This window comes from Quercus lobata, chromosome 8, assembly GCF_001633185.2.
Source record: "Quercus lobata isolate SW786 chromosome 8, ValleyOak3.0 Primary Assembly, whole genome shotgun sequence".
NCBI classification, from domain to species: domain Eukaryota; kingdom Viridiplantae; phylum Streptophyta; class Magnoliopsida; order Fagales; family Fagaceae; genus Quercus; species Quercus lobata.
Genome location: NC_044911.1, coordinates 987,729 through 1,059,817, shown reverse-complemented (window position 1 = coordinate 1,059,817; position 72,089 = coordinate 987,729). Strand labels below are relative to the sequence as shown.

The following is a 72,089-nucleotide window of genomic DNA, read 5'->3' as shown; positions in this document are numbered from 1 at the left end:
GGTGAGAGAAATAATAAAATAATTGAGAAAATTGATTATTTAAATAAGAGAGGTGATAGAATAGATGAACTGATGTAGGTGTTTTGTAAAAGTGATGGTGTAAAATAGAAAAAGTAGGTTTTTGGTGTAAAATAGATGGAATCTTTTAGATGAGCTGATGTGAATGCTCTTAAGGTTTTAGTTTGGTCCTTTTTATTTATTTATAGTTAAAAAAAATAAAAATAAAAATAAAACTTTTTTTTTTATTTTTTAAGATAAAAGACCAAAAATTTTCGGTTGGACTTGCAAATGTTTATTTTAAGGTGTCAAAACAATAAGAAGACGTGTGTCGTCTGTTAAGAGTGGTGGAGCATGTAGTGATAGGGACTTAGAGATAGAAGATGTGCATTAATTCCTTACTATCATACACAATTTTGAATAATCTTCCAAACATGTTAACAGAAAGTTATTTTAAAGTTATACTCTTCTTCTAAACACCAAACTGGACTTTCACTTTATCTTCTTCTTTTTTCCACCAAAGAGTAGACTTGTATCTCTGGAAAATCTATCATCTTTTCAAATAATTGCAGCTATAAATTGAATTTCTGCCAGATGGGTTCGTCAAAAAAAAAGTGAGAACTTAAATATTTTTTTGGAGACCATGGGAGAAGAAGCTGCAGATGATCAAACCCCATTTCTTCAGACTCAACCAGCAGAGCATCCTCTCCAGAGAACTGGTTTGGCTTCATCAGTTCACCCATTTCATTATTAATTCCAACTTTTGTGTTTTTTGCTTTTTCAATGGTGATTATCATAAAGTGCATTGAATGAACAAAGATTCAAGAGCCTAAACTTCTCATTTTTCTATATCTTTCCTTCACAGAATTTTCAAAATTCCCATGAGTTGCAAATTCAATATATATATATATATATATATATATATGCGTGTATATATATTCATTGTGTTCACGACCCATGCAATAAATCATAGCATTGTATAGGAACTAATTAAAGTCACAAGCAACCGGCAATTTGATGCATCTACCTGCCAAATTTTCTCTCATTCTTTTATTTCCTCTAAATTATAATATTAATTTTAGTGTGGAAATACATTATTTAGCCATTATTTTAAAATCTTGCATTCTCTAAAGAATTTAATTATAGAACTGCATGCCAGTACTTATAGAATGACGTACCATATATAATTATTGGCAAAAGACTAAAATATAACTAAATTTTGAAGTATATATAACACTTAATCTATCTCCTATGGTTATATTATATGTTTTAGGTATAAACCGCCATTTAATCTCCCTCAATATTGATTCTCAAAAAAAAAAAAATCTCCCTCAATATTAAAAGTGATATCAACATGTGCGTATCTTAATTAAGCACTTGAAACAAGTTCGTTGTTCATGTGGGAAATGCTCCACCTCTTTTAATAATAGCATTTCTTACACATACACCGTACCACCAAGAGTATGGCATTACTCAAGAGACAAGGCCCCTTTCGTTTTTTTTTAGGAAGTGTAATTTATCATGGTAATGATATCAAAGACCAAATAGAAGCTATGGCCATTGGAGGGCTATACCGGTGGCCTAATGAATATCGGTACGTATAGGACGTTATTGTGATGAAGCACATGAGTCGTGAGCAAGTTGGCGTATTCTTTTAACCATAAATCAATATCCAGATATTATAACATCTTAATGATTACTTCAGATATAAACATTTTCAGATTTTACAATTAGAAATTAGAGAACAATTTTGAAGTATAACACTTAATCTCCTATGGTTATGTTTTAAGCGTAAACCATTTTATTAACAGTAATATATCACGAGTGCGTATCTTAATTCTTAAGCACTTGAATGAAACAAGCTCGGTTTATTCCACCTCTTTCCAAGGCCTATAATATAGCATTAATTTGTGCCATTTTCTTCGGTTTATACGGATATACCGCACCAGCACCAGCACCAGCCCTCAACCATGTCTTTCTTCAACTTCATCACATGCACTTGGAAGTCCTTGGATGCATTTTTGACATTGTGTAAAAGGGGCACCAGTGAAGACATCATGGAATGGTGAAAGCATAGGGAGGAGGTTTTGGGCGTGTGAAAAATATGGGGTACTGTGCTGTTCTAAAAGCATAGAATTTTTCATCCTCTTTTTCATAAGTGTCGATATGTCAAATTGTTATTAGAACAACATCATATCATTGACGCTATTTTAATTAGCACTAATCATAATGTACTATCTTAATAATTTGTGGAATTTTTTTATACAAACTTACTGAATCTGAAAATAATCTCTCTCTCTCTCTCTCTTCTATTTAAGTATTAATTATGTTTAATCTCTTTTTTGCTTGCAAGGTTGATGATACTTGTGGATACTTTGTTTGGCTTGACCCTCCTGCATGTGCACGTGGTAGAGAATTGGTGCCGTGGCGTAGAGAGAAGATAGATAGCTTAGAGAAGGAGGTGGCAGCAGCCCATGCAAAGGAGAAAAATTATTCTCGAGCAATACGGCTTTTTACTTTTGCTTTTACTGGTTTGACGTGGAGTTCGTATTGCGAATTATGGGATGATATTTGTATACTATAAACAACTAGATTTACTTTTTTTTTTTTAATAAGTCTAGTGAAATAAAAAATGTCACTCTTTCACAACTAGACAATGTCCCGCACCATGTGCAAATACTTTGTAATTTCATTTGAAAATTATTTTTATGTGTTTTAATAAACACCCATATATAATACTCATTTTGTTATATAATATTTCGATATTTTCTCATATTATTGCTGAATTCTTTGAAACTAACTTAATTTTCTTAATTCATATCTTATAATTTTTTTTGGTCCTAGAAGTAGTTTCTTTACTAATCTAGATATATAAGGTTGGAATTGAACAGTGCTTAGACAATGAAATATTTTATTATATATTTAATATTTAAGATGATAAAAATAAAATCTAGATAAAAATTAGACTTTATTTTTATAACTGAACACTTATTAAACACTTCCTCAAACACTCCAATCTCACCAACAAATCCTAAGACCCCAATTGCAAACATTGTGTTCATTATCTAAATAAGACGAAATCATCATGTGCACCAACATATAGAGAAAATGATCAAACAAAGAAAAAATGACTAAAAATGCTTCCATTTATTAAAATTTAATTGCCATTAACTAGGCCTCCATATCCTAAAAACACACGCACAAAAAAAAAAAAAAAAAAAAAAAAAAAAAAAAAAAAATTGAAATCATCATAATATTTTACTTTTATGGTAGTGGCTCATATATACTACTTCCACATTAAATAACAATCAAAAACTACAAAGAAACTGTTAGGTTCTAAATATCTAAAAATAAATGTTTAGGTTCTAAATGATTTGTGTATTGATAAACCGAGTACATAAACTTGTCTAGGAATAGATCTTAGTGTCTATGAAGTGTTTTAGACATTACTTAAAGTGATACAAGTCAAAATTCAAAGACGCATAAGCTGAAGTTTTAGAAATTGAAAACCAGGTTACCAATTGAGAGAAGCCTTCAATCGATTGAGACGCGATTCTACAGAATTTTAATTAAGCCCACCGGCCCATTAAATGTTTAGGGTTTCAGTCTAGAATTAATCTAAAATTTTGTATTTTTTTACAATGGTGATTATCATAAAATGCTTTGAATGAACAAGGATTCAAGAGCCTTAACTTCTCATTTTTCTATATCTTTCCTTCTCAAAATTTTCAAAATTCCCATAAGTTGTAAATTCAATATATATATATATATATATATATATATATTCATTCACTGTGTTCAATATCCATGCAATAAATCATAGCATTGTATAGAAACTAAAGTCACAAGCAACTAGCAATTTGGTGCATCTACCTACCAAATTATCTCTCATTCTTTTATTTCTAAAAGCTTGATATTGAAAATAACTAGAGCTTGTTTAACCCAATTTTAATTGTGGTTTGATTAATTTTATGCTTAACACACTTAATGCAAAATATACATGATTAGCAAATTAATCAATCGAAGCATTCAACAATTGGATGGATGAACAAATAAGTGCAATGCTAAAATGGCAAGGGCAGTGGGTAAGAGAATAGCAAACCCAAGATAACAAGGCTATATGTTATCGAAAAGGAAAACTAAAAAACTTGGCATAAAAACCTGTCCACGGCCCTCAAAGCTGAAATGATCCACTAGTGAATAAGTCAGAGTGCAAGGATACCAAAAACCCTCCAAGCCTAATCTACCCATAGTACTTAAGCCCTGCAAGCTCCAATTACCAACGGACTTCTCAAAGTCTTATCTTCACTAGCTTTCTAGATCCCACAATACCGCCTGATTTTACCGCCAAGCCTCACCAGCTTATTTTGGCAAAGACCCAGTGCTTCCCAAGCTCCAAAACACTCTCTATACTCTGAATGGATGCGGGTTTTGTTTGGATACAAATCTCCTCTCAAGGTATAACAATGAGAGAGAGGAAGAAGAAGAGACTACAAAGATTTCTCTCTTGAGGATGAGTAACTCTCTCTAAAATAGTGGGTGTTGTAGAAACCTCTCTCTAGGATTTTCTTCTGAATAGCCTTCTTACAATTTTGTGGGTAATGAGAGTATATATAATATAGGTGAAGATATAGGATTATATCTCCTTAAACAAAATTTTATGTGGCCCACATTTGAAGATGAAACTCATGTCTTAAGTTTCTTATTTCATGTCTTAAGTTTCCTATTTGTGAAAGTTACATTTTAGACATAACATCCTTTAGTAACTCTCAAATGGTGTAACCTATTTGGTTAATAAATACCATGAAATTGCAACTTTTAAGCTCCTTGATGGAAGGAGAGTTATGGAAATCTTCATCCAAAAGGGTCCCTAGTCTATAGCCTATGTTTCTATCAAAAGGATATGTGTGAGGTAAAGGCCATAGACTAGAAGACCCTTTTATATACACTATCATCATATAATGAGTCTTCTTTTCTTCAAAGACTTAAACAACTATGGCTGGAGGTATGTGTATTTTATTTTGCAACTCTAAGTTTGTCTTACATTTGGTATCAGAGCTTCCTTCATGCTATGTTGTTTAGTAATTTTTCATTCATAGATTTTTCTATGATTTGGCTAAATTTCCGATGCACATATGGATTTAAGGATATAAAGTATTTGCATTGCTTATTCTTTTGTGCTGGGACCTTTCAACTAAATTAACTATGACATCGAAATCTAACCTTTTAACTAACGTCAACAAACCCAGTTTTAAGAAGCATGGAATAGAATTAAGTTTTAAGCCATGTATCTTATGTGTGGGTCATAGCATATAGTATTGAAGCCTATCACTGAAATAGCGTTTACCATCATTTGGGCTGGATGGCTTTGATATGGGATAGTTTTTGGATATAGACGACTATCTATGGAAAATTATTCTTTTTGTTATTTGGCATTGACCAAATGTTTTTGTGGAGATTATGATTGGTTTTTCAAATTTAAGCTTCTCATGAAAGTGAACATCTATCATGATAATTGATAACTTTGCATATAAATTATTATGCTTCGTTGTTATTTAGAAGAACTTATCTTGTCTGACTTACATATAGTGTGCAGTGATTTTATAAAGTTTGTGACTATATATGGAAATTTAATCATTACATAGTTAAAATTTATGATATTTTTAGTGTATTTACAGTTTCTTACACTTGTCTTTAAATATCATTTTATGGTTTATTTTAATTGACAAATATGATGTTTAGTTTATCTTTATGGTGTCATTTGAAGGGGTTAATATCAAAATGACTTGAGAATAACCATAGCATCTTAAGCCATAATGATAATCACATGAAGTTAATTTTTATAATACTTCATTAAGAATAAAGACATCTAAATTGTAATTAATTTGTGAAAAGAAATAACTTGGCCCCATAGGGAGGTTATTATTTTTATGATTTAATTGGAATAAGATGGTGAATTAGGCATTAAGAATATAATTTTCCTAGGCCCAAAGGTATGGAAAATTTTATTCTTATTGTTATATTTACTAGTCTTATTAATAAAGTGTTTTAGTAAATTCATGTGTGATGCACCTCTACCCATAGGAAGGTTGGAATTTACTACTAAATTGACATTGGTTGATTTAGAATTAAGGTCTATATTTCATAGCATTAAAGTTTATTTTTTTTCTTGGTTATTGCAGCAATTCCTACTACTTATATAATTGATTCTTCACGTGTTCCAATGCTAATTGGTGACAACTATAATGATTGGAAAGAAAGTATCATATTTTCATTAGGATGCACGGATCTTGATTTGGCTCTCCGTGTGGATGAACCACCCGTCCCCATGGAATCAAGTGCACCAAATGATAAACTTGACTATGAACAGTGGGAGCGATCTAATCGCTTAAGTTTAATGTTCATAAAATCCCATATAAATAAGAACATTAGGGGTTCTATCCCTGAATGTAATAAGGTTAAGGATTTTATGAAAGCCATTGAAAAACAGTTCATAAGATTCGATAAGGCTTTGGCAAGCATCTTGATGAAAAGGTTTTCAAGTAAAACTTTTGACCATTCTAAGAATGTGTGTGAGCACATTATGGAAATGAGGGACATGGTTGCTCAACTTAAGTCCTTAGAAGTTGAGATTTCTGAGTCATTCCTAGTCCATATCATATTGAATTCTCTCCCTTCTGAATTTGGTCCTTTCAAAATATCTTATAACACACGTAAAAATAAATGGTCAGTAAATGAACTTTTGACTATGTGTGTTCAAGAGGAAGAGAGATTAAAACATGAGAAAGTTGAAAGTGCTCATTTGGCCACTCATGTTAAAGAAAATGTTAGGAAGGGCAAGAATGCCTTGCAAGTGAAGAAAAAACACATAAAGCATAATGACAATAAAAACAAAACTAAGTGTTTTTTCTGCAAGAAAGAAGGGCATATGAAGAAAGACTGCCTAAAGTACAAGAAATGGCTTGAAAAGTAAGGTAATCTCATTTCATTAGTGTGTCATGAATCTTTTTTTGTTGAAGCTCCAAATAATACATGGTGGGTTGACTCTGGTTCCACAATTCACATTGTCAACTCCATGCAGGGTTTTCTGAATCTAAGAAAGCTGAAAGGAAATGAACAATGCATCTATTCAGGAAATCAGATGTGTTCAAAAGTTGAGGGAGTTGGGACTTTTCGTTTGATTTTAAAAACTAGATATGTATTAGATTTAAATAATGTTTTCTATGTACCTTCATTTTCCAGAAACTTAATTTCCATTTCCAAACTTGTTGTTGTTGGTTATGGATTTTTATTTTAGAACAATGTGTCTGACAAACCTCCCAAATCTTATTTTAATAATTAAAAACATAAAACTCAATATTCTTAAAACTTCAACATCCATTAATATCCTTACTTTAACATAAAAAAATAAATAATAAATAAAAAATAACATAGGTCTACTACTGGTAATATTTTCGCAAGTGTTCGATGTTTCATGAGTGATGCAGTCTTTTCTCGTCGAGGGTCTCCAGGCGGTAGGTTCCCTTTTTATGGCAGTTAATGATCCTATATGATCCTTCCCGATTGGGGTCTAATTTTCCCTATGCAGGGTCTTTGGTAGCTGTTGTCACTTTCCTTAAGACTAGGTCCTCGACTTGAAAATGCCGAGGCTTGACCTTGTTGTTGTAATGTTTTGCCATCAAGTCTCGATAACACGTGATCTGCTACTCAGTCATCACCCTAACTTCATCCAAAAGATCTAGTCGTAGGTACATCCCCTCTTCGTTCCTTTCTTTGACATAATGGGATATCTTATAGCTGGTCAATCCAACTTTTTCCGGAATGACGGCTTTACTGCTGAATGCGAGGTGGAAAGGTGTCTCTTCTGTAGATGTGCAAGTTGTCGTCTAGTATGCCCATTGAACACCGGGTAATTCGTCCGACTATATACCCTTTGCCCCCTCGAGCAGAGTCTTGATCATCTTGAGTAAGGATCAATTTGCAACCTTAACTTACCTGTTAGCCTGAGGGTGGGTGGGAGAGGAATAATGGTTCGTGATCCCTAACTATTGACATAAATCTCTGAATGTATTGTTGTCGAATTGCTTTCCATTATTAGAGATGAAAACCTTGGGGATTCTGAAGTGGCAAATGATACTTTTCCAGATGAAACTTCAAACATTCTTTACTGTGATAGTGGCCAAAGGTTCTGCCTCGACCCATTTGGTGAAGTAGTTGATTCCTACAACAAGGAACTTGAGTTGCTGCTTGCCATGGGAAAGGTCCCATTATGTCGAGACCCCATTGAGCAAATGGCCAAGGAGCATTCATTAGGGTAAGCAGTTCCGATGGCTGCCGTGTGATGTTGCTGAAGCGTTGGCACTTGTCACACACCATCACGTAGGATTAAGAGTCCTTCTGCATGGTGGGCCAATAGTACCCTATTCGTATGAGCTTGTGAACCAGCGATCGTGCCCCTAAATGATTTCTGTATACTCCCTCATGGATTTCCTTCATGACGTAGTATGCTTCATCAGAGGCTAAGCATCTCAGGTATAGTTGAGAGAAACCCTGTTTGTAAAGGACATCCTCAATTAATACGAAATGCGAAGACTGCACCTTCAACTTGCAGGAGGCAAGGTGATCTTCCCAGAATGTCCCATCTCTGAGGTAAGACACGATCGATGTTGTCCAATCGACTTCCCTAGGAATCACCTGTACCTCTATTTTGTCAATGGCAAGAGAATATTAGATAAAAGATAATACTTGACTAGTGATGACCATGTGCTCTATGGATGCAACTTTGGCCAAATGGTTTGCTTGCTCATTCTCTTCCCTTAGGATTTGCACAAACTTGGCTGAGAGCCCCTCACTCACCTTTCCTTTAACCATGCTCAGATATCTCTTCATCCATTCTCCTTTGGCTTCATTTTCTTCGTTGATGTGCCCGACAACAACTTGCGAATCGTAGTGTATGACTATCAATAAGGCTTCTACTACTTTAGTTAGGTTAAGGCCCACGAGGACTGCTTCGTATTTAGAATCATTGTTGGTTGTTGGGAATTGGCAGCAAACCGCACACTCCACTACATCTCCCTCTGGTGACTGTAGGATGACCCCAGCTCCTCCGGCCCGTTGGTTAGACAACCCATCCATCCATATCATCCATGTTGCTGGCTTTACGTCTTCATCTTCTCTTGTTGTGAATTCGGCAATGAAATCAACTAAGGCTTGGGCCTTGATCGTAGTCCTTGGTTGGTATCGTATGTCGAATTCATCGAGCTCTATTGCCCATAGAACCGATCAACTGCATTCGGATTGTTCATTGCTTTCGACAATGGTTTGTTCGTATGGACTACTATGGTGTGTGCTTGGAAGTATGACTTTAGTTTTTGGGTAGTTGTGATCAACGTAAAGGCCAACTTTTCCATGGGGAGATACCTTCCTTCTACTCCTCAGAGTGCTCGATTGGTGTAGTAAACAAGCAACTGCACATGATCTTCTTTTCAGATAAGAGCAGATCTGATGACCGTTGGGGACAACCAATTAGAAGGAGAGCTCTTCACTAGGTTTGGAAGGACTGAGCAATGGTGGGGATGCAAGGTATGCCTTTAGCTCCTCAAAGGCCTTTTCGCATTTGTCAATCCATTCAAAGGCCCTTTTTAGCGTCTTGAAGAAAGGTAAAATCTTATCCATCACCCTGGAGACAAACCTGTTTAGAGCCGCCACCCTACTGCTTGCTCACTCCCAAGTGCAGGAGATCGTAGCAATATAATTCTCGAAGTACCGAGGTCGAACCACAAGGAGCGGGATAAATTGAAAGACAATGTAATTAAAAAACTTTTGGTGAAGATGAAGAATAATTTTTGTTTGGTAATTGTAAACAAGAATAACAATGATAACTTATGTAAATCAATAATGTAAATACTAGGGCATCGGGGTGTTTCCCTATATCAATATGAAATTCTTTGTGATCTAAGAAAATATCTATTTCATAATTGATTGTTCTTATACAATTAAAAACTTATGATTCGGTTGAACTGAGACAATTCAAGAACGCATGATAACCTCGATTAATAATGCGGTTAGAAAAGTTTTCAGAAAAACCCATTCACTTTAAAACCTGATTTCTATTTGAAACTATTAGAAATTCCTCTAAACAATAAGAAAAACATGATTGAACTTATTGAAAGCATGGAAGAACTAATACATCAAAAGAAATCTAATTGAACAATCAAATATGTTGTTGATAAAATCCTAGAAAGAATCACATTGAATATTCATACAGTATAGAAGAAACATAACCTCTAACCCTAGCAAAGAGTTTAGGCTGCCATTAGAGAAAGAAAAATACAAGGTTTTCTCTCCAAAATTTGTTCTGCCCAGCCTCCCTTCAAAACCCTAATGTCTAAGTGTCCAAAAAAAATAAAACATTTACTATTTTATTTCTGTCCAGGTTTACAGCAGTAATTTGTGAGTTAATTTCGGCCTTCAAAAATTGAGAATTTCGAAAAACTCAAAACTGGAAAGTTGTAGATATTTAAGTCATGGTTCCAACCCATCTTGCTTTGTGTCAATTGGATTTTTGAGGAGAGAGATACGCCCAATATACTGATCAGTGCTCAAATCAGATTTTTCCTTTTCAGATTCTGCTTCTTTGGTTTCTTTCCTTATTTGAAGCTTCCAATCATGGTAGACGATCCAAGCACTCCAGTTGCACCTCCTTAGACATTTAAGCATGGTCCTTTAGCGCCACTTTAATTCTAGTTTGGCCTCCATTCTCTCACAAATTCCTGTAAACTCATCTTTCTCACATAATTTTCTGAAAGTAGAAAATTACACACAATGAATAGCATTTTATTCAAGAAATTATGTAAAGATAAATAATAGGAACTAATGCAAATCATGACTTAATTATACAAATTAAGCATAATAATAAGGAGATAACGCCCATATAAATATATAACAAGTATACATTTTAAGGCGTTATCACCTACCATTTAGGCTTTGTACCTCCTTGATGTTCTTTGGAGGAGCCATCTCTAATATGGCTTGAATCTTGTCAAGGTTGGCTTCCACACCTCACTACGATACCATAAAGCCTATAAATTTTCTCGATGATACTCCGAACACATATTTGCTGAGGTTGAGCTCCATGTCGTAGAGGCAAAGGGTTTCAAATGTTTCCCGAAGGTCGTCTAGGTGGCTACTTTCCCTTGTGCTTTTCACAAGCATATCATCTATGTATACTTCGACATTCCGCCCGATCTGCTGGGTGAACATCTTGTTCACAAGCTTGAATGGCATGACCTTGTAACAAAAAGCCCTTGGCTCGTGACAAATGAGGTCTTCTTCTAGCTTGCATCATCCAATCTGATCTGGTTGTACCCAGAGAAGGCATCCATGAAACTCAATAGCTGGTGTCCAGCCATTGAATCCACGAGGTCGATGTGCGAGAATGAGTAGCTATCGTTGGGGCATACTTTGTTCAGGTTAGTGAAGTTGACGCACATTCTCCACTTTCCATTTGCTTATTTAACCATTACGATGTTGGCCAACCATTCAAGGTAATATACTTCCCTAATGAAATCTGTCTCTAACAATTTGCATACCTCATTGGCTATGTCCTTGTCTCTTTCCTTGGTGAAGACTCTCTTCTTCTATTAGACTAGAGGGAAGGATGGGCTTACGTTGAGCTTATGGACCATGATACTTGGACTAATCCCTATCATGTCCCCGTGGCTCTAAGCGAAGACGTCCCAATTGTTCTTCAAGAAGAGGGTGAGCTCTTTGTAGACTGAAGGGTCAACCTACGTGCCAACACGAGTAGTTTAGCCTAGGACGTTATCATCCAAGGAAGTCTCTTCTAGGTCTTCCATTGGTTCTACTACAACCCATCATTCCTCAATGCTTAATGCCTGCAAATGATTGTCCATTTCCAGCATGGTAATGTAGCATTAGCAGGCAACCATCTAGTCTCCTCGTGCTTCTCATATCCCATACTTTGTCAGGAACTTCACCAACAAGTGGTATGTCAACGTGGCTGCTTTCCATTCGTTAAGTGTAGGTCGACCAATGATGGCATTGTAGGTAGAGGAGCAATCAACGACTAGGAAGTTGACCTCCTTAGTGAGTTACTAAGAGTCCAGCCTGATGGTTACAGGTAAGGTGATAGTCCCGACAGGGAATACCTTAGTGCCACTAAATCCAACTAGTGGTGTTTTTGAAGGTAGGAAATGCTCCTTATCGATCCCCATCTGTTGAAATGCTAGGTAGTAGAGGATATATGTTGAGCTCCCATTTTCCACTAGCACCAGTCGGTTATTGGAGTCAACGATCGATAGGCTAATGACCAGGGCATCGTCATGAGGGTGGTGGAGTCGCTAAGCGTCCTCTTTTGTGAAGTTAATGTCTGGGTTATTGACCTTGGTCATTTTAGGAGGTCATCCAAAAATTTGTATGCTTTACACCATCCACAAGTACGTTTTCCGGGCCTTTTTAGAGGAGCTAGCCATTGTGTTCCCTTCTACAATCACCCGTATCTCTCCGAGTGGTGCCCTTGGTCTCTCTTCGACCCATCGGTTGGGTTCGAGATCCCTCGGTAGGTTCTCTCTACCCCTTACAAACTGTTGCAACTTCCCTTACTTGATGAGGGCTTTGATCTGCTATTTGAGGTCATGACACTCGAAAGTGTCGTGCCCATTACCTCAATGGAAGTGGCTATACTTGTTTTTGGGCCTTTTATTCGGGTCGCCCTTTAATTTGTCTAGCCAAGTCAATGCCGAATCATCCCTTATTTGCATGAGGACTTGGTCTAGTGAGGTATTCAGAGGTGTGAAGTTCATAATCCTCCTAGGCAGAGGTCTCGATCTCCTGTTGTCCCTTCAATTGCTTGTTTAAGCTAACTTTCTTCCTTTGTTTGGATGGGGGTCGTCTTGCCTTTCTCTCTTCCTTGGTCTGCGCCCTCGGGCGATTACTGCATCTTCAGCATTCATGTACTTCGTGGCCTTGTACAACATATCGGTCATCGTATTTGGGTCGTTCTTGTAGATGGAGAAAAGGAACACCCTAGATTGTAACCCATTGGTGAACACGGTGACTAGGAATTTGTCATCAGCTTCATCAATCAAAAAGGTTTCCTTGTTAAAACGGGTTACATACGACCTTAGGCTCTCATCTTCTCACTCTTTATGTTCAACAGACTCGTAAAGGACCTCTTGTACCTTTGCCCCTAAATAAAGTGAGTGACGAAGTGTCTGCTTAACTCCTTGAAGCTGGAGACCATGTTAAGGGTTAGTTTACTGAACCATACCCACACTGGCCCTTTAAGTGTAGTGGGGAACGCCTTGCACATAATCTCATCTGGAACTCCTTGCAAGTGCATGAAGGTTTTGAATTACTCCAAATGATCAAGTAGGTCCTATGATCCGTATTACGTTTCCACCTATGGCATCCATAACTTTGCAGAGGGGAAAGGAAGTCACTTGGGTTGTGAAAGGCAAGTCTGTCCGCTGGACTAACTCATCCAAATTAATGGATACCCGTCCCTTTTTGGTGTTCATCATTACATCCATCTTCTCCTTCATCATCTAAATATCTTGGGCCATGCACATTGTGTTGATTTCCATTTCAGACGGGCGGTTAGTGTCCTTCGGCTCGTCCTTTCTGTTGGAGACGTGGCTTTCTTCCTGGTCTTCCCTCTCCTAACGGTCTTCCATTGGTAGATGACTACCATTCTGCTTGTCATTGTCCCGCTCGTTATGCCAGTCTTCATGATGTCACTAGATCCTTTGGTTCAGCTGTTGCTCCAACTCTTGGTTGCGCTGGGTAAGTCGCTCGACTGCCATCACCAAGTTTTGTACTTATCTTTCCAAGGCATTAGAAGGGTTCCCTGTTTCTTGTTTGATGGTAGCCATTGAACATGTCTAGACCTTGCAACTCTTCGTCTCAGAAACGGTGGTATGGCTAAACACTCGTCCCTATAGACTGTGCCAACTGATGATGCACGAAAATCGTCAATGAGTTGTTAATTCCTAATTAAGCTAATTAGTACCTAAAAAACAAGAACACAAGCACCAAACAAAAGGAGGAGAACTATTACTTACATAGTAGGCGCGCGCGTGGGGGGGGGGGGGGAGCGAGAATAGGGGGTTTTTCCTTATGGGGAAAAAGGTGGAGTTAATGCTATTGTGATCTTAGGGATACTCTCTCTTTTGGGAGGTGGAAATTGTGTGGTAGGGTTTTTGTGCATGATACATAAGATGTTTCCATATATGGGTATGTGTGTGGATCAAGTACGGCCATGTAGGACCTATCAGCCTTCCTCTCCATCGGTCAAGGTCTTCCGTCAACCAGGGATCCTCTGTTGGTCTATCAAAGAGGCGTGCCTATCAACTTTATCATTGTTCCATCCGTATGATCGTCGGCTTCCTGAGGACCTCGTCGATTTCTATAGGGCCGAAGATTCCATAGGGCTCGTCAACTTCTTTCTTTATGGACTTTACTTGCTTATGGGCCTCAATTTTTCTTCCCAAAAATACCCTTATCAATGTATACAACTTCCTCAAATCAAAATTTCAAAATAACTATATATACTCCAATCAAGTCTGAATGTTCAAATATCATATAAAACACTATGAACGTTTAGACCCCCAAATTTACAAATTACCAATTCAAGATTATTATCGAACAATATATGTGTGGAACATGACATAAGCTAAAACAAAATTGATAAAACAATCTAAACCAAATAAAACCATAACCACAGCAGAAATTAAATAGCAAAGATTAAGGGAAGAGAGATACAAACACAAGGACAATACAGCGATGTGTTATCGAAGAGGAAACCGAAGTTCTCGGCATAAAACCTCTCCACCGCCTTCCAAGCAGTCAATAATCCACTAGAGAATCAAGTTGGGATACATGAACAACAGAAGACCCTCCAAGCCTAATCTACCCAGTGTACCTAAACCCTCCAAGCTCCTACTCCAACGAGGTTGCGTCGAACTTTTGTCTTTTCTAGCTTATCGGATTATGCCATAGCCCATAGCATCAACCAATATTAATTGGTCCCTTCCTAACTGCTTCCCAAGCACCAAATAGCCTTCTCACAGATATGAGTATGGTGAGAAAAGGTTTTGGCTAATATACCTCTCAAGGATGTAACAATGGAGAGGGTGAGAGTTGAGGAATTTAAAGAGTCATTATGTAAAGATTATGGATGAGTCAATCTTGTTTTTCTCTAGGGTTTCTCTCTCAAAATTCTCTCTGGAAGCTCTCTATATTTTGTGAGTATATGGGGTATTTATACTGGAGTGAGAAATGAATGCGAAGAGTCAGTTTTTCAAAACAGAGTGGACTGGCGACTTGGCCTTGCGACTTGACTAAGTTGCGAGTTCAAGCTGCAAGTTAACTAAATGGCCAGTCTGGACTTTTTGTCTTGTAGTGCTACAGCTGGCATGATGGTTCAGCTTCTCTACATGCTTCACTTGTGTGCATCCTCTGGTGGCTTGCCAATCGCGAGCCACCCGCGAGATCCAGTCGCAAGTCCCTACTTCATTGCACAGTTTTAAGCATTTCTTCACACTCTCTCACACACTACCCTTTCATGATTCCCACCTAAATACAAGGTTTCTAAGTGCTGAATTACAAGCAAATTGGCACGGAATAAAGCTAACAAGATGGTTGATTAAATTCAACCTTACAAAGTCAATCAAGTTACATATTTCAGCTCACAAAAAAATGTGACCAAATTATATATGAAAGTTCAATTAGTGTATAAAACAATATGAACGATTAGACCCCCAATTTTCAAATTATCAATTCAAACTCATTATCAAACAATTAATGTGCAGAATATGAACCTAAGCATATAACAGAATTGATAAACAATATAAACTAAATAAAATCACATCCACAGTAGAAATTAAATGGTAAAAATTAAGGGAAGAGAGATGCAAACATAAGGACAACACAGCGATGTGTTATCGAAGAGAAAATTGAAGCCCTCAGCGTAAAATCTCTCCGCTGCCCTCCAAGCGGTAAATAATCCACTAAAGAATCAAGTTGGGATACATGAACAGCAGAAGACCCTCCAATCCTAATCTACCCAGTGTACCTAAGCCCTCCAAGCTCCTACTCCAACAAGGTTACGTCAAACCTATTTCTTCTTTAACTTACCGGATTCCACTATAGCCCATAGCATCAACCAATATGAAATTGGTCCTTTCTTAATTGCTTCCCAAAGCACCAAACAACCTTTTCACAGATATGAGTATGGTGAGAAAATGTTTTGGTAATGTACCTCTCAAGGAATAACAATGGAGAGGAAAAGAGTAGAAGAATTTGAAGAGTCTCTATGTAAAGATTGTGGATGAATCAATCTTGTTTTTCTCTAGGGTTTCTCTCTCAAAATTCTCTCTGGAAGCTCTCTACATTTCATGGGTATAAGGGTCTATATATAGTGGGGTGAGAAAGGAATGTGAAGAGTCAGTTTTTCCCAAACAGGGTGGTTTGATGACTTGGCCTCGCAACTGGACTAAGTCGAGAGTTTAAGCTGCAAGCTAACGGCTTGGCTAGTCTGGGACTTTTGTCTTGTAATGCAACAGCTGGCATGACTCTTTAGCTCCCCTACATGCTTCACAAGTGTGCCAGATTTGGTGACTTGCCAGTCGTGAGTCACCCGCGAGTTCCAGTCGCGAGTCTCTACATTCTTGTACAATCTTAAATAATTCTTCACACTCTCTCACTCACTACCCTTACATGATTCCCGTCTAAATACATGGTTACTAATTGCTAAAATACAAGTAAATTTGGTACGGAATAAAGCCAACAAGATGGTTGATAAAATTCAACCTTACAACATATATAGTAAGTTAGTGCTTAATACTACTATACCCTAACCCATGTGAAAACTCAATTATGTGATAAAACACAAGAGCTATTTAGACCCCCAAAGTAAAAGTTACGGCTCGATTGATTTAACTTTAACTTAAACTAAGTGTGGAATAGAGTAAATGCAAGCGAACAAACAATAAAACTACTCTAAGCCATATTCATCAAAACACAACTGTAAAATGAAAGCTAGAGGAGTAAGGAAGAAGAATGCAAACACAAGATAATATGCCGATGTGTTATTGATAAGGAAACCGAAGTACTCAGCGTAAAACCTCTCCGCCGCCCTTCAAACTGTAAATCGATCAACTAGATAATAAGTTGTGATACACGAATAGCAAGAGACCCTCCAAGCCTAATCTACCCAATGCACCTAAGCTCTCCAAGCTCCTACTCCAACAAGGCTTCTCGGAACCGTGTTTTGTCTAGCTTTCCGGATCCTGCAATACGCCCGATTGCATCCGCCAAAGTTTGGCTTCTTCCAATGCTTTCCAACAGCACCAAAATCTCACTTGACACTTAGAATGGATGTGATAAGTGTTTGGCCTATTAACCTCTCAAGGATTTGGAAATGGAGAGGATGGAGTTGTGGAAAAACCACAATGGATTGTGTAGAGAATTGTGGGTACAACAATCTCTCACTCTCAAGGATAGTGGCTAGGGTTTTCTCTCTGAAAGCACTCCTCAACATATGTGGGTAATGTGGATATATATAGTGTGGGTAGAGACAAGGTGTATCAGATATGACAAAATAGCAAAACAGAATGTTTTGCGGTTATCTCGCAGGAAGGCTTACCCGCGAGTGTACCAACTGTCACCATCCTATCATGACTTTTTGCATTCCAGTCATGTGCTGGGTACATGCTTCACTTCGCGGAAAGGCTTCTCGCGAGCTACCCACGAAAACTTCTTTAGTCTTCAATTTGCCTTGAGTCTTCACACTCTCTCTCACACACAACCTTTACAATAAAATCCCACATAAAATAAAGGGTATAAAAGATTGAAAATAATTACAATCAAATTTGGTACGGAATTAAAGCTAACACAAAATAATTGTAAATTACAACTTTGCACCATGCCACTCAAAGTTGGACAAAGTTTAGCTACAAAACCATTTGTAGCCTAACGCTACAAACTGCTCTAATAAATTGACATGTGTAAAAAATGGCATGTGCATTGCACATAATTACTTAAGTAAACTTAACTCAACTAACCCTAGTTAATTACACCACCTATTAAAAAACTAAAATAGATACGTATTCTCTCTCTCTCTCTCTCTCTCTCTCTCTCTCTGTTCTGCTTTTATTTTTCAATGCCACCAACTGTTTTTCAATGCCTAACAACTGTTTGAAACAATGTCTAAATTAACATGTTTTCATTTTTCACCGTTGTTATTGTTTGAAAACCTTTTCAAAGGTGATTATGACACAGTTTGATGGATATTAAAGGTTTTGATTGGTTTAATGGATATTGTATTATTGTTGTAGAATGGGTCATATAGTGGCTTCAATGGTGTAGAAACTAAATTAATATTTGACTTTGGGAAGAAACTAAAATCATATGCGCAGAATATACACTAAAAAATGTGAAAGAAAAATGGGCTATTGTTGAGGATAGGGAAGACTCAGCCTCTAAGTTAAAGGTGAAAGGTTTTCCTTTCCAGAAGTCCTGCACTATCTACAGAGGCAATGATATTGTGGCTTAGGTACAAATAATTGATAAATGTTGATAGCATTGAAAACTGAAGCCTCAATGATTCAGATTTGCTTTGTGTTCTGTGGAATTTACTGAAAAATGCAACAAAGATATATTGTTTTAAGCCTGATCAGTAACTTTGCAGAACCATATTTTGTTATTTACCAGAGGTTTAAGTACATGTTCGGCGTGTGTGATTTGTGTATAGACTAGAATTATTGAAGATTTTTAACAACAACATACATTTGATGACTGGACAAAGAAATATGTACTTGGTACAAACTTAATAGCATTGCTCAACACTCCCTTTTTTTTTTTTTTTTTTGGCTAAGAGCTCAACAAACTGCTTAGTTAGCTACTCTAAGATAAGATACACAACTTTTGCTTTATGTTATGAGATTTTAAACCATGCTTTTCTTTTGTGGCCTTAATTTATCTTGTTGATCTCTCGACTTGAACTACATTACTCTTGCTGGGGAATTAGTTATATGTATAGGTTACGAAATGACATGATTTTTAGGTCTTGTTCATCTCTCAATAGATTCATCTAATTTTTCATTCATGATTTTCTTTTTTCATTCCTTAAAATTATGTCTCATAGATTTGTTAAGAGCCACTAGCTGCTGCCATGTAAATGTTGTAGATTGGTTTTTTTTTTTTTTTTTTCTCTTAATTTTATAATTACAATTTTATTCATTGTGGTTTTCAACATAAGGTCTCACTCTTATGTTTTGATGCGGGTACAAGTTGCGGTAGTTTATGCTAAAAGGAATAAATATTGACTAACCATATTTCCTAGATCTGATGATCATGCTTTGGTTGCGGCATTGGTTGTAATATTTCTAGATTGAAGATAATAGAATGGTTGTAATATTTCTAGATTGAAGATAACACTTATGATAAAGCACCCTCCATAGTGCTATGTTTCAAGAATTAGTCATGGTTGTATTTAAGCTACAACTTCAGCAATAAAAGGAAGCAAATATTTTCCATTTAAACTGTAGAGAGAGAGACTCACGTGGTAACAGTAGATGGAGATTAAGGGGTGCCAGTGGTGAGAAGTCGATGAAATAGAGAGGGATTTAGTTTCTGGGTTTGGAGAGAAGTCGCACACACAGAGAGAGAGAGAGAGAGAGAGAGAGAGAGAGAGAGAGAGGTACAATACGTATCTATTTTAGTTTTTTAGTTTTTAGTTTTTATTTTTTTTTAATAGATGATGTAGTTAACTCGGGTTAGTTGGGTTAAGTTTACTTAAGTAATCATGTGCAATGCACATGCCATTTTTTTACACATGTCAATTTATTAGAGTAGTTTGTAACCTTAAGTTACAAATGGTTTTGTAGCTAAATTTTGTCCCTCAAAGTTGATGCCTTTTACTAGGGCAAGCTCCTTCTAATTGGCTCATTAATTGATAAATTTCCTGTTACAATAGAAGCAATGCACATTTTTGGTGCGATAATCATTCCACAAGTATAAGTGCTTGTAAGGTGTGAGTGGTATGGGTCGGGATTCAAGTCTCAAGAGGGAGTTTCACACATATATACACTTAGATTAAGATAGAGTAGAATTTCTATCTTGTATTAAATTAAAAAAAGAAAAAAGGAAAAGAAAGGCAACAGTAATGATGGGAACAAGCGGCATTCTTCCAATCCCACTTCCAGAAAAGTAGCAACTCTCTTGGTATATTTTTAGGGAACTTTTTCGGTTGCATTAAATCGAATCATCAATTTATACTTTTTTTTTTTTTTTCTTTTTTTGGAGACCAAGTTATAAATCAACTACCATTAATTAGCTAATCATTATCAAAAGTTGTTAGCTACAATAAATGAGACAAAGTGAGTGAGAAAGTAAACATAATTCTTTGCACTAATAATGGATAATTAATTACACTTGATGCTTAAGATGAACCCTGAGTGCATCCCCACAACAGTTTGAAATTATGTTGCCAATCATTAAATCAAAGCAATTGATTGTGAATAAAAATAAAACATTTATTCTTTTATCTTTTAAAATCAAAGCCAATCATTAAAACATTTATACAAAATCCAACTCGATCTCCTCCATTTCACATGGTATAAGAGTGAATTCGCATGAAAATTAATACCTTTCTCTTCTTTTCCATTCAAATGGGATGAAAAGCAAAACAATAACGCTACAAATATAATAATTTTTGCAATAGATGGGTGGTCAAGTTTCTATTAGTTCTTATCTAACCCACTATTAATATCATTTTTTTTTACTTACCAATAACAACTTCCCACCTCAAAAATTGTGAATTTTTTTGTAATTCTAAACTTATTGAAAGTAATAGGTGAAAAATTAAGAATAATGCTAGTCACAAATTATTTTTACAAACTACTGGCCTGGCGTGGTTCACATCAGCTATTAAATTACTAAAATACCATCTGTAAAGTTGTGATTTATAACTATTTTGTGTTGGCTTTTATTCTGTGCCAAATTTGATTGTAATTTTGTTCAATCTTATGTACCCTGTATTTTATGTGGGATTCTTTAAAAGGGTTGTACGTGAGAAAAAGTATGAAGACTCAAGGCAAAGTGAAGAGCAAAGAAGTTTTCGCGGGTAGCTCGTGAGAAGCCTTCCCGCGAACTGAAGAATGTGCTCAGCACATGACTGGAATGTTAAGAGTCATGACAGATGGTGATAGTTGGTTTTCGCGAATGTCTCGCGGGTAAGGCCTTCCTGCGAGATACCCACGAAACATTCTGTTTTGCCAATTTGTCATATCTAATACACTAGGTCTCTACACACGCTATATATACCCACATTACCCACACTAAGAGGAGTGCTTTTCAGAGAGAAAACCCTAGCCACTATCCTTGAGAGTGAGAGATTGTTATACCCACAATTCTCTACATAATCCATTTTAGTTTTCCTCAACTCCTACCTTTCCATTTCCAAATCCTTGAGAGGTTGATAGCCCAAACACTTACCACACCCATTCTGAGTGTCAAGCGAGGTTTTGGCACTACTAGAAAGCATTGGAAGAAGCCAAGCTTTGGCAGATGCAATCAGGCGTATTGCAGGATCCGAAAAGTTAGACAAGACACGGTTCCGAGAAGTTTTGTTGGAGTAGGAGCTTGGAGGGCTTAGATGCATTGGGTAGATTAGGCTCAGAGGGTCTCTTGCTATTCGTGTATCCCAACTGATTGTCTAGTGGATCGATTTATTGCTTGGAGGGCGACAGGGAGGTTTTACGCCGAGTACTTCAGTATCCTCTTCGATAACACATCGGCGTGTTATCTTGTGTTTGCATTCTTCTTCCCTACTCTTTTAGCTTTCATTTTACTTCTGTGTTTTGTTGAATATGGCTTAGAGTAGTTTTATTGTTTGTTCGCTCGCATTTACTCTATTCTGTACTTAGTTTAAGTTAGAGTAAAATCAACTGATCCGTAACTTTTAATTTGGGGATTTAAACAGTTCTTGTGTTTTAACACCTAATTGAGCTTTCACCATCAATTCATTAAAATAACTCTAATGAATTTTTTTTAGAACAATTTATTATATTGTAATAAGGAATTATTGTGAAAGTGCTGTGAACATAACATTTCTATGTATTTGTTGCATAATAGCACTTTATTAAAACGTAATGTCACAAAAGAGAACTGAGCCAGATAAATATTAAATTTTATGGGAAATCTTTATAAAATTATAAAATTAAATTCACATGGTTTTGTTCCTTTGACGATTATGTATTTGTTTTTATTTGCCAAAATGTGGATATTTTCATTTGCAAGGTTGCCGAAACTGAATAGATTTCTAAACATAAGAAAAGAGGACAATGTTACATAAAATAAAACATACTAATCTTTACCTTCATAAGTCATGTACTCCATTTGAAACAATGACACGAATATACTTTAGATTTTTAATTACAAAGTCTCAAAAAAAATGTTTTTAGTCAATACTTTATGATGCGGCACAAAAGTTTAGGAGGGTTTTGTCAAATGTGTGCAACATATTCTTAACACAAAAGGCAAGTGATGCTGTAGCCTGTATATGAAAGGAACAGCTTATACGTGATACACCACATACATACATACATATATATATATATATATATATATATATATGTGGTTCTAGGAAATTTTTTTAGGATGGTCACTAAGAAGATATTTAAATTATACAAAATTTAATAAAGCGATAATTTAAATATTTGTTACAACTACAAGTCAAGTCGCTAAGAAGAGTAAAATAGTTGTGATTACAAACCAAAAAGAGTATAATTGTCGTCACTATCAAGAAAAACTCACAACCACAATATTTTTTTGGGTACTAGTAAAATAAAAATTGAAAATAGAGATTATTTTTATTCAATAGGTTCATCAAGCTAAAAAATTTATCTTTTGGTTTTTTAATAGGCTTTTTGTTGAATATTTTGTTCACTTGTTGTTTTTTGGTCTTGTCTTATTTTTTCTTTTTCTTTTTTGGTTTATGTTTGTTATTATTTGGGCTGATATTGATTTTTTTTATTTAAGCTTTTTTTAAATAAATAAAAAATGGATTAAGGATTATGTTTGGGGGCAAAATTAATTTTGGAGTAATGCTACGTTCATAAAATTTTTACAATAAATCTTATGCAAAAAGTTATTATTGGTGGGTAAAAAATAATATCAGTATTGGGCCCAAATTAGAATTAGTAACAACTTACCATATTGGATTTGTTGTAAAATTATTATGAAAATATTGTAAATGTAGTAGCATTACTGATGTAGTGGAAGCTACAAGAAAACAAACACGTTGCTTTCTAGATGGAAAAAGAAACTAAACACGTTAGCTTCTGAATGAAAACCTCGAATCTATGAGGGGTGCCTTGAATCCACAAGGTGATAAGATCCTGGAATCAACCAAAGAGAAATATACAAAGTCTGTGTTTTTATAAATCTCAAAAACTAAATTGTCCTGGAGGTTACAATATGTATAAATAGTAAAAGAAACTCTAGGGAAATTAGGGTAACGTCCAAAAACCCCAATTCGCGCTAATCGCGTAATTAGGTGGCAAAATAGTATTTTTGGAAAAAATAGCAAAATTGAGATAATTATGGGAATTGAAAATACTATCTCTAAGAGACATCCCAAAACAGATGAGACCTTATTCTAACTTTTAAACTAAAAGTTATTAAGGAAAAACAAATATTAATATAAATAGGAAAAACAATGTTTTCGGGGCCTTAATGAAGGAATTTGCATAAATTTAGGTGGCAATCAGGAGTCTAGATTAGAATGCCACTTCCCTTCAACCTGCCAAATTTCATGCAATTCCGATACTGTCACCCCGAATGGCCTCTACTGGCACCCCACCTTGATTTTAAGTTGTGACTTCCGGTGCCCCTACTGCTCTAAGAAGGTATGTGCTATCTGTTCTACATCAATTACTCAATTTTTGTTGAACCCAAATTTTTGTAATTCTCAAGTTAGAGTAATCAACATTTTTATTAAGGTGGTCACAATAAGTTAGTTTAGCATATTTTTTTTTTTTTTTGGCAAGCGTATATATACATTTTTTCTTTTGCAAGTTAGGGTAGTCCTGTGACCACCCTAACTTGCATGTGGAGCCGCCACTAATGAATTACTGACTAATAACTAATTCTCTTGTCAATCTAGCATGAGCATAATTTGGATTTTGAAGTAATGCATAATGTTATGTCCACAACATTTTAACAATAATTTTACAACAAATTATAAGTGACAAATTGTTATTAGTAAGTAAAAAAGTAACATTAGTAATAGGTCCAAATTAGAAACAGTAACAACTTATCACCTAAAATTTATCGTAAAAATTTTATAAATCTAGCATTACTCTTATTTTTAATGAACCTATATTCTTGAAATTTTGTTTTTTCAAGTCAAGGTGATACTGTAAACACCTTACTATAAGGTAGAGCCGCCATTGTGTCAAAACATGTAACACATTGTGAAGAAGAGTACTTATTCATTCTAACGGAAATTTTTAGACCCATGAATGCATTTTCGTGGCAACATCAGCTTTGTCCCCTTTCGAGTAATTGAAAATGTGGGAAATCGATGTAATTATGAATCTCATTTTGCATTTGAACACGTTTTCAAATCAATACTTTGCTGCCACTAACTATTAAGGGTGTGTGTGGGTCGAGTTAGTTCAGGTTAAGATGATTTTTGATCCAACCCACCATGGTGGGTTAAGAAAAATTCAACCCAATCCAACCCAACCCACATGAGTCAAGTTGTTTGGGACAGGTTGGATCCATGAGTTGAATAATTGTTTTTATTACTATTATTATTAAATTGAGCAAAAAAAATATAAATATAAATATAAATATATTAGAAAAAACTCAAAGATTAGTATCAATGTAACTCCTTAAAGGCAAACAACACTAATGACTAAACAACAACAGTAATTTACTAGGGTTTGTGTGAACAAATTAACTTTTACATAGGATAGGAAAAGCTGAATATTTTAAAAAAATTATTAATTATATAATATATTTTAAATATATGGGTGAGTCAAATCGAATTTGATGGATTTGTAATTTTATAACCCGAACCCAACCTGACCCACTATCAAAAATAATTTTGTAAGCCAACCCAACTCATCAAACCCTTAAAACCAACTGATTGAATCGGGTTGGTTTTGACAAATTAACGAATTGCCTGCCTGCGCACCCCTACTAACCATGTTATGAGCATGTGCTTGTTAGTACAATATTCCATACGTGGTTGGTTTCGTTTTCTGTCTTTATATATACAACGTTGAGGACCACCCACACAGGGTGGTCCTTACCCTATAATTGTGGGTGGTCCTTACCCTATAATTCTCTACCCGGTAAGAAATTAACGTTTGAGGGCCTGAATTAAGGGCAAAAGTACCTTTGCCAAAACTTAGATCTCAACCTCACTGACCATTCACATCAGGCTCTACGCTATTTAATTAGAGATTTGACTTCGAGCCTCTGTACACATGGAAAGATCTCTGGGGTGACATACCGAACAATTCACGCAAAATCGAAGACTTCAAGCCTCAGGACACGTGGAAAGATCTTCGTGGTGGCACACCTAACGATTCACGCAAAATTGGAGAGTAAAGAATATATATATAACTTTGTTAATGAACAGTAACTCAAAAGAAGTATTGAGTTACTATTCATTTGTTATTTTTGAATGCTAAACAATTGAGCCTGGTGCTTGCTGTTTTTAGGGATATTTAGTTATTTTTTTAACCATATCTACAGAAAAAAATTTGCCCACTAGAAGAAGTGGCTTCTATACAATGGAACACAGCTGATGTTACAGCATGTAATAAACTCTAAATATTCCTCAAATCAAAATATCAAAATTACTATACTCCTCCAACCAAGTCAATCAAGTTGCATATTTCAGCTCACAAAAAAATGTGACCAAATTACATATACGGTAAGTCAGAACTACTTTACCCCAACCCATATCCCTCAAAGTTGATGCCTTTTCCTAAGACTCATTTGAAATGGAAACAAGATTAAATTTTATAAAGATGTTGTGTAAAATTCAATTTTAACCATCAAATTCTAACATGACACATCATCATATTACATATTAAAGAATATGCACAACTACACTTAATCAATTTAAATACCTATTTGAAAATTCAACTTTTTGTGAGTTTATTGAGATGTTATTATGTGAGATAAAATGTATTGAGTTTTAAATAAAAAACTAATGTGACAACTTCTTATTAGATAGTGTAAGACATAAGTTTTACCCCATATCTTAAAAAAAAAAAAAAAAAAAAAAAAAAAAAAAAAAAAAAAAGAATTGTTTTTAGTCAATACTTCATGATGCGGCATAAAAAGGTTAGCAGGGTTTTGTCAAATGTGAGCAGCATATTCTTGACACAAATGCACATAAAAATGAATGGCTGACCTTTTTTCAAGTTATCTAAGGTTGCGAAATTCTTTTATGGTTCTGCTCAATTCAAAAGTGAATTGACTAATAACTAATTCTCTCATCAAATTTTGTAGTGCCTGAAATTCGTCTCATATTCTGATATTCATCATCACATCTGACCATGTCATGAATTCAATACAATATTTTTTACTTTTCTTACCCTCCCTGTATGTATGTTCCCATGAGTAGCTACTAGCTACAACATACAGAATAGTGATCCTTCTTTTCTTTTCTTTTTTCTTTTTTCAAAAGTGATTCTTGCATTGTTGTCAATTGATAATCTTCAAATATGTGCCTTAAACTCTGTTTCCTACGTCAGGGCTAGAATGAATAGGAGCTTATTTTAACTTTCATTTTAATTAGTGTGTAACTTCGTATAGATGCATGAGTACAATTAAAAATAATTAATTATAATTATATAATTCAAATTATAAATTTTCTTTTAGAAAATATTTAAATAATACATCGTATTAGCTTACATTTTTTTAACCATGCATTTCTAAAATATATAATGAATAGTATATTTCTTTTTTGCACCCAATAATTCATTTGCCACAAAATTAAAAACTTAGATGGACATGTGACAAAAAATTGAACTCCAATTGAAATCTAATTTAATATCTAATTAGATTTGGACTCTTCGATTTTTACACTCAATAATTCACTTTACACGAAATTAAAAATTAAATAGGACACGTGGTACAAAATTGAGAATTTAATTAAAATCTAATTGGATTTTTTCTGAATTTTGACTATATATATATATATATATATATATATAGATTATGGGGGTTGTTGTTGGGGATTTCATTCTCTGATAATGAGATGTGAGCAAAAGGTGTTAATGTAATGATTGGAATCTCGGTACTGTTCATTAAACCTGCTTGGGCTCGTCCATCCAAGTGACCATAAGGGGTTGTCTTAGGCTTTCTTGAGGTGGGTGGTCAAAGTATGGAGATGGGTCATCACTTGGCCTTGTCATAGAAAGGGTACACTATCTCAAGCATATTTCTCAGAACCGGACCGGACCGGGAGATCGGACCGTGAAAACCGAAAACCGGGATAAAAACCGGTTTTTTAAGTATAAAGAACCGGATTTTTTGTTAATTCTGTGAACCGCTAAAACCGGGGTTGGACCGTACAAACCGGTGAGAACCGTGCGGTCCAACCCCTTAGCAATTTTTTTTTTTTTACAATTTTATTCTACTTAATTAAATTATCCATCTCTTACACGGAATAAAAAAAATTATAATTAAAATCCTTCAAAGATATTCAACTTTACTTCAAAAATTAATCATAAATTTTAATGTTTTCATGGTTATTATTTTATTTTATTAACTTTCTTATTTAATTATTAAATATATGCTTGAAAATCATTAAATTCCCCTCACATATATAGATATATTGTCAATTTTACTAGTTTTATAAATTTAATATCTATATTTAGGTTTTAATTAATTATTTAATTAATTATGACGTCATCACGGTTCGACCCCGGTTCGACCTTAAAAACCTTGAACCTCTCCCTTTAATGGTTCAATGAATGGTCCAGGTCTGAAAACCTTGATCTCAAGAGTCCCTACAAAAAAATGAGGAATCGTCTTTAAAAATATCACATGGATGAGATCTTCCTAGTATTCATCTAGAAGAAGTGACACATCTCATTGTTCATAAATGGAGACGATCATCTTAATCGATAGCATGCTTTTTGAAACACTTCTCACATAGCATGCTTGTTTTGAAAATTAGACTCGTTCCTAAACTTTAAAAAAATTAAAAAAAAATTAAATTAAATTTAAAAAAAAAAAAAAAAAAAAAAAAAAAACAACGACGATGATATTTATTGAGTTCTAAAATAATGAATTTTTCAGTTAAATTTTTTTTTTTTTTTTTTTTTTTTTTTGCAGAACATAGTCAAATATTGTTCTAACGTAATCATCACATGATCTAAATGACCAACCTTCATCATTGGCTCTGCGTGATTTTCCTTCAGATGGTATATTCATATTATGTGTTTCAATCTTCAAAAGAAGAAAGACACATGGAAAAATGAGAAGAAATAAAATTAAGAGTGTATTCAACCCCATGAATTTTGACTATAGCGAAACATTTGGAAAAATTCAAAAAAGGAGCAAATGAAAGTCATGGTCTAGCTGACTATCGTTGAGTACGGGCCAACAATACGTATAATTGAAAATGGAAAGTCTCTTGTCTCAAAAAAAAAAAAAAAAACCCAGTTAGTCTCTTAGGCTTTTGAACCAATAACTCATTGGCACAAAAATTTATAAAGTTAAAATTGGACACATAACACAATTGGATCTCAATTCTAATATCTAATTGAATTTTCTTTGAGTTTTGCCTATTAATTAATATATATATATATATATATATATAGAGAGAGAGAGAGAGAGAGAGAGAGAGAGAGAGAGAGAGGACTAATAATTCAAGAAGATAATTATTTATAAGGCGAAGACATTATTTTAGTCCCTATATTTTGTGGTTACAATAAATTCGGTCCTTACATTTTAATAATAGTCAATTTGATCATTATTATTTTCAACTTGCAAACAATTTGATTTCTACCATTAACTCACTAACGAAAAACATCAATGTGGCAAACGGTGTGAACTAAAAAGCTTATGTGGCCTGTAATATGACAGGTTTGGTCCAATCAAAATCAGCCACATTAAAAATCCAAGTCACATCCACGTTAGAAAAATTAACAAATCTAGTTATCTCTCCGTTACTCATCCAATCCAACCCAAAACCATCCATTCTTTTTCATCCGTTATTCATTTTTGGGTTGATGAAGGATAGATGAAAAAGAATGGATGGTTATGTTAAATATGCTAACGTGGATATGACGAATATTTTTAATTGTTATGGCTAATTTTGGTTGGGTCAAGTGTGTCATAGTGCACATCATTTGTCATGTCGGTATTTTCTATCAGTGAGTTAACAGTAAGGATCAAATTGATTGCAAGTCAAAAATTATAGGGACCAAATTGATTGCTACTAAAATTTAGGGAGCAAATAATTGTGACCCCAAAATGTGAGGATCAAAATAGTATTTTCGCCTATTTATAATACAATAAGGCATATGTCAAAGCAGCAGTAGCTCTAAGAAATTTTTAAAGAACTTAAATATATCAACATCACAACAACAACAACAAACAAATATATGAAGTTTTACAATTTCTTTCTACAAATAAAATGAAAATTCAAAAAGAGACTGATGAGAGAAAAAGTGAGAACTGAGAGTGCTGAGATAAGAAAAATAAAATGAGAGATAATTTGAAATGATTATAGAAAAAGGAGAGAGAGAGAGAGAGAGAGAGAGAGAGAGAGAGAGAAATGGATGATACTTACTATGACTACGAGCCGAATAGAAGGTTTTTTTTTTTTTTTTTTAAATGATCTTTTTGTTGAATTATTTGATAATTTTTTGTTGTTTGACTTAAGGTCTGTTTAGGATTCACTTATTTTGCTGAAACTGAAAATTTTTTATTGAAAGTACTATAGATAAAAGTAAAAGTTAGCTGAAATGGTACAGTAGGATCCATGAATAGTACCAAAAAGTGTAATGGGGCCAATAAATAGTTGCAATTGACCTTGGTGCTTGATGTTTTTTGGAGTATTTAGCTCTCTCTTTTTACCATATTCAGCTTATGTAAAAATTCATGTCTATTTTAGTACAAGATTTTATTTTTTCTAATTTACATACTCACTTTTGAAACACCTTATCAAATTGTTTATTTTACACTACATTTCATTAAAATGTCAATTTTCTTGATTTAAAAAAAAAAAAATTATTTATCTTTCTTCACACACACAACCAACATCGACCCTCTTTTTTTTTATCGTCGAAATACATAAAAAAAATAATAATGAAGTTAAATGCAAAATGAATAATATTAGAATAAATTTACACAATTACTTTAACAACTAAGTATTTTTACACAACTTTGTATGGCGTGATGTATATAAATTTTAGACTTGATTGATTAAAATGTAGTACTTTTTTCTATTATACAAGCACCGATGTGAGTGCTCTTAGGATCCAATGCTTACGTTGATGCTAATTGATGATCTCCAAATATACTACATAGAAGAAGTGGCTTCTATACAATCGAACACAGCTTATGCTGCAGCATGTAACACACTCTAAAGAGTGCTTTCGCTCATGGAATCATTACTTAAAGTAGGCGCCCAAAATGAAGTTGCAACGAAAAGGACTTTTGATAAAGAAAAGGACTTTTGATAAAGCTTTATCAAAAGTCCTTTTCGTTGCAACTTCATTTTGGGCGCCTGCTTTTATATATATATATATATATATATATATATAAATATATATATATATATATATATATATTATTATCTTGACCAAACATATGATAGGTCCACTTCAAGGCTGTAATTATTGAACATTTTTCAACTCAAATTTTTTGTATAAATATGCTACTTAGAGCTAGGGAATCACTTGACCTAAATTTTTAATTAGAGAGAGATGGTGAGAGCTCCCTTCTATGATAAAAATGGACTAAAGAAAGGTGCATGGAGTGTAGAAGAAGATAATAAACTAAGGTCATATATTCAGAGATTTGGCCCCGGGAAGTGGAGGGAACTTCCCAAATTTGCAGGTAATTAAGAAACTCTTTGAAGCTGATAGAAATCAATCCAAGAAGGACATTTGTGTGTGTGTGTATATATATTTATATAAGAAAAAGAGAAATGTATCATTAGTGGTTAACCATATTAACTGTCTCATGAAATGTCTAGATAATTAAGGCTGTCTAATTCCTCGGCTTCTCTCAAATTATTCTAAAAAATGAAAACGTTGTTTAAGCACTTTTAGTTCTAATTTTTATGACAACCTTTTGCTTTACTTTTATTGTTCATTTTTATGCATGATTTTCCTTTATTGACTATCATGATTGTCTTCCATTTTCTGTCGTACTTCTCTTTCCTGGGAAAATCCAAATATTAAAAAAAAAAAAAAAAATTGGAATCCTGTGGCATTTCAGTACTTCTTGTTAATCAACCTTTTTTGTTATACATTAATTACAGGTTTATCAAGGTGTGGGAAGAGTTGCAGACTGCGATGGATGAACTACCTCCAGCCAAATTTAAAACGAGGAAACTATAAAGAAGAAGAAGATCTTATGATCATCAAATTGCATGAAGAACTAGGCAATAAGTACGGACTTAAAACTTAGAAATTCTTCAACAAGAATTTGGATGAACATAACTTTATTTACAAAATCTCCCCTTCTTTCCATGCGCTTTTTCTTGTTTGCATGTTTTCATACTTGATAACAAATATTTATGAGCATAACCTCCTTCACGCATGCCAGTCATTTTGAAGAATTCAGTGTAAACATGTTGGCATGGTGAATACTCATAAGCATCTTATGTTTGCATTAAATGCGTTTGTAAGTAACCAAGATATGTCACCATAATTAGTCAGTTTTTCTTTGAAATGATTCAAAATGAACTTTTCAATGAGCTTATATATGTGTATATATATAGTAATGAAACTACGAACATATATACTTTTGAAATTGAGTTAGATTTGGTGTCTATACTGGTGTTCCAGTTCTGCTAATAGGTGCTGTTACTTGAACTTTGTACTATAGACATTTGATGCAATAAAATCTTCGCATTCATAAAAAAAAAAAAAAAAAAAAACCCTCTATATAAACCCCATGTATTTTTCTTTGTAGATGGTCTATGATTGCGGCAAGCTTGCCAGGGAGATCAGATAATGATATAAAAAACTATTGGCATGCCCACCTGAAGAAGTGCACCAAGAAAAATCCTTCAACGTCGAATATGAAAACGCTGTCCAATGAAGCTTACCAACATGACGCTGATATAGCAAGGAAAACAGAAATTGACAGTTCTGTAAGCAGTTCTCCCTCTTACCAAGTTCAGGAGAGCTCCCAATTACCCCTAGAAACATCTTCTAGTGAATTCTCATACTTGAGCTTTGATAATACACCTTTCTCTGGCATAAATTGGACTGCAGAAGACAGTCTCGCTACATTGGAAACACTTGAACAATCATTTAGTGACTTTTGGACTGAACCCTTTATATTAGACAATACCTACGTCCAGAATAAATATCCAGAATCCTTGGCAGATGCAGGATTTAGTCCATCTCAATCATGCTACAATGAAGGCATAGATTCCATCTACGAGGCAATGCAAGAAGTCGAGAACTACCAGAGGATTAATGAAGATCCATATTTGGTGAACTAGTGTGTTGGTGCATTTTCATATTAAATGAATAAATGAAATATTTATCAATATACTAATTAGGTTTTTCTTTTTAATGTGAATGGTTAGATTAATTGAATGAGAAAAGATGGGAGTTTCATGAGGTAATCATTTCATAGAGGGGAGTTCAGTGTTAAGAAAATAGATTCCCACATTACTAAAGAGAAAATCTACATTATGTTAAAATTGATGATGTTATTTGCTTAAGAACATGATGCATACAAATTATACAATCCACACTACGGGAGGTGAAACGCTAGAGATTTTCAATCCAATTCCATTTACCCCTGTAATTTCAAATTAATTTTTGTATTTCTATTGACAAGATATGATAATTATATTCTCTCAAATGCTTTCTTTTGTTTCTTTGTTTCGGTGGAAAACATTTTCCTTAAAAAAATATTTCCAAAAAGAGTGACTAGTTTTGATGTTTATTGTAGCTAATCTGAATATGACCTTGAAAATGTTTTATATACATCATTTAATACGCTTAAAAATCATTAATACTTCATATAGACTCAATGCTGGTTTAGGTGAGAGTACTAATGGTAGCAGCCTCCAAGATAGTAGTGGTGGTAGTGATAGAATTAACGATGGTCGTGATGAAGGTAGTGAAGGTGGTAGTGGTGATGGTGATGGTTTTAGGAGCAAGAAGAAATGAATGGGGGAGGCCATAAGCAAATTGTAGAAAACTACTCCCACTTCTTATAGAAAATGCTTTTCACCATTTTAACTTATTTTATATAAACCATGGAAAACATTTTACGAAAATCTTAGACCCCAAATTTTTTATGCAGTGCATTATTTGGTATTAATTGAATAATTTATGTGTATTCCAATAAGTAATTCAACCACAGTAATCAATCACCAATTCTAAAACGATAATAGTAAAAGCAATAAAAGGCACACTAATTTTGGTGATAAAGTGGAAAGTTAAGATTTCAATAGAATATGTAATGTGTTATCAAAGTGTAAAGTTGTGATTTATAACTAATTTGTGTTGGCTTTAATTCCGTGCCAAATTTGATTGTAGTTTTGTTCAATTTTTTGTACCCTATATTTTATGTGGGATTTCATTGTAAGGATTGTGTGTGAGAGAGTGTGTAAAAGCTCAAGGCAAATTGAAGATCAAAGAAGTTTTCGCGGGTAACTCGCGAGTAAGCCTTCCTGCGAAGTGAAGCATGTGCTTAGCACATGATTGGAATGTGAAGAGTCATGACAGATGGTAACAGCTGGTTTTCGTGAGTGTCTCGTGGGTAAGGCTTTCCCGCAAAATACCCGCAAAATATTCTGTTTTGCCAATTTGTCATATTTGATACATCAGGTCTCTACCCATACTATATATACCCACATTACCCACATATTGAGATGAGTGTTTTTCAGAGAGAAAACCCTAGCCATTACCCTTGAGAGTGAGAGATTGTCATACCCATAATTCCCTACACAATTCATTGTGGTTTTCCTCAACTCCTACCTCTCCATTTCCAAATCCTTGAGAGGTTGATAGCCCAAACACTTGCCACACCCATCCTGAGTGTAAACTGAGGTTTTGGTGCTGCTGAGAAGCATTGGAAGAAGCCATTTTTTGTGTGGATGCAATCGGGCTGAATTGCTCCAGAGAGCTAGAGAAGACAAGGTTTCGTTAAGTCAGTTGGTAGCAGGAACTTGGAGAGCTCAAGTATATGGGGAAGACTAGGCTTGGAGGGTCTTTTGTTATTCGTGTACTCCAACTTATCCTCTAGTGGATCAATTAACCGCTTGGAAAGCAGCTGAGAGGTTTTTCGCCGAGTTCTTCGGTTTCCTTTTCGATAACACATCGGTGTGTTATCTTGTATTTGCATTCTTCTTCCCTACTCTTTTAGCTTTCATTTTACTGTTGTGTTTTGATGAATATGGCTTAGAGTAGTTATATTATTTGTTCGCTCGCATTTACTCTATTCCGCACTTAGTTTAAGTTAGAGTAAAATCAACCGAGCCGTAATTTTGATTTGAGGGTCTAAACAGCTCTTGTGTTTTCACACAAATTCGAGCTTTCACAAAGTCCAAGTTGTAATGTTCAAGATGTATGTCAAAGAAGGCATATTTTAAAAAATTTGACTGCCTTGACTCTCAATTGATCAAACAAGAGTCTTCAAGACTTTTTAAATTTTAATCAAAGCTCAATCAATCAAAAGAAAATTATTGATATGGCTTGATCGATTAAACAACAAGAAAGCTCTGACGTGTTTTGACTAAGTCAATGTTGTCTTGGTTTTTCGTTCCCTACATGCAAGCATATAAAAGGTCATGTTATAGCACAGCTCAAAAGATATTTTGGAGAGTTATTTTTGTGTGCTACAAAGAGAGAAAATCTTAACCTTATTATCACCAATCCTTTTTTTTAGAGATAATTATAATATGTTGCTAACCATGCTACTTGAACCATTTCTCCCTAAGTCCCTAATCACTTTGATAAGAATGGTTTGAAAATAAAAAGCCAATCCTTGAACGTTGTTTCAGAACAATTTGAAACTATTGTAGTCAATTTGGTCCTTACCATTAATTTATGTCCCTAGTGAATTAACAGTAAGAATTGATCTGACTGTAAGTTTAAAATAACAAAGACCAAATTGACTGTTACCAAAATGTATGGAACAAATTGGTATTTTTGCTAAAAATAAATAACAAAAGTCTAATTTATCGATTGTTGACGCCCACTTTTGACAAAAGGCCCAATGGCAGAAGAAGCCCAACAATATGAAAAAAATGAGAAGTGAAAATAGTAAAGTAAAGCCCAGCAAACCGGAATGGCAAGAATAATAATGGTCAGCAGGGCGCACAAAAATAATTAGTAAAGAAGAAGCAAATGGGCTGAGAAAACCCAAAGAATAAAGTAGTAAACTCATGAAAATAATAAGAGGTAAAGAAGAAGTAAATGGGCTGGGGAAGCCCAAGAAATGAATTAGTAAATTCATAGGGTTGGCTTAAAGGCCAGTAAGCCCGAAAAGTAATAAGAGGTAAGGATGGGGTAGTTGGGCCAAGGAAGCCCAAAGGATTTAGCAAAAACCCATGGAAGTAAAAAATGTAAAAAAGAAGTAAATGGGTCCAGGAAATCCAAGGAATGAAATGGGCTGGCACAACAGGAATGTGGTCCAATAGAACCCAAAAGAGGTAAGAATCTAGAAAGTGAGCTGACATAGCAGGAATGTTGGTCAGCGAAGACCAAAAGAGGAAAAGATGTAGAAAGTGGACTTGCAGGAGCCTCAGCCCGTAAGCCCATGGGTAACAAGAAAATAAAAGAGAGGTAATGATATAGTAGGAGCAGTGCAGTGGCATGGCAGGATCACCAACCAAGAAGCCCACGGACATAAGAAAGAAGAAGACTTGGGCTGGGCAGGAAGGAGAGGACTTGCACCCAAGCAAGGCCCAGTCCAAAGAAGAGGTGGAAAGCAAAGAACATGAACCCAAAGACCCATGTATCTTTCACGCCACAAGAGTTAAATACCTACCAAAACGTACACAGAGGCAATGGCAAAGGCGTGAAGGCCAAAAAAGTAATGGATTTAGACGGAAGTGGAGCATACGCACAGGGCCTAGGCTCCCTTTTTGGACTTGTGTTTGCTGAAAAGCTAAGCCCTTTTTATTGGCAAACGAGTTTTGCTTTTTGGTTGATGATCAATGATTAACTTGTTATCTTATTATTGAATTGTTTGCTGCAATCTTGTTATTCGTGATTGTATTACTCTGCCACGACCTTGTTATACTCCTTTGTTGTGTTATTTAGGCATTAATGTTATTCATAAAGATGTTTCAGTTATCTTGTTGTATTGTGTTTACTGATGTAATATCTGTAATGGCTATTCATGCCGTGAGCATGTTGTACATTTAAGACTCTTGTCAAGGCGCGTCTATACCGGGATGGCTCAATTTGTGCGCAAGCTGACATTTAAGACTCCTGTCAAGGCGGCGCGTCTATACCAGGATGGCTCAACTTATGCACAAGCTGGCCTAAGGTGTGTTTCACTTAGGCCAATCCCAACTCTCTTACCTCAAAATCATGAGGCGCCGTGATCAAGGGAGTTAATTTCATATTGTATCGGCTGGTACGGCCGATATATACTATACCGACAAGCAAACCAGTACATATAACTCCCCTGTTTTGTACCAGAAAAAATACCAGCCGTACCGGCCAATTTCGAGCAATACCGGTCGATACCAGGCGTACCGGCTGGTACAGAAAAAAGTTTTTTTTTTTTTAAGTTTTGTAATTTTTGAATTTTTTTTAGGGTAAAATGGTAACTTATTGCATTAACTTATTAGTATTATTTGTTTTCTTAGTATGCAATGGTAACTTTTAAGCTTTCTATTTTTTATATTGTGTTTTTTTTTTCTTTTAATTGATACTAAAGTCTAAAATCATGAATAATTAGTTCTGAATTGAAGAAATGTTTTATGGTAAACTTTTATATTTATTATAATACACACACACACACACACACACACACACACACATATATATATATATATATATATTTATAAATAAATATAAAAAATAGTGGTAAACCTGAAACGGGTACACCGGTATTGACCGGTATCCGAAATATATTGTACCGCTAGCTAAACCGGTACAGCCTCCGGTACGGTATTGACTCCCTTGGTCGTGATACAGCAAGAGAAATCAAGCCCAAAAACACAAAAGGCCCCACCACACCAGTCCTCTCAAACTTTGGTCAGATATTCTCTACCAAATAGAACGCCTGAGCATTTCAATCAAAGGGTAAAAAGAGTTAACTAAACAAGTAATGTTAGGGAAAAAAAAAAAAAAAAAGGTGCAAAAAAAAAAGGTGCTTCAGCGTAATGGCCTAACTTGAGCCTATGTCAAACCTTAACGAAAGCAAGGAAGTAGTAACTTATCATGGCCATTGGAGGGCTACACCAGTGGCCCAGTGGCCTAATGATGAGCAAGTTGGCATATTCTTTTAACCATAAATCAATATCTAGAATTATAACATCTCAATGATTACTGCAGATAAAAAAGAAATCAGATTTTACAATTAGGAATTAAGTAGACAGTAACATTTTGATTATATTTTTGCGTTTCCAAAAGAGTAAGAAACCTTTTTCTATGAGATTCCTACTGGAGGGAGGGGAGACTGACATTTTGATTTCCATTGCACCAAATCAACCATCTAAGATCAAATCATCCAGTAACAAATGTATAGTTCTTTACTCAATCATGCGTTAGCAAACATTAATCTTGACTCCAAAATAAAACAGGACCTATTATTATTATATAAACCCACATATGTGGACTAGAAAAGTAAGAGTAATACTCAAATAAGAAAGAAATGTCAAATTCAATAGCAAATTCGAAATTGACTAATAAAGCCCACAATAACTTCACGCGTTTTGTTAAAATATATGTGAATGGATTTTTCCATTTTAAGTTTTCATCTCTAATTTGTGTGTGTGTGTGTGTGTTTTTTTTTTTTTTTTTTTTTTTTTTTTTTTTTTTTTCTTCTTATTGAAAATTTGAAGGTTATTCAAAAAGCAAAATCATCATTTTTTTTGTATTATTATTATTTTTTATGTCATCTTTGTTTTGCATGTATTAGGAGCATGAAATAAAAGATTAGAAAATCAATTAGTTGCTTCGAATGCACATCCTGCCATCCTCTTTCTCAAAGTTCCTGTCCCCAGTCATGCGCACTCCATTACTCAATGGATAACATGCATCTATTTATTCTTTTCTATTTTTAATACGTTAACGTTTTTTTAAGTTTTAAGTCTTATACCACCACGCACCCTTAACATGATAGTCAGGATTCAAATTTCTAAAAGAAAGCTTCACATATATATATATACTTAGATTAGGCTAAAGTAGAATTTTTATTTTATATTAAAAAAAATGTTTTAAGTCTTATAAATATCCAAATTCATGGTAGAAACAAGCAGTTGGAGCTGAGAGAAAAGTGAAAGAGGTGTGAAATGTCTTTTATAGGTGATCAGACATTCACAATCACACCTAAGGGCTGAAGAAAACAAAAATAAAACTAAAGAAAAAAGAGTCATGTGATGTTCTTCTGAATTCTAATAATATGTATATATTTTGTTTATCACTTATAAATCTCTAATGGTTGAATAAGAAATTTGAAACTCAATTTCCATTTATACCAAAAAATTGATTAGTGTTTTGATTTGATGATAAAGAGCTATCACTAGGAGCGGACACCAAAATTTAAAACTCTCTTAAAAAAAAAAGTTTTAACTGGAATATCTACTCTCGACTAATGTTTACGTTAGACCGTACTTAAAACTTAAAAGAGACATTAACAAATTAAGAATAGAAAATGTAAGTAGACGCATGTCATCTGTTGAGTGGCGGAGCATGGATTTTTTTTTTACCAAAGACTGAGAGGGACTTTGAGACAGAAATGTGCATTCCTTACTATCACACACAACTTTGAATAATCTTCCAAACTTGTTAACAGAAAGTTATATAGACTCTTCTAAACACCAAACTCCCCCATAGACTTGTATCTCTAGAAAATCTATCATCTTTAATTTACAAATTTCAGCAATAAATTTAATTTCTGCCAGATTGGTTCTTCAAAAAAAATGAGAACTCAAATCTTTTTTGGAGACCATGGGAGAAGAACCTGCAGATGATCAAACCCCATTTTTTCATACTCAACCAGTTGAGCATCCTCTCCAGAGAACTGGTTTGGTTTCAGTTCACCCTTTAATTAACCCTTCTTTAGTTCATTTGTTTTATTTTCAATTAATGGTGACTATCATAATCATAAAGTGCTTTGGAAGAACAAAGATTCATGGTTCTTAACTTCTCATTTTTCTATATGTTTCCTTTCACAGTATTGTCAAAATTCCAATGAGTTGCAAATTCAATATTTTTCTTTCTTTTTTTTTTTTCGTAGTTTTCATAATCCATGCGATAATGAGAGAATCATAGCATGGTATAGGAACTAAAGTCACAAGCAATCGGCAATTTTGGTGCATCTACCTGCCAAATTTTCTCTCATTCTTTTATACTCTTCTAAAATTATTTAACCATTATTCTAATATAGTGTGCTCTCTAAAGAATTTAATTATAAAATGAGGTACGTAATTGCATGCTAGCACTTATAGAATGACGTACCGTAATTACCGGCAAAAGAATAAAAAATGACTTACATCATGATGCCTCCGAAAGAAGAAATTAGAGAACAATTTTGAAGCGTAAACCATTTATAAACAGTAATATATCACAAGTGCGTACCTTAAGCACTGGAAACAAGCTCCATCGGTCTATTCCACCTCTTTCCAAGGCCTATAATAACATTTCTTTGTGCCATTTTCTTCAGATTATATGGATATACTGCACCAGCACCACCAGTCCTCAACCATATCTTCTTCAACTTCATCACATGCACTTGGAAGTCCTTGGATGCAGTTTTGTCATTTTGGAAAAAGGGCACCAGTGAAGACATCATGGACCGGCAAAAGCATAGGGAGGAGGTTTTGGGTGTTTGAAAAATACGGGGTATTGTGCTAATCTAAAAGCATTTTCTATCACCTTTTTCATAACGGTCTATTTGTCAAGTTGTTATTGAAGAAAACAAGAAAATCTTGTATGTGTAACAATGGCAAAGCACAGAGAGAGAGAGAGAGAGAGAGAATGAAAAATTACTGAATGAAAATTACTGAATTGTATTGCAACACTAACTAACTAATACATAATGTGATACTTTAACTTAGGAAAATTCCAGAGGTTGGGGCAAACAAACACAATGGCTGGGAAATTTATCATAAAACAAATAATGGTGATAATGATGGAGGTGGTTATCCTTGTGCTAGTCGAAGAAAAATCTTATCATGAGGGCATGATTTCCTGGCTAGTACGATATCATGTGAAAATCAATTTCTTTGGGATTTTCGGCTTATTCCAATAATATTTTATTATGTAATTTTTGTAGATAATAAAAGTTTTTATGTAGTTATGAAAAATGTTATGAAGATCACATTCACAAGCCCCTTAACATATGTTCCCCAAGTTCTTTTATGTATAACTTCATGAAGAAAAATAATCACTTAATAATTGTGAATATGTTGGATAGAGAATTATATATTGGAAACATATAAAAAACAGCTCGTCTCGCGGAACCTTGAGACCCAAGAGGTTAAAGATCTTGGGATTACTGGATCTAAGTATAGTTTTGTTGATCCTTACATTGAGAGTCTAGTTTTGCTAGACAAACCCGACCTTGCAGTTACTTACTAAGGGAAAGAAAGAGGACCAACAAGAGGCAAGGTGCATTTTATTTTTATGGTTTTGCGTTTTGTTCTTCATATATACTCGGCATTCATTATAAGTTAGATATGAATTTAAATACTATAAATTCTTATTGTTGATTGCTTGCCTTAATTGAGTGGATTTATGTTTAGGAGAGAGCTTATCAAGGTTTTGCTTGCTGTCAATAGCGTGTATACTCAACTATCAAAAAACAAAGTGGTTTGTGTTGGTTATCAACTTTTAGCATGTTTATTTATCAAGTGGTTGAAAATAAATGGACACTGAATTTCATGCTTCCTGCCACTAATAATTTACATTATATAGATAGATTTACTCAACTTTTTCTTTCTCGATAATGTTATGGTGACCTCTTTTAACTTAATGTTTTCAAACTTGCACTAAATGTTCGTCATGGTCTACTTGGATTATTAAAAGAATTTCTTAATATGTCAATTGTGATCTTATTATGCTAAAGATTGTGATGCGAAGAGTCTTGTTGCTCAACTTGTTGGCACCTCCTGATATGTTCAAATCTCTTTTCCCCCGTTGTAACTATTAAACTATCTATAAAAAAAATAAAAAAAAGATATTGCTTGTACATTTTAAATCTTCTATCGCCTCATATGCCTATCTTCTTTCTGAAAAAGATACCCATATAACAATTTTCATGAACAAAGCAGCTCAGCAATGGTTATTGTTTACTTTGGGTGGTTAAGAATTGAAAAGGACTTGTTTTTAAACCTCATTTTGAAAACATGTTGATGGACAAATTAATCCTTGGTTCATAAGAGTGATCTTTTACTGTAGCAATGAGATCTCTGATCTGATACATATCAAAAGAAATTGATGAGATCTTTGATAATTTGTGATTGATGCTTGGCAAGAGATGGTGGTTCAATTTGTGGTTTTTGGATATTTATGGAGCATGCTAACTTTTGCATCTAGTTTCTTTCACTGTTCCTCCATTTAGGTGGTTGTGCCTCTACTTTGTAACCTTTCCTGTTTTGGAAGCAGCAATAGGCTGTAGTCATGCGAAACCTTTTTTAGACATCCCTCTCATCCACCCCAACCTGGTGATGGTGAGCATGCTAACTTTTGCATCTAGTTTCTTTCACTGTTCCTCCATTTAGGTGGTTGTGCCCCTACTTTGTAACTTTTTCTGGTTTGGAAACAGCAATAGGCTGTAGTCATGCGAAACAACCCTTTTTTATTTAGACATCCCTCTCATCCACACCAACCTGGTGATGTTGAAATTCAATCCTGAAGAAATTTACCAAAAGGCTAAGCTAGCACCTTTTTCTTTGTGATATGTATTGCTGAAATTTACTTTCATCTTAAAACATGTTAATGTTCTGTTTTTTCTTTTTTCTTTTTATAGACAAGTTAATGTTCTTACTTTGTTCTTTAGGCCAAGGTTATGTTTAAGAGGAGGGTTAAATATTTCTCTTAAACAATCGAAGAATGAGGACATTGGTGGTATGAAAAAAAAAGAGTACAAGGGTGATCAATTATTGTTGGGCAAGGGATAACCGCCTGCACATAAGACACATTGAACACTTAGGGATGTATTTTAATAAAAAAATAAAAATAAAAAATAAAAAATAAATAAAAACACCCTTAACTAACAACCAAGGTTGTATTCATGAGAGCGTGTTGAAGGATGATAACAAACCTCAACTCAAACATGTGTTTTGTGTTTGTCTACTTGGCTTTGGCTCTACTTTGAAATTTTTCTTTTGGTTGTGCAATATTTCTATTCTCTTATTTTCTTTGGTAGCATAGTGTCTTCTCTTTACAATTGTCCCATGTTAAGTAGCAAAATATCTTCTTACTATATATGGCTTGGGAACCTGCTTAGAACATTTACCTATGTCCCCCATTCACTTTGGTCCTCATGTTCATTTGGTAAAGGGTTGGAGTATCTCTTTATTTTTACATTTCAAAAAACCACAAATCTCAGTGTAGGTTTTTTTCCATAATGTTACAAAGATCAGTATATTTTTATCTTCTTATGGTATTAAATCACAAAAACGAATGCACTTACAGTTTTTAAATTCTTGCAGGACTTTGCGCAGTTATGGATGCTGATGAGCTGTACATAACAGACTTCAACTCAGAGAAAGAAAAGAGTCAACAAAGTCTTTTGATGGTGTGTAGTTATTTAATGTTGGCATTAGTTTACTATGTCAAAATAGATTTTAGTTAGAACTTTAAAGGAGTTTATTTTGTTAAACTAACTTGGGCTACACCACTCTTATGTTAGTATTTTTGGATGATTTGAAGTTTGGTTTCTGTGCGTTTACAAAAATGATTAAGCACTATATTGTATGCCATGCTTGCATTATGTGTGTGTTAAATTTCTCCTTACTTTACATCTATCCAATGGATGTAAAGGTATCTATGGAAAAATTCTATAAATCTGTCTTTTAATCTTAGGATGTGTTCATTTATGATTATAGGAATGAGTGATGCATAACTGAGCTTGTCTAGTTTTGTATGTTGTGCAGTCAATACACAATCAAGTAAATAATGCGTACTGCCTTGTTAGTTGTAAACCATCTGATGCCTACTGCAGGCTGTGTTTGTGTCTGATATTGTTTGTTTTGCTGCTGCGGGGTCCAATGTAGTGAGTTGCCTGTGCTACTATATTTACTTGCTGCTGTTGTGTTAATTGGCCTGTTGCCTGTTATGCTTGCTTCATCTGTGTGTTGGTCAACTGCCTGTAGTGCAGTCTGCTACCTCTGCTGTTCTATGTATTGTTGTATTCTATCTTATTTGCTATTTAGCAGTGTTAGCAGATCCTGAGATTTGAGTACTAGGATAGGTAATTGCATGTAATCTGTTTGGCTGATGCATATCAAGAGTGCATGTCATCAGTTAGTTATTGGTCCATCTTCATAACTAGCCAAATTACTAATTAGAGGTTATTAGTGATAGCATACTGTTAGATGCTATCTGGTTGTTAGTTAGGGAAGTGGTTTGGGCAAATTATGACTTGTACTCAACTAGCCTTAGTATATAGAGGTTTTATCATTATAAGGAATCATGAGATGAAAATTACTTGTTCGTAGTCTCTTTAATCTATCTTTTCTCTCAATTCTCACTCTCTTTCTTGAGGCCTTGCTACCTCGAATCTGTCACTTCACTATTTCATTTGCACACACAATCAGGTTCTTAACACTAACATCCATGGCAAGGCTGTCGTGAAGCAATCAACTGTGATCAGTTGAAAAAATTTGAAATGTTTTAATGTTCATAAAGACACTAGGATTTTCTTATTTAGTTCGGCAGGGTGTGTGCATTGTTTCATGATTCTCTTTTTGTACTCTCCTTGCTTTGACTTGTGCTCTCCAAAAATTTTTAGACAGTCTTCTAAGCTATTCTGGAGGAGTAGGGAAAACCAATTGCTATGACTGAGAATTTCATTCAGAAAAGTTTCTTCGCCCTCACAAACTATCAATGGTATCTGTTTGCTTCTAAAAGATGTAACATTTTTTAAAAAGTTTACGTGACCTAGCTTTTTCTTTAATTCTCAGTAAGAACTTGATATTTCTAAACAAGACCAAAGCCCCCGTAGTCCCCCCTTCATAATACCACAATAATACTGTGTGAGAAAAAGTTGTAAGCAACAACGATTGTAGCCAAACCAAATAAAGGTAATTCTGTAACTTTTTTCTTGATTTCAAGTCCTACTTATGGTTGATTTCCTGTTTCAATTAAGTACTCAGATATATTTTCTGTAATCACTACAAAAAACGCGGGCTATAGCCGCGTTTTTTTTAGCCGCGTTTACAAAAAACGCAGCTATAAGGGATCTATAGCCGCGTTTCTCTGAAACGCCGCTAAAGCCACATGCTATAGCCGCGTTTTTCTAAAAACGCCACTATCGCTAACTTAAAACGCAGCTAAAGATAAGATGTAGCTGCGTTTTAAAAAACGCAGCTATAGGTCCAACCGAATAATTTTTTAAGGTGGACTTATAGCGGCGTTTTTGTGTTTTAAAAAGCGGCTAAAGGTTACCTACAGCCGCGTTTTTCAAAAAACGCAGCTATAGGTAACCTGTAGTTGTGTTTTCTCTTTTTAAAAACGCGGCTATAAGTAGCGCTTAAAAAAAAAAAAAAAATTTCTGAAACTTCCCACGTACACTACCTTTCACACCTGCACCCCACTTTCCCACCTACCCCCACTTGCTCTCTTTTCTTCCTATTCCCTTTCTTTCTTCATTCTTCAGATGGTACGTTCTTTCTTCTTTTTTTTTTTTTCTTTTTCTTTCTTCCTTCTTCACATCTAGGTAAGTCTTCTTCTTCTTCTTTTTTTTTTTTTTCCTTCCTTCTCCACATCCAGGTAACTCTTTTCTCTGTTCTCTTTTTCTCTTTCTCTTTTTTTTTTTTTTTTTTTTCCTTTTTCTTTCTTCCTTCACATCTGGGTACTGCATTTTTTTTTTTTTTTTGTTCCTTTTTCTTTCTTCCTTCTTCATAGGTTTGTGTTCTTTTTTGATTCTGAGCTTGTGCTTTTGTTTTATTGAATGGAATTAGTGTTAGATTTGGTTGATTTTGTTGAATGAGAGGAGATTCATGGGTTTGTGTTATATTTTGGAACACGTTTTGTTTGATTTTGAATTTTTTCGTTGTGTTTGTATTGTGAGAATGTTGTGTTTGTATTGTGAGTATGTTGTGTTTGCTTTTAATTTTCCGGGTTTGTGTTTGATTTTGAATTTTTTGGGTTTATGTTTGATTTTTAATTTTTTGGGTGCATGTGTTTGTATTGTGAGTATATTGTGTTTAATTTAAAATTTTCTGGGTGTGTTTGTATTGTGAGTATGTTGTATTTGATTTTGAATTTTCTGGATTTGTATTTGTTTTTGAATTTTTTGTATTTGTGTTTAATTTTGAATTTTTTATATTTGATTTTTCAATTTTGAATTTTCTGGGGAAAAAAAATTCCCAGAAGTTTTTTTTTTTTTTTTTTGTTTTTTAAAAAACCTATAGCCGCGTTTTCAGACGCGGCTTAAAGCTGGTCTATAGCCGCGTTTTTGGAAACGCGGCTATAGGCTGAATCCTATAGCCGCGGTTAGAAAACGCGGCTATAGGTCAGACCTTTAGCCGCGTTTTTGAAAAACGCGGCTATAGTCTTTGAGCTGCGGTCTTTAAGCCGCATTATAAACGCGGCCATAGGAAACGCGGCTCAAAGCCTATAGCCGCGTTTTTGGGGTCTTAAGCTGCGTTTTTCAAACGCAGCTTTAGACCAATTTTTTTGTAGTGAATAAATCCACTCAAAGAGGATGGTTATAGCTCCTCTTCTTCTTCTCTTCCAAGGTGTGAACCAGACCAAATAATTTAAATCCCTAGTACTGTGACTGTCGATCCTAAATCTACTATTTCCTAGGTGCTACACTTAAGGTTTCTCAATTAAATCAACCACATAGTTGGATTGACCAATGACTTACATGGTTGAATTTATTCTCCTTTAAAAAAAAATTAATATTATTTATTTTGCATTGATCATATAACTATATGCTTGAACTTAATTTGAAAATCTAAAGTGCAATCTCCAAGTATCTCTGGCTTTATTTTTTTTTTTTACTCATAAAAATGGCATCTGCCTAAGCCTTGGGCCTTTTCTGGGTGTAGACTGTCTGTTGTGGCCCTATGGCCCCCCTTCAAAGCAGTCAAGGTATATATCCTTGATGCTGAAAATAGAAGAAGAAAGAGGAGGTATACTAAAAGCTTTAAATTTAGGACTTGACAGACATCAACATGCAATAACTAATGGTAAATTTTGGTTTCTCTAGTTCAATAATATAATTGTTTATTTAAAACTTATGTACCAAGATGAACGATTGAGGTAAATTCTAAACTGTCACCAGCTTCCAATTGAAATCTAAATTTGTATGCATGGGTACTTTTTTATTATTATTCAATATTCAAATCCAACTTTCCCTATCATCACTATATATATATATATATACACACACAAAATTTAGAACAAAAGCCCATTGAGTTCTATATCGAACGATAACGGTCACCTTATAACAACCTTGGTCAAATGTAGTACATTTAATGTGGCCATCACAATAGGCAACTACCATAAACATGATAATGCTTAGCAATGTGCATATGGCTTTAACATTTTTTGAAGCGCATTTCTTATGAGAACAAAGTCACTATTAAGCTAATTGTCATACTAAGAAAATCACAAGAAACTTGTAATTCACTAAGAATAATAAGAACCAGCTGCTCTAATGAGTGTTTGGAAATGTAGGTGATTTAACATTTTATCCTTTGAGCACCTATCATGATAAATCTCATTAATTAGAAGCACTGAACTTTGCCAAATAGACTATATATATATATATATATATATATATAACATTTGGTAAATACTTAAAATGGTAGTATAGACATACAATCAATAGCAAAGTGTGCAAAATGTGAAGCTACAATTGAATTCGAAGAAATGCACTTATATGAGAAATTTCATCAAACACATTGTGGGTTTTCTAATTTGACCAATTTTGTAGTTAGGAATCAAAGTTACATAATAAAAATTAAAGAAAATAAAAATGAAGTGATTGATTAAGCATTAAAAAAAAAAAAAAAAAACCCCACAGACAATTACTTGAATGCCATGAGTAAGTAACAATTACTTTAATCTACCATTGCTTTTCCTACATTCATCTTGGACAAGAAAATAGCCCCTCTAGACTCTAAGCACTTTGTACATTGGAAGTGCCAATTCAATTACAAGGCTCTTCATTCTCAAAAAAAAAAAAAAAAATTACAAGGCTCTTGATAATTGATTTTTTATTTTTTTTAATAATAAGAAGATCATCATTTTATTAGAGAGAAGATAAATGCATTATATCATGAATCAAAGTTATTTCAATAAAAGTAGAATTTTTCTTTATCCAAGTTACATAACCAGCAATGCCCTTAGCATACTAAGCCAAGATATATGCTGAATGATTTCCCTCTCTTCGAACATGTGTTACTTGAATGCCACAAAAATCTCTCATCTGATGTTGAATTCCTTCAACTAAATCGCTAATAGCCACTGGAGGTTCAAGGCTTCGGATGAAATCAAGGAGTCACACTCAAAAATCATCTCCCGTACCCCTACATCCCATGCAAATTTAACCCTAGTCTCCATTGCCTTAGCTTTGCATTCCAAAGGTCCTAGAGGACAAGGAATCTTCATGCTCATTGCTGCCGTTACACAACTGTTGCTGTCCTTGATGTTTGCTCCAACCCAGACAAGTGAGTAGCAGTAAATGTGGCCCTTGGCAATTGTACTTAAATTTTATAGTGTTAGATTTAATTTTTTCACTAGGTCAAGAAAACAAATGAAGTCAAGTTAAGTTAGAAAATTATAATGCTTTACCGTATTAAACTTTCATAATGCCATAAAATATTTCTTATTTAAGGGAGAAATTAAAGAATGCAATAAATTATTTGCTAATTATTGGTGATCATTTGCTCAAATATATATATATATATATATATATATATTTTGGTGATCAGAAACTGTGTGGTAGTGACTTGACTAATGAGGAATGAGAAAAAAAATAAAACAAAATTACAAAAAGACCTGGCACAAATCAAAATGCCACAACAACAAACTTGCATCCGTACATATTAATATAGATCCAACATCGTTTTTGGACTCAAGTTTAATATGCGTTGATTTAAAAAAAAATTTAATTTTTTTAAAAATCTCTCTCTCTCTCTCTCTCTCTCTCTCTCTCTCTCTCTCTCTCTCTCTCTCTCTCTCTCTCTATGATGAGCTAGCTAGGGATTTACTTCCAATCCCTAAAGACAACCAACATGATGCCAAAGAAAATGAACACTCACTAAAAGATTAACATGATTACATATTTTAAAAATCTAATAGTTGAATTGAATTTTTTTGATGTTCTAATATGCGTATCAATTTTTATGTTAACCAGATATGATTTTACTATTTGATCCAAGAGTATAATTTTTATGCATATAAAAACTTAAAATTTAAATATTTAATTGATAAAATAGCTATTAATATTTGATTTTCTTGAATTTTGGAAGCAATTAATAAGAAAATATAATCTAATGATGGATTTGACAAATTTCATATCCAATAAAAATCTATTGAGACAATGGATTTGTCACAATTCATATCTAATATAAATATATTGAGTGCAGGTTTTAGCTAAATTTTGTTTTATATGTTGATAGTCTTTATAATCTACCATTATTTTTCGTACATGCATCTTGGAAAAGAAAATAACAACTCCAGACTCCAAGCATTTTGTGTATTGGAAGTGTCAATTCAGTTATAAAGTCCTTAGCAACTGTATTTAAATTTTAGTGTTAAATCTAATTTTTTTCACTGGATCAAGAAAACAAATGAAAGCAAGTTAAGTTAGAAAATTATAATGCTTTACCATATTAAACTTTCATAATGCCATAAAATATTTCTTACTAAGGGATAAATTAAAGAAAAAGAATGCAATGAATTACTCCTTGATTATTGGTGATCAGGAACGGTGTGGTAGTGAGTCTAGTGACTAGTGAGGAATGACCGAATGAGAAACAAAAGAAAATTACAAAAAGACCACGGCAGAAATCGCAATGCCACAGGTGACAAGCCCACAAATCCGCAACAACAAAATTGCATCCGTATTGACTCTAAAATAAAAAGATAATAAGAAAAAAGAAAAAGCATCCATACATACTAATATGGATACGACATCGTTTTTGTACACAAGTTTACTATGAGTTGATTCTTTTCTAGTTTTCTCTCTCTCTCTTAGGGTCTGTTGGTTGGGAAGATGGAAAAGTGAGAGGATAAAAAATAGAGGGAGGATGGAAAAGTGGGAGGATATAAAGTTTTTAATTTTTCTCATTTGTTTTTGGTTGAGAGGATGGAAAAGTGAAGGGATGGAAAACTTTTTGGTTTGATTGAAAATAAGGTTTGTATAAATTTACCATCATATCCCTCTTAAATAAAATAAAAAGTAATACATTATACTTTTTTTTAAAAAAATTGTATATAGATGAAAGTGGACATTTCAAAAAATAGTATAAGAAATCATCCAAAAGTGTTTTCTTAAAAAATTAAGAAAAAAAAAAAAAAAAAGAAGAAAAAGAAGAACCCACCACTTGACAAAAAAAAAAAAAAACAAAACAAAAACAAAAGGCCAACGTTACAAAGAAAAAGTTAAAAGAAAAAAAAAAGGAAAAAAGAAAAAAAAGAAAGAGCAAGCCAACATTACCAAAAAAAAAAAAAAAAAAAAAAAAAAAAAAAAAAAAAAAAGCCAGAAACGTTAAGTAGAGGTGGGAGCAGTTTGTCCAAATATTTTTCTCACTTTTCACTCCAATTTTTTCTTCAATTTGGAGAGATTGTATTTTGAAGGGGGAGGAGAGAAAACTTGTGGGGCCCACCACTTTTCTCTCCCCCTCCCCCTCTCAACTAAACAGTGAAAAATGTCATTTTTCACCCTATTTTCCTCTCCCTATTTTCCAAGTTCCTTTTTTTCACCTCAACCAAACATACCCTTAGTCTCACTTTCACAGCTCCTCTCATGAGTTAGCTAGGTTTTTTTTTTTTTTTTTTTTTTTTTTTTTTTTTTTTTTTTTTTTTTTCATCATTTGGCCTTAAATTTTTAACAATTTCGTTAGTGGTGATTTTGCAAAACAAGTGGAAAAATAGCATCTTGAGTTTTTAAAACTCAAGTTTCATGATAGAACTCGAGTCTTAAATGCTTGAGTTTCAGAGCTGGTAAACAAAAATTATCCACGTGGAACTCGAGTCTCTAAGACTTGAGTTCCTTCATTAACAAATACTGTTCAACTTCATTTCTTCATTCTGGGTTTCTTCATCTTCCTGGGTTTCTTCTTCTTCTTCTTCATCTTCGTTCTGTTCTTTCTTCTTCTTTGTTTGATTTTCGATTGGTTTGGGCAATGGCTAGCCAATCCCAGACCGAATCAGTCCACAACTTCAGTTCTCCATGTTTTCCAGTTCTGCGCTATTGCGTCGGTTGCGTTCTTCAGATCAATTCCTTTGTTTAGATTGGTTGCGTTCATCAAATCAATGTTTTCGAATTCAGATCGTTCTGCGTTCTCCACTCCAAATCTCTATTTCTCTTCTTCGAATCTGTATTTTTTAGATCTTATTTTCCAGATCGTGTCTTCTTCTTCCTTCGAATTTGTTTTCTTTATTCTTCACATACTTCTTGAGTCTAACAAACTCGAGTTCCATGTGGATAAATTCCTCAATCTTAGCACTAAAACTCGAGTATCTGAGATTCGATTTTGTCACCGAACTCGAGTTTCAAAGACTCGAGATGTTAGTTTCTTATATGATTTCAAAACTTTGCTAACTAACGAGATTCTATCCTTTTACTCTGCTAGTCTGCAAATTCCCTCTTAGCTAGGGATCTAGCTCCGATCCAACCCGGCTGGTGGTCTACTCGCTCTCACTCTCTCTTTACTTTTTATAGTCACTGCTTCTTTAAACCCCTAATCTCTCTCTTTTGAAGGTAGCGGCAATGTCAGACAACTTACCTGAAGTTTCGAAATCCATCACCTAAGAAGCAATATGGGACTCTCTTCCTCATGAAATCCTAACCCACGTTTTCCTACGCCTACCCATCAAATCCATCATCACTTGCACCTCTGTCTCCAAAACATGGAAATCCCTCATCCAAAACTCCTCTTTCATTTCCACTCATCTTCTCCACTCCTCCAACAACAACAACCTCCACCTCTTCAGACTCTGCCCTAAGCCTCTCGCCAAAGCAGTCAAACAATTGAAACGAATCGGAGACGAAAAAGAAGTCTACGCTTTACATTGGGACGACAACACCAATTTCCATCAATACACCAGCTTTGACGACTTCCCTTTCCATGGCCAAAGCGCTACTGGAGTATTCCGCGTGGTTGGTACTTGTAATGGCTGATGATTTATACACTTAACGCTTATAATTTCATTCTCTGGAACCCTTGTGTTAAAAAATACGTGAAACTTCCTACCCCCAATTTCTCCTTCATGACTACCGGTCCCTACACCGCGGTTGTTGGGTTTGGGTTTGATTCCAAAACCAATGACTATAAGGTGGTCAGGTATGTCACTCCTGAGTAGGGGGGGCAATTTTTATCCATATTCATGAACCCACCCATTACCCACCTTATTTGGATAAGTCTTAACCCAACCCATTTGAATATTTGGGTTAAATGGGTAAAGACCCATTTGGTTATTTAATTAGATGGGTCTAAATGGATAATCTCACTAATACCCACTAAACCTATCTAAAATTTAAATAAACAACATAAAATCTAAATTTCCAGAAAATGACTAAAATACCCCTGAAACTTAAAAAAATGACCAAAATACTACCAAAACCCAAAAAATGACCAAAATATCCTTGAAACCCAAAAACTGACCAAAATACCCCCAAAACCCAACAAATGACCAAAATACCCCCCGAAACCTAAAAATTACCAAAATACCCCCAAAATCCAAAAAATGACCAAAATACCCCTAAAACCTAAAAATTACTAAAATACCACCAAAACCCAAAAACTGACTAGAATACCCCTAAAACCTAAAAATGACCAAAATACTTCCAAAACCCAAAAAATAACCAAAATACCCCTGAAACCCAAAAAATGACCAAAATATTCCCAAAACCCAAAAAATGACCAAAATACCTCTGAAACCCAAGAAAATGACCAAAACACCCCTAAAACCTAAAAATGACCAAAATACCTCCAAAACCCAAAAAATGACAAAAATACCCTCGAAACCCAAAAAATGACCAAAATACCCCTAAAACCTAAAAATTACTAAAATACCACCAAAACCCAAAAACTGACCAAAATACCTCCGAAACCTAAAAATGACCAAAATACCTCCAAAACCTAAAAAATAACCAAAATACCCCTGAAACCCAAAAAAAATGACCAAAATACTCCCAAAACCCAAAAAATGACCAAAATACCTCTGAAACCCAAAAAAATGACCAAAATACCCCTAAAACCTAAAAATGACCAAAACACCTCCAAAACCCAAAAAATGAAAAAAAAATACCCTCGAAACCCAAAAAATGACCAAAATTCCCCCAAAACCCAAAAAATGACCAAAATTCCCCCAAAAGCCAAAAAATGACCAAAATACCCCCAAAACCCACAAAATGACCAAAATACCTCCAAAATCCAAAAAATGACCAAAATACCTCTGAAACCCAAAAAATGACCAAAATACCCCTAAAACCTAAAAATTACTAAAATACCACCAAAACCTAAAAACTGACCAAAATACCCCCGAAACCTAAAAATGACCAAAATACGTCCAAAACCCAAAAAATAACCAAAATACCCCTAAAACCCAAAAAAATGACCAAAATACTCTCAAAACCCAAAAAATGACCAAAATACCATTGAAATCCAAAAAATGACCAAAATACCCCTAAAACCTAAAAATGACCAAAATAGCTCCAAAACCCATAAAATGACAAAAACACCCTCGAAACCCAAAAAATGACCAAAATTCCCCCAAAACCCAAAAAATGACCAAAATACCCCCAAAACCCAAAAAATGACCAAAATACCTCCAAAATCTCTAAAATGTGCAAAATATCCCCCCCAAAACCTCTCAAATGTCCAAAATATCTCCAAAACCCAAAAACTGACCAAAATACCCTCAAAACCCAAAAAATGACCAAAATACCTCCAAAACCCACAAAATGAGAAAAATACCTCCAAAACCTCTAAAATGAGCAAAATACCCCCCCCAACAAAACCTCTAAAATGTCCAAAATATCCCCAAAACCCAAAAATTACCAAAATACCCTAAAAACCCAAAAAATGACCAAAATGCTACATAAACCTAAAAAATGACCAAAATACCCCCTAAACCTTAAAAATGACCGAAATACCTTTGAAACCTTAAAATTACCAAAAATACCCCCGAAACCTAAAAAATGACCAAAATACCTCTGAAACCTGTAAAATGATTAAAATACCCCAAGACCTAAAAAATGACTAAAATAACCCCAAAACCTATTACAATGACCAAAATACCCCGAAAACCCAAAAAAATGACCAAAATACCCCCAAAACCTAACAATTACCAAAATACGCCCTAAACCTAAAAAATTACCAAAATACTCCTTAAACCTAAAAAATTACAAAAATACTCCATAAACCTTAAAAATGACCGAAATACCTCTAAAATCTAAAAAATAACTGAAATACTCCAGAAACCTAAAAAAATTACCAAAATACCCTGAAACCTAAAAAATGATCAAAATACCCCCAAAAACCTAAAAAAAAATGACCAAAATAACCCCAAAACCTAAAAAAATGATCAATAAAACCCATGAAACCCAAATTATGACCAAAATGCCCCTAAACATGTAAGATGACCAAAATACACCTGAAACATCTAAAATTACCGAAATAGAGGTTTCAGGGTATTTTGGATGTTTCAAGGATATTTTTGACAAATTAAAGGTTCTAAGAGTCTTTCATTCATTTTATAGGTTTCGAGGGAATTTCGGTAATTTTTTAGGTTTCGGGGTTATTTTGATCATCTTTTAGATTCTAAGGGTATTTTAGCCATTTTTTAGTTTACGAGGGCATTTCTGTCATCTTTTAGTTTTAGGGTTATTTCGGTAAATTTCTAGGGTTCAGAAGTATTTTGGTAATTTTTAGGTTTTGGGGTATTTCAGTAATTTTTTAGGTTTCGGTGGTATTTTGGTCATTTTTAGGTTTCGACGATATTTCGATCATTTTTCGGGTTTCAAGGGTACTTGGTATTTTTTTGAGTTTCGGGGGTATTTTGGTATTTTTTGAGGTTTTGGGGATATTTTGGTCATTTTTAGGTTTTGGGGGTATTTTGGTCATTTTTTGGGTTTCGAGAGTATTTTGGTAATTTTTAGGTTTTGGGGGTATTTTCGTCAGTTTTTGGGTTTTGGGGGTATTTTGGTAATTTTTTAGGTTTCGGGGTATTTTGGTCATTTTTTGGGTTTCGGGGGTATTTTGGCCATTTTTTGGGCTTTGGAAGTATTTTGGTCATTTTTAGGTTTTGGGGGTATTTTGGTAATTTTTAGGTTTTGGGGGTATTTTGGTTATTTTTTGGGTTTTGGGGGTACTTTTGTCATTTTTTGGGTTTCGAAGGTATTTTGGTCATTTTTAGGTTTTGATGGTATTTTGGTCATTTTTTTGGGTTTTAAGGGTATTTTGGTCATTTTTTGGGTTTTGGGGGTATTTTGGTCATTTTTAGGTTTTGGAGGTATTTTGGTCATTTTTTAGGTTTCGGGGGGTATTTTGGTAATTTTTAGGTTTCGGGTGTATTTTGGTCATTTTTTGAGTTTTGGGGTATTTTGGTCATTTTTTGGGTTTTAGGGGGTATTTTGGTCATTTTAGTGGGTTTTAAGCATATTTGGTGATTTTAGAGATATCAGGGGTATTTTGATCATTTTAGAGATTTCATGGGTATTTTGGGATAATTTTAGAGATTTTTGGGATAATTTTGGATGTCCAAGGGTATATTGGTAATTTTGGAAGATTAGGGGTATTTGCATCATTTTAGGTATTTATGGGTATTTTGGAGGTCAAGAGGGTATTCAAGTAGTTTTAGAGGTATTTAGGTCATATTGGGTTAAATGGGGGGTTACTAACTAAATGGGTTGGGTTGATAATGGATAATTAATTTATATATAAACGGATCATAAATGGATAAATGGGTAATTATACACCCAACCCATCTATGACCCAACCCATTTATGACCCAACCCGCCCATTTGCCACCCCTACTCCTGAGGATGGTGACTTCGATGAGGGTAAATCTACACCCAAGGTTGAGGTCTACTCACTTGCCACTGGGAAATGGAGAGTGGTTACTGCTCAATGTCCCAAATGTGCTGTTCGTGATACAATGTTGGTCTGCCTATGCCTACAGGCTTTTGTCAATGGGGCTTTGCATTTGGTCTCTACTTTGTTTTGGTGTTTGATTTGGAGGATGAGGTCTTCCGTGAGATACCGCTGCCTAAGCATTCCGATTTGTTATATTGGAGGTGGGTATCTATTATGGCATTTGGGAATTCCATTGCGCTGCTCGAACCTGGGTATGTTCTTCACACTCTCGATATGTGGGTGTTGAAAAACTATGCAGATGCATCATCATGGACCAAAATTATAAGTTTGAATGCTCAAGTGGACATATCAAGGCCATTTCATTACAGAGAGAAAATACCTTGTGCAAAAGCTTTTAGGAAGAGTGGCGAGGTTATATTGGAAACATATAAAAAAAAAAAAAAAAGGCTCGTCTCGCGAAACCTTGAGACCCAAGAGGTTAAAGACCTTGGGATTACTGGATCTAAGTATAGTTTTGTTGATCCTTATGTTGAGAGTCTAGTTTTGCTAGACAAACCCGACCTTGCAGTTACTTACTAAGGGAAAGTAATAGGAACAACAACAGGCAAGGTGCATTTTATTTTCATGATTTTCTGTTTTGTTCTTCATATATATTTGGCATTCATTATGAGTTAGAGATGAATATATTGCTGATTGATTACCTTAATTGAGTGGATTTATATTTATGATAGATAGCCTATCAAGGTCGTGCTTGCTGTCAATAGCATGTATACTCAACTATGAAAAAACCAAGTTGTTTGTTTTGATTATCAACTTTTAGCACGTTTATATATTAAGTCGTTGAAAATAAACGGGACTGTGAATTTCATGTTTCTTGCCACTTATAATTTATATTATATAATAGACAGATCTACTCAACTTTTTTTTTCTTGATAATGTTCTGGTGACCTCTTTTAACTTCATGTTTTCACAATTGCATTAAATGTTCTTCATGATATCCTTGGATTATTAAAAATGTATTATTAATACATTTTTCTTAATCTGTCAATTGTGATCATAGTATGCTAAAGATATTGCTTTTACATTTTAAATCTTTAATTGCCTCATATGACATTCTTCTTACTGAAAGGATTCCCATGGCACCATATTCATGGGCAAAGTAGCTCATCAATAATTATTTCTTGCTTTGGGTGGTTAAGAATTGAAAATAACTTGTTTACAAACCTCTTTTTGAACTTATTTTGTTTTCACTTTTTCCTTAGCATCGTTTGAATATTTTTATCCCAATAAAGTGGTTATGCTTAGATGTATTTTTTTTGTTGACTCCGTTTTATTCCATTGTTCATCTTTTTCCCTCTTTTAATATTTTGTGAATGAGTTAGTATATTTTTTTACACACTTGTTTAAAGTAGAAGTAAAAACCAACTAGTATAGACCCTTAGGCAAGAATTGGGGTTTCACATTGGCTTTAATGGGATGTAGTTCAATGTCTTTGCAAGTATGGTAGTTTTAATGGGATGTTTTTTCTTTGTCAGAATATCATCTCAAACTTACAAGATTTGGTTACTAATGTTTCTATAAATGTTTATAAGCGCTCGTGTTTGGTAATTGGTTTTGCCCCTGTTGTAGCTCACTAATGAATATATTCACTTATTTGGAATGGAAAATCCTAGAAGTTCATAGATAGTTAGCATCTTTTTAGCCTTTTAATTTTATGTAATTGAAAACGTGTTGGTGGACAAATCAATCCTTGATTCATAAGAGTGATTTATTAATGTAGCAGTGAAGTTGGTGTCAAAAATCAAAAGTTACAACCCCCCAAAATTTAGGTTGTCGTTTTCCTACTGCATAAGATTTCTTGTTTTGCCTATTTGGGTGGTTGTTTCTCTGCTATGTAACTTTTGCTGATTTGGATGCAGCAACAAGCTGTAGGCTTTAGAAGCCTTTCCCTATAGTCATTCCTCTCACCCCATACCAACCTGGTGAAGGTGAATCTCAATCCATAATCGTAACACCACTCCCAAGAAAAAAAAAAAAACTCCCAAGTAGCTAAGTTGGAAACTTTTTCTCAATGATTTATAATGCTGAAAATTATTTCATCTTATACAGTTGATGACATATATTGTATTTGTGTTGTTTCTTTTACTAAGAATTTTGTATATATATTTTTTGATAAGTAATAAATTTTATTGATATAAAAAAGGGACACCCTAAGACGCAGGGAGTGTACTAGGGGTCAACAAAAATTACAAGAATCAAGAAAGGAAGAGAATGATTGGTTTTGCAAAGTAGCCAACCAATCTAATAAAGTCCTAAAGAAGAAAAAAAAAAAAAAAAAAAAAAAAAAAACTTGAGGTCTGGTATGGATCTTTCATTATCTTCAAAACACCTAATATTCCTTTCCTCCAAAGACATCACATTAAGCAATAGGGAACAATTAACCATATATGACCATTTCTATGATGACCAAATCTGCCTTGCCAGCATTCTAGAAGCCCCACAACAGACTGTGGCATAACCCAGCTTACTCCAAATAAACCCAAAACCATAAACCACAAATCCATAGCAACTGGACAATGAAGAAATAGATGGTCAATAGAGTAGGAGAGAGTAAGAATTTTTTATATTTCTACTCTCTTAGTTTCTTCTGGAACACATGTCTACTCTTTATGATTGCCCTTTGCCATTTTGCTAGATTTCTTATTACTCTTTCCGTCCCACTTTGTTTGTCATGTTTGAAAAGTCAAACATTTTAAGGGAGCATCATTTATTGTCTTGTCTACTTTATAAAAATGTATAAGTTTACAAAACTACCCTTAAATAAATTTATCAGCTATTTTTAAAAGGAATTATTCTTAATGAGGCTTAGGGGTATAATAGGAACATTAGTAAACTAATAACTTTTATTTTTAGAAACAGGACAATATTTTGGGACATCCCAAAATGGAATAGAAGATAAACAAAGTGGGACGGAGAAAGTATTAAATAATTGCTGGCTTTGGAACCTGCTTTAGATCATTTACCCTGGTCCTTGATCCCCCTTGGTACAGTTGTTTTTGTGGTAAAGGTTTGGAATATTTCTTAATATGTATCCAGAAAACCTTCAAGTATCGGTGTAGATTTTTTCCATATGATACTACACTGATATGTGTCATTTTATCTCTTTTTGCTTTTAGCATAAATCGATAAATGGTCCAACTTATTAAAAAATAAATCTACTTCTGCTATAAAATCACAAACAATCATGGTTGGTCTTGAGCTATAGATAAGTAATAGACTTTATCTCAGCTAAAGAAAAGATTCAACAAAGCTTTTTGATAGTGTTTATTTTCTTATGACTGGCTTGATTTTTTTTTTTTTTTTTGGTGAAAATTGTGTTGTAGTTTTTAATTTTTTATAATGTTAAACTACATTTTGTATACACCATTCTTAGCATTTCTGGATGATTTGCAGTTTGGTTTCAGTGTGCTTACAAAAATGATGGAGTGCTTAATTGTGTCTGCCATGCTTCATGCTTGCATTGGGATGAACATGCTTGCCAATGCTCTTTGTGTGTGTGTATTGTCTTTGACTTAACAACATTTGGTTACTAAGGTTTCTATAATTCTGGAAGTTGATAGGTTGTTAGCATCTTTCTAGCCTTTTATTTTTCGGTATTTGAAAACATGTTGATCGACAAATCAATCCTCGGTTCATAAGAGTGATTTCTGACTGTAGCAATGAGATATATATGTGATAATATATGATTGTTGCTTTGCAAGAGATAGTGGATCACTTTGTGTATCACCGTTCCCCCATTTAGGTACTTGTGCCTCTACTTTGAAACTTTTCCTGGTTCGGAGGCAGCAATAGGCTGTCGTCATACGAAGCCTTTTTTATTTAGACATCCCACTCATCCACACTAACCTGGTGATGGTGGAATTCAATACCCAAAAAATTTACCAAAAAGCTAAGCTAGCGCCTTTTTCTTTGATATATGTTTTGCTGAAATTTATTTCATCTCATACCAAATTAATGTTCAGTTTTTTATTTTATTACTAAAACTAGTTAATGTTCTTAGTTTGTTATTTAGTTCAAAGTTATGTCTTAGAGGAGGGATAAATATTTCCCTTAAGAATGAAGACATTGGTGTTATAAACATAAAGAATACATGGGTGATCAATTATTGTTGAGTAAGGGACACTAGCCTGCACATAAGGCACTCTCAACACTTGGCCAATTTAGGTGGTTGTTTCCCTACTGTATTATGTTTCATGTTTCACCCGTTTTGGTGGTTGTTTCTGTGCGATGTAACTTTTCCTGATTTGGTGGCAGCAACAGGCTGTGCGATGTTTCACCTTTCCTTATAGTCATTCCTCTAACCCATACCAACCTTGTGAAGGTGAAACTCAATCCATAATCCAAACACAAATCCCAAAAATAAATAAAAAATCTGCCAAGAAGCTAAGTTGGAAACTTTTCTCAATGATTTATAATACTGAAAATTATTTTATCTTATATAGTTGATGACTTATTTTGTATTTGTGTTGTTTCTTTTACAAAGAATTTTGTATATTTCTACTCTCTTAGTTTCTTTTGGAACACACGTCTTCTATTTATGATCACCCTTTGTTATTTTCAAAATTTCTTATTACTTCTAAAAAGACGCAAAAAGAATTGAAAATGAGTATTGCTTGCTTGCTTTGTGTGGTTAAGAATTGAAAATGACAGTTCCTCAAAAAAAAGAAAAAAGAAAAAAAAAAAAGACTTGTTTATAAACCTCTTTCTGAAAACATGTTGATGGATAAATCAATCCTTGGTTCATATCAAAAGAATGCAATTAGATCTGTGATAATTGTGATTGTTTCTTGGCAAGAGATGGTGGTACTGTTTGTGGTTTTTGGATATATTTTTCTTATTGTGGAGTATGCTAACATTTGCATCTAGTTTTTTTCATTGTTCCCCCATTTAGGTGGTTGTGGCTCTACTTTGTAACTTTTCCCGGTTTGGAGGCAGTAATAGGCTGTAGTCTTGCGAAGCCTTTTTTTATTTAGACATCCCTCTCATCCATACCAATTAACTTGGTGATGATGAAATTCAATCCCGAAATTTTTTTACCAAAAAGCTAAAGCTAGCACCTTTTTCTGTGATATGTATTGCTGAAATTTATTTTCATCTTAAAACAAGTTAATTTTTTTTTTTCTTCTCTCTATTATAAACAATTTAATGTTCTTAGCTTGTTCTTTAGGTCAAATTTACGGTTTAGAGGAGGATTAGATTTTTCTTTTAAACAATTTAAGAATGAGGGTGTTATGAATGAAAAGAATATATGAGTGATCAATTATTGTTGAGCAAGGGACAGCAGCCTACACATAAGACACATTCAACACTTAGAGATGTATTTTTTTTAATCGAAAAAACCCTTTATTAAAAACCAGGGATGTAATTATGAATGTGTGTCAAGGGATGATACAAACTTGGACTCAACTCATGTTTTGTGGTGGTCCAGTTGGCTTTGGCTTTACTTTGAAATGTTTGTTTTGGTTGTGCAATATTTCTATTCTCTGATTTTCTTTGGGAGCACGGTGTCTTCTGTTTACAATTGTCTTGTGTTGAGTAGAAAAATATCTTCTTATTATATAATTTCGGGCATGGTAACCTGCTTAGAACATTTACCTCGGTCCCCATTCACCTTGGTGGACATATTCATTTGGTAAAGGCTTGGAGTATTTCTTAATTTCATTCTGAAAACCCACAAATCTCGGTGTAGGTTTTTTCTACATTGTTACTAAACTGATTTTAAATTCTTGCAGGACGTTGAGGAATCATGGATGCTGATGAGCTGTACATAAGTAACAAACTTTAACTCAGTGAAAGAAAAGAGTCAACAGAGTTTCTTGGTGTTGTGTAATTAGTATTGGCATTAGTTATTATGTCAAAATGGATTGTAGTTATAACTTTAGAGGAGTTTATTTTGTTAAACTAATTTGGGCTACACCACTCTTATGTTAGTTTTTCCGGATGATGTGAAGTTTTGTTTCAACGTGTTTACAAAAATAATTAAGCACTATATTGTCTGCCATGCTTTCATTATGTGTGTGTGTGTGTTAAATTTCTCCTTTTTCAGTGAATTAGATAGCAGTTACATCTATTCAATGGGTGTAAAGGTATCTATGGAAAATTTCTATAAATCTGTCTTTTAATTTTAGGATATGTACATTTAAGACGATAGTAAGGATTGATTACATGTTACACCCCAAAGCTGAGCAACTGCTGTCTGAGCTGCCCTGGGTGAATCCAAATACCAGATAGTGAGGTTTCTTTTGTTGAGAAAAATTAAGTGTTTGATTGTTGCTGATGGTGAATACTTCAGATGGATATGTGAGTAGGTTGTTCTGGTTGGCTATCCACACACTTGTCCCTGGGGTCTTCTTGTACCATAAGCCCAAATAACTGCTCTTGTTTCCTGAAGAGAAGAAGCCTAGCTCAAAAACTTGGCCTGAGGAAAGCAAAGTTTGGACACCTCTAATCAATTGCCCGGGACTATGGTGTCAAGTGTCATCTGCAATGAAGAATTTCAAGAAAGTTGAGAAAGCAATGAGACAATAAAAGAGAGTGGGAAGAGCAGGTATCTCCATTAACAATCCCCTTCTCTGTTTTTGGTTGAATGAAAGAACCTTTTCAGTCCGAATTATAAAAGTAGTTAACTGCTGCTTCCAGCAGAGAACAAAAATATTTGGCACTTAGCAACTGCAAAGTAATAGAATTGCGTGAACAAGGACTTAAATTTACAGTCTGTTAGCTTTTTCATAACAATTTTAGAAACGAAGACTTGTTATTGGAGGATTTAAATGGGTTATAAATTCAAGTCTTATGTAGTTGTGAATGGTGATGATATTTGAGTAATGCGGACAATATTCATCAATAACTTTATATATATATATATATTATAGCATTTGCAGTCCGAATTCTAATTTGTAAGTTAGACTACAACCCCTTTTGTCTCTCAAGAGAAAAAATAAAGCTACTACCGCCTTATTTCATTGCATTGTGCATCCTTCTTAACAAAAACCTCATCAGCAATTGAATAATTGATTTATAGTGTCAGCTTGTTGATAATTGATCTTTATTATTTAAAATAATAATAATAATAATAATAATAAAACACCAATGGCGCATAGGATTGTATGTTGAATCGTATATCACACTAATGTGGACTCCTAATCCAGTAGGAATATGATTTAAAAACTAAAAAAATATAAATATAAATTATGATAGCATATACCAAACCAAAATCACATTATCTAGTATTAATCATCTTCATTTGTTAGCTCTAATCTTTCCATGGGCACAGAGTTACTATCCCACACATATCAAAAGGACCATAAAATAAAATATGGATTTTCTTATCAAGTTCTATGCGCGCGGTTAATCTTTGATCTTGGAGGGAAAAATTTTGTAGGCTCAAAATTATTGGGCTAGTACAAATCCCACAAGCCCAAAGCCTATCTTGGCCTGACTGACCCAAGACTGCAAATTTCAGGTAACCTCTACATACTTCATCAAGCCCAAAGTTGTTGAACCAAGAAAAATTGGTTACCAAGTTTAGCCTTTTAGGCATAGTAACTATACATTTTAAAGTTGGTTTGCCCCCGGAAATTAACATAAATGTTATCGGTTTTTGGTCTAATAGAGGGGATTCATTTGCTGATTCAGATTTATTTTTTTCACGAATCTTAAATATGTAAGATTCAAAAAATATATAAGTTACCAAGTTTTCTCTTCTCTTAAGTGCTTAGCAAGAGATTGATATTTCTAAAAGGCCTCCCGTTCTAATTATACATACTGTGTAGAAAAGTTGTTAGTAATAGTGATTACAGTCAAAGTTGTTAGAAAAGTTGTCTTCTTTCTTGCTTCCAAGCCCTACTTATGGATGATAACTTGTTTCAATTAAGTTAGGATAAATTTTCTTTAGTGAAATCATTCAGGTAGTCATGGTGGATGGATGTTATAGCTTCTTTTTGTTCTTCTCTTCCAAGGTGTGAACTAGACCTAATAGCTACCCTAGTATTGTTGTTCCTAAACCCTAAAAAAATATTATAATAATAATAATAATTCTTTTGTAAAAATTTGGGGTCCATTGATTGGGGTGGAAAAGTGAGGGATAGAAAATAGAGAAGGAATGAAAAAGTTGAGAGTTAAGAGATAGAAGAGATTTTATTTTTCTCTCATGGTGTTTGGTTGGGGATCATGGAAAAGTAAAGAGATAGAAAACTTTTTTATTTAGTTAAGAAGAAAAATGAGAGGATAGAAAATGTAGATTGTATAAATTTACTCCTATGTTTATAGTACTAAGATAAAAATTTAATAGTATATAAGGGAAAAAGAATAAAAGTACAAAAATAAATAAATAAAAAATTGAAGGTAATATAAGGTGAAAAAAAAAAAACAACAACAACAACATTGAATAGCTAGAGGGTAGATTGATAATTTCCCATCAAACTCACTTCCTTCTTCCCATTTTCCCCCAAAATTAAGAACAAAATCATTTCACCCCAAATGGTGGGCTGGGAGAAAACTCGTAAGCCCCACCATTTTCACTCACCCACCCCCCAATCAAAAATACTTTTCTCCCATATTTTCTCTTCTCTTCTCTTTTCTTCTCAACCAAACAGACCCTTAGTTGCTGTTTTTTAGGTGTTTCTTCTCAACCAAAAATACTTTTCTTATGGCCACAACTAATAGTTTACACCCAAAAGAGGCCTAAGGCCTGGGCCTCTTTTGGGTGTAAACTATCAATTGTGGCCATAAGGCCCTCCATCATATCAGTACATGAGTATCCATGATGCTAGAAAAGGAGGAATAGTGGAATACTAAAAGCAGAACTAGAAAAATGAGGAAGAAGCTTTTTATGTAGGACTTGACAGCGATCAAAATGACAATCACTAATGGTACATTTTGGTTTCTAAGTTCAATAATATTGTTGTCCATTTAAAACATACATAGATAACAAGATGAACAATTGAGTAATGATCACTAAAATCTAAATTGTTACCAAGCTTCCAAAATTGAGACTATCATGTCATTTACAGAACAAATTTCTAGCCTTTTATTAGATGAACCCAAATTCTCCATACCTCTGACAAATGAAAATGCTAGTTGTTTTGGTGAAGGTAGAAGTGCAATTTCCTTGTTGAACATTGAGACCACATCGGACATCGTAGGCCTATTAGCTGCACTTTCTTGGACACATAGGAGTGCTATGTTTATGTATCCCAATAGGACATTGGTAGGAGGAGTATCTTCGAGGATTGGATCCATCAACTCTAAGGCCCTATTGCTTTTCCACAAATCCCATAAATAAGAAAATTTACGATAAAAATCAATCACAAATTCCAGTTATGTTCCTAATATTTTATTGAGGTATAAGTCACAAATGAAATTAGTAGAATTGCAAAGATACCTAAAAGGACCATTTTAAAAAGATCTAGTGTAACACTTTCTACCTTCTTGGTGGCTTTGTAACTTGTAAGTATGAATAAAATTCAATTTAACACTGAATATATAATTTGAAATCAGCATAACTAACAAAGAAGATTAATTCTTTGAAAAGTCAACCACATGGTGTAATAGAACACACACACACACACACAGTATCTAAGTTCTTGTTAACATTAAAGTAAGATGATCCATTACTCACATATCCAATAAGATTGAGAGAGTCGCTATGATAGAAGCGCACACACACACAGAGTATCTAAGTTCTTGTTAACATTAAAGTAAGATGGTCCATTACTCACATATCCAATAAGATTGAGAGAGTCACTATGATAGAAGCCAGTATTCTTCTTGCGACTCAATATCTCTAACAACAATACTCCAAAACTAAAAACATCAAATTTAATCGAGAAGAGACCTTCCAAAGCAAATTCTAGGGAAATATAACCACTGGATTTCATTGTAAAACAAACTATTCAGTAGCTTCATGGTTGATAATTTGTATATTACTGATATTTGCTATAGAGCATAAGTGCTTATGGATTATACTTACTAAGTCCCTACTATTCGATTGGTTGCTTGTGACCCATTCCCACCAAAAATTCTTGTCATTCCAAAATCTGATATTTTTGGATTCATGTCTTTATCCAACAAGATGTTGCTAGCCTTCAAATCTCTATGAATGATTTGTAACCTGGAATACTGATGTAGGTAAAGAAGCCTTTGAACAATCCCTTCAATGATGTGAATGCGAGTTGTCCAGTCTATCACCCCATGTGCACTTGGATTTGTCTCAATACCACATACAGATAATAAGATAGAAGGTAGGAAAGAATTGGCGGGCATTAAGTGTGCGAAACCTTTAGTTACAACCAGATTTTGAGCTATGAAAAAGCATAATATAGGCAGAGTACTTTGTAAGTGATCAAGATAGTGTGGAACTACTTACCAAAAAGGAAATTATCTAAGCTTTTATTGGGCAAATACTCAGATCAAAATCTTTTCATCTCCTTCAATGCAGCATCCAAGGAGTTCATGTTGGGTAATCCCATTTCTGAAATCAAATGACAAAAAGTTCTCTCCTATTTAATCAAGATGGTTCCTACAATCTAATCCTAAAAGATTCAGAAAAAATGTCATGGCTCAGCAGATAACTAAGTTCTGTCACAAGGTACCAGAGGAATTTTATGCATATAATTTCAAAAGCATTTGATTGGTTTTTTGAAATCCTTGAAGAGTTTTATCTATGAGAAAATCTATGATGCTGTTTCAGGAAAGAGGACTGGTTTTTTTTTTTTGGAGCAGATCAAGTTTAAATGTTTGGTTAAAATTGAAATTTTGACTCAAATAAATAATCAAAAGATCAAATGTATGGAAAGTTTAGACAGTTTTATATTTTAATCAATATAGCTTAGGTTCAAAACTAGCAATTTCGAGCCTATTGAAATTCAGCAAAATAATTTTAAATTTATGGGTTTGTAAATTCTAGTCATTTGTGACTATGAACTGTGATGATGTTACGATATTCGTGAATGACTTCTAATTCAAACAGCACTTTCTATTTTCCCAACACGTGCAGCCCGAATTCAAAACTGATTTATGTTAAACGTGGGGACCTCTTTCAGTATTAGATTGGTTGGAAAGAATTAAGGCACTTGTTTTGGCAATAATGTTTTCTAAAAAATAAATTATTTTTCAAAAAAATGTTTTTTATAAAATTATCTCTTTTTTTATTAATGAGTTTAAAAACCATCTTTTAACTTTCTTTATTTAGCTAAATGTGAGATAGAGTTGTTTTCCAAAAAAAATTAGTGGAATACAATCTATAAAAATAAGTCATATTTTTTATGTTGACTAAAAATAATTTTCTTTTGACTCATTTCTTTCTTTAATGCTATGAAATACTAAAAAATATGAAAAACTACAAACGGAACATAAGGGATGATTGAAAAAATATGAGAGAATAACGAAGAAAAAATTATTTTTGTAAGTGTTTTGTTAGAAAGAAGAGATGATGGAAAATTGGTGCGACCAGGTGTTCTACCCTGGGCCTACCAAAAGCCAATATCTCTAATTTGAAGAGAAAATTAGAGAGAAAACAGAGCTTTATTGCGCAGTACAATTTTGCCCCCCTTTTCACGTTAGTAGACTTCAGCCACAACTTTTTTTTTTTCCCTCTCTCTTCTTCTTTTGTCTACCTGTTGCTTCTATACTATTACAACTAGTCGCTAACCCATGTGATGCACGGGATAATTAAACAAAATTTATACACATTCACTTTTATTGGTACAATCATTTGAAAATAATTCTAACTAATACCCAAATGTAAGAGACATATTGGCTTACTATTTAAAGTAGCCTTTTGAAGAATTTACACATATTGTGCAACTGAGCCTTAATTTCTCATCAACAATAAAAACATGGAAATTCAAAACATGTAAAGAAAATAAAAATTACAACAATTAATTCCATTATCTTTCATGCTATACTTTGTAATTGTACGGAATTAAGTCAACTCAATTTAAGTAGTTGTAATAAAATTGGCTTATACTATTCTCTATTCTATAGAGATATGAACATATTGGATTTCTCAAACAATTACCGGTATTGCAATAAAATGATTTATTATTGAAAATAAGAAACAAAGAATATCTATCTATAGCTTAAGAAACACAATATACTAAAATTAAAGAGATAAAATTTTCGGAGGACAAAATATCATAGATAATTTTAGAAACAGATTATACACTTAAAATGGTTAGTAATTTATAGCACTTAACCCCCCCATTAGTATACAGACACCAAGTGCGGTCGTCGTAACTCTTTGAAAGAACCTTCTCCTATTGGACCCTATCAAAAAAAAAAAAAAAAAAAAACACCCAATTAACAAAATTGATCTAAAAGGGTCTAAAAAGCACACAAAATCAATTCAAAAACAAAAATATGAGACAAAGTAATTACTTTCTGCTGCCAATGAAATCGTCTTTTGTATTGCTGTTCCAAACTGCAACACTTATCTCTCTAAGGCCTTCAATTAACGAAAACACAAACTTCTCTTGGAATATCGGAGTATTATGACCATCTATACACACACACACACACAAAAAAAATCAGCATAACTCACTATAACTCTATAGAAGCCTCAAAAATATAAAGAGAAATTAAAGGGGTTGAATTTGATATTTATATTTGGAGAGAGAGAGTTTGCAGAAACTGTGACTTTATATTTCTTAACTTGAGAGAGGGGTAAGGTTGCTAAGATTTTGAGGTGTTATAATGTTTTTATTTTTATTTTTTATTTTTTATTTTTTAAATATTGTGCTGACGTGGAAAAATATGGTGCCAGCAGAGGCTTCGGTTTTATATATATATATATAGATTAACTTAAAGTCTTTAACTTATTATTATTATTATTATTATTTTGGTCTTATCCAAAATCTAAAGGAGCAAACTACCAACGTTTTAACGTTCTCGACAATTCATTTGAGACTTTTTTTTCTTTAATTTTTAATATTTTGTTTTAGCCAATTTAATTAATCACATTTTATATATAAAAAAAATATATATAAATAAGTTAAAATAAATTAATAATTATAGTGTCAATTTCATAATGTGTCCAATTATTTCTTATATACTAAATAATTGAGGCATAAAAATAAATTCATACAAACTACATTTTTTTACAATTTAACTATAAACCCATCACTAATTGAATAATTTAACTAATTTATAAAAATTAATTGAATAATTATTACATAATGTCAGCTTTTGTTCTTTACTTAAAAGAGAGCAAAAAAAAAAAAAAAAAAAAAAAAAAGAGCTCATAGGATTGCATGGAATATTTCACTAATGTGGACTTCTAATCCAGTAAGAATACATTTTAAAGAAAAAAAAAAACAAAACAAAAAATTATGATACCATGTACCAAACGAAAATCACATTCTCTCATTTTAATCATCTTCATTTGGTATCTCACTAGCTCAGAGTTACAATCCCAAAAAACGACCATAAAATCTTATCCCAGAAAAAAAGAGAAAATGCCCATCAAAATAAAATGTGGGTTTTCTTATAAGGTACAGTGCGGTTAATCTATAATCTTTGATCTTGGAGAGGAAAAAACCTTGTAGGCCCAAAATGATTGTGCTGGTATGAATCCCACAAGCCCAAAGTAGTCGAACCGAGCAACCCATGTCAAAAGTCGATGGCTGAACCTCAAACATGGCCACAGGCACAGAGCCCGAAGTAGTGACTCTCTTAAGTCTTAACCTCTGTTTTTTTTTTTTTTTTTTACCCTATCCTGGCTACCTTGAACCAGCCACTTTCACAATCACATTCCCACACACTCAGAATCAGGTTCTGAACATTAACATGAATTTTTTTTTTTTTTTTTTTTTTTTTGTGATCAGTTTAAAAAATATGAATTATTTACTTATTTATTTATTTATTTATTTATTTATTGCTATGACAGATCTTTTTTTAATTATAAAAAAAGTTGGTTTGCCCTTACAAACTAACATCAATCTTAACCGTTTGTCTCTAATAGCATCCATTCAGATTTGTTTTTCATAAATGTAAAAGAAGTAACATTTAAATTTGTTTATTTTCTCTAGCCTTTTCTTTTAGTGCTCTATAAAGAAGTTGATATTTCTTTACAGGAGCAAAGCCTTTTGCAGTCTCCCTCTAATCATACTAATCGTGTGATAAAAAGTTGAAAGCAGTAGCAATTGTAGCCAAACTAATTAAAGCTAATTTTGTCTTCTTTCTTGCTTTCAAGCCTATTTATGGATGATAGCTTGTTTCAATTAAGTACTTGGATATATTTTTCAGTAACAAAACCACTCAAGGTGGATGGTAACAGCTTCTGTTTGTTCTTTGTTCTTCTCTTCCAAGGTGCGGGGTAGAACTAATAGTTTAAATTCCTCCTAAATCTATCTCTTTTGGAAAAAACTTAGATACAATTTCTTAAATGCTACTGTAACTTAGTTTCTCAATAAGATTCAACCACATAGTTGAATTGACTAATGAACTACTTGGTTAAATTTATTCTCTTTAAAAAAGGATAACATTGTTTGTTACAATAGTCAATATAACTATTTAAACCTTAATCATGATTTCCAAGTTTTTCAGGCTAAATTATTATACTATTATATTTATTCCAAAAAATGTAATTTGCTTGGGCCTTGGCCTTTTTTTGAGTGTAGGCTTTTAGAAGTGGCCCTAAGTCCCTCCTAGATGCAATTATGCTAAAAACAAGCTTTTAATGTAGGACTTGACAGACATCAACATGGCAATGAGCCAATGACTAATGGTAAATTTTGGTTTCTCAAGTTCAATAATATTATTGTTTATTTAAAACATGCTTAGGTAACAAGAAAAACAATTGAGGTATGACCAACAAAGTCTAAATTGTCACCGAGCTTCCAAAATTGAGACTGTCATGTCATTTAGAGAACAAATTTCTGCCTTTCTCATAGATGAACCCAAAACCTCCATACCTCTGCCAAATGAGAACGCTGGTTTTTTTGGTGAAGGTAGAAGTGTAGGTTCCTTGTTGAATATTGAGATCACATCTGATATGGTAGGCCTATCAGCTGCATTTTCTTGGACGCAAAGGAGTGCTATGTTTATGTAACTCAAAAGGACATTTGCAGGAGGAGTATCTCCAAGAATTGGATCCATCAACTCCAATGACCTATTGCTTTTCCACAAATCCCATGCCTGAAGAAAATTTAGCACCAAAATTAAAAGTAAGTGCCATTCATGATGCTCTTAGCATAATATACATCACAAATAAGAAGAAATGCGTACTGAATTAAAGGATCATTAGAAATTATTTTGGGTAAAATACTGAAAAGTAGCTACATAAGTTTAGAGGAAACTTAATTTGACACTGGTATATAACTTTTAAATCAACATTATTGACATGGAATATAATCCATCGAAAGGTCAAGAGATGGTACAATTCACACACACAGAATCAAATGGTCAAACGCAAACACATTTTCTAAGCTTTTGTTAACTTAAAAGTAAGAGGGTCCATTGCTCACATATCCAATAAGATTGATAGAATCACGTTGATAGAAACTAGTATTCTTCTTGCTGCTCAAGATCTCTAAAAATAATACTCCAAAACTAAAGATGTCAAATTCAATTGAGAAAATGCCTTCCATAGCATATTCTGGAGACATGTAACCACTATAAATCATTGTAAAACAAACTGTTCAGTGGCATCATTGTGACTAATTTGTATTTATTACTATATTTGCTATAGAGCATACATACTTATGGATTATACTTACTAAGTCCCCACTATTCGGTTGGTTGCTTGTGACCCATTCCCACAAAAAGTTCCTGCCATTCCAAAATCTGATATTTTAGGATTTGTGTCTTTATCCAACAAGATGTTGCTGGCCTTCAAATCCCTATGAATGATTTGTAACCTAGAGTACTGATGGAGGTAAAGAAGCCCTTGAACAATCCCTTCAATAATGTGAGTTCGGGTAGCCCAATCTATTATCCCATGTCTAATTGGACCTGTCTCAATACCACATATAGATAGTAAGATAGAAGTTGGGAAAGAATTGGTTGGCATTATGCCATTATGTGTATGATGCCTTAATCACAACCAGGTTTTAAACAATGAACAAGCAGAATGTAGGTAGATGACTTTGAATGCAATTAAGACTGTGTTAAAGTACATACCAAAAAGGAAATAATCTAAGCTTTT

At 33.9% G+C, this 72,089-nt stretch overlaps 3 protein-coding genes across 3 annotated transcripts in view; 2 read left to right on the top strand and 1 right to left on the bottom strand.

The window, feature by feature from the left end:
- Window positions 1–30,989: 30,989 nt before the first annotated feature.
- Window positions 30,990–32,743, top strand: LOC115955427 (transcription repressor MYB6-like). The gene is made up of 3 exons (XM_031073553.1): window positions 30,990–31,122; window positions 31,550–31,679; window positions 32,206–32,743. Exons 1-3 carry the CDS (start codon window positions 30,990–30,992, stop codon window positions 32,741–32,743), a joined length of 801 nt encoding a protein of 266 aa, XP_030929413.1.
- A 96-nt stretch (window positions 32,744–32,839) lies between these two features.
- LOC115955426 (F-box/LRR-repeat protein At2g43260-like) lies at window positions 32,840–61,899 on the top strand. The gene is made up of 6 exons (XM_031073552.1): window positions 32,840–32,865; window positions 33,278–33,399; window positions 51,602–51,949; window positions 52,000–52,144; window positions 55,942–56,494; window positions 61,678–61,899. The coding sequence occupies exons 1-5, from the start codon at window positions 32,840–32,842 to the stop codon at window positions 56,462–56,464; spliced, it is 1,164 nt and encodes a 387-aa protein (XP_030929412.1). The 3' UTR covers window positions 56,465–56,494; window positions 61,678–61,899.
- Window positions 61,900–70,771: 8,872 nt separating this feature from the next.
- The window catches only part of LOC115955423 (putative cysteine-rich receptor-like protein kinase 35), a 1,483-nt gene continuing 165 nt past the window's right edge, over window positions 70,772–72,089 (bottom strand). Inside the window, exons 1-4 of the mRNA XM_031073550.1 lie at window positions 72,065–72,089; window positions 71,662–71,896; window positions 71,410–71,557; window positions 70,772–71,080 (exon numbers count right to left, since the gene is read on the bottom strand). The exon at window positions 72,065–72,089 is cut by the window's right edge and continues 165 nt beyond it. Coding sequence (XP_030929410.1) covers window positions 70,772–71,080; window positions 71,410–71,557; window positions 71,662–71,896; window positions 72,065–72,089 — 717 coding nt within the window. The remainder of the gene's footprint in view (window positions 71,081–71,409; window positions 71,558–71,661; window positions 71,897–72,064) is intronic.

What these genes read in the sequence shown, in the direction of transcription:
- LOC115955426 (XM_031073552.1), top strand. Translation starts at nt 32,840, where the DNA reads ATGAGAAAAGATGGGAGTTTCATGAG. An exon ending in AAAGATGGGAGTTTCATGAG is followed by an intron (nt 32,866 to 33,277) that starts GTAATCATTTCA and finishes TACTTCATATAG; the next exon opens with ACTCAATGCTGGTTTAGGTG. An exon ending in TGGAGTATTCCGCGTGGTTG is followed by an intron (nt 51,950 to 51,999) that starts GTACTTGTAATG and finishes ATAATTTCATTC; the next exon opens with TCTGGAACCCTTGTGTTAAA.
- LOC115955427 (XM_031073553.1), top strand. Translation starts at nt 30,990, where the DNA reads ATGGTGAGAGCTCCCTTCTATGATAAAAATGGACTAAAGAAAGGTGCA. An exon ending in GGAACTTCCCAAATTTGCAG is followed by an intron (nt 31,123 to 31,549) that starts GTAATTAAGAAA and finishes CATTAATTACAG; the next exon opens with GTTTATCAAGGTGTGGGAAG. An exon ending in CATGAAGAACTAGGCAATAA is followed by an intron (nt 31,680 to 32,205) that starts GTACGGACTTAA and finishes TTTTCTTTGTAG; the next exon opens with ATGGTCTATGATTGCGGCAA.